We start from the raw sequence: 72,089 nt of genomic DNA, 5'->3' as shown, positions 1-72,089 counted from the left end.
CAAAATTTCCCTAAAATTAATAAAATGAAACCAAATAAGCCTGAAATAGAATAATACAGAAAATAACGCATAACATAACATACGGAACAAACAGCAGCGCTGTTGGCCACAGCGAGCTCATGGCAGAACATGGGATATTTGATATTAAACAACTTTTTCTTTCGGTAGTACTTACGAAGCATTATTTTGATGAAACATTTAAAACAAAAAACGTAAAAACTCGGGATTTGCGCAAGATTGAGACATTCGTTCGGGCTAAAGCGTTCACGAACTATGGTAAAAGAACGAGGGCATTTTATGTACCGTTCTACTTTAACAAAATACCACAAGTCACCAACGTATCGTCACTCCGGAAAATAAAAAATTTCATACACCACACAGTTCTGGCAAACGACTGGGAATAATAAGAGAAATCGATGGGATGGGAGTTTTTTTTTGCAATATCATTTCGCTAACTATTGTATAAAATGGACTAGGATATTGTGTTCTTTGTGTTTATATTCGTGTCTGTTTTTGTTTCAAAACATTTCACCACTACATCTAACTGCTACATATGATGGAATGGATGGTCGTGCTGTACACACAATATTTTTTTTTTTTTTTGCTGAAGTGTGCAATTGCTTACGTTATTGCTTGTGCAGGAACAACAATTGGAAATTAGTCGAGCGTTTGAGGATAACGGAAAAGGAGGAATGGGGAAAAGCGAAAGAAAACATGTACTATGCTTTGCTGAGAGAAACTATACACTGGTCCGCATAAAAGCATCGATGCTTTCGCGGACTACGGGTTTCTGGTACATAAAGAAAATGTGTATCTATATATGGACATTTCTTTTTATCTTCCTGCTGTACATACTTCTTCCCTATTGTTTCCTTGATTGAAGCACAAAACTGTGTCATTCACGCCAAAGCACTGCCCTGTCCCGCTCAAAAGCAACTTTGCTTTGGCGGGCTGACAAATTACTCAGATTGTATATTTATGTTCTAATAATAAAGAATGAATGAATGAATGAATGAATGAATGAATGAATGAATGAATGAATAATATAAAATACGGAAAACATCCTGAATTAAAGCATTCATTAACCCAAATTAATGAAAACTCGTAAAAACCCCCATGGACGCCGAGCAGCAAGCACGCTTGGAGCGACAGCGGGCGCTCGCCCGTGAAAGACAGCGCCGACGCAGGGCTGATCAAGCGGTGCGCACCCGAGAAGCTGAAGTTGCTCGCCAGCGCAGGCAAGCTAATCCCAACAATGTGAAAATAATAGTTACTTCTTCTTTCTGGAGTTTTACGCGCCAAAACCAGCTCTGATGATGAGGCACGCCGTAGTGGAGGGCTCCGGTTTAATTTTGACCCCCTGGGGTTCTTTAACGTGCACTACAACGCAAGCGAAGGGGCGTTTTTGCATTTCGCCTCCATCGATATTGCGGCCGCCGCGGCCGGGATTCGATCCCGTGACCTCGTGCTCAGCAGCCTTAGCTAACTGAGCCATCGCGGCGGGGCTCAGTTAAACACCAGATAAACACAGGATAAACACAAGATAAACACAAGGAAAACAAAAGGGAAATACCGGCGAGTCACTGCTCCGCACTTCCCCAGCATTCACGTTGAGTGGAACTGCATTACCGCTGAGCTAACCATTTCTTTTTTTCTAACGGACAACGCTGCCGACGCCGGCGCCGACATCTGATCTTGTGCGACATTTACTGCGACACGAGACCCTTAACGCTATCGCGCCAATATACACGTACATAACCTATCGACGACGGCAGAAATTAGCTTGGGGTGTCCATATAGTTTTTATCGCAATAAAACAAGACGAATATTCTTCGTACGTACAGTATAATGCGAGCGGTGTCCTTGCAGAGGTACAACACGAACATTTCTTTGTACATAGAATTCAAGGTGCGGCCAGCTTGCATCCGGACTGTCGTTGGAGCCAATCCTTATGGCACGGCCACGAGATACCACTTCGAATAACCTACATAGTATCCCAAGGTACGTACATAGATTATTTTCAAAGATTTTTAAAATCTTAATATTTTTCAAAAAGTGATTATGTGGCGCAATGCCCTTGTACACCTAGTATAAACCTTTTATCTAATTTACGCCTTCAAAAACATGCACCGTCTATCTTTAATACAAAATAAAATAAAGGTCAGCCAGCCGCTACAGGCAACCACCGTCGAACCATTACATTTTCATTTTTGCGTTAGGTCGTATAAAGCGCTTATTTTCTCCACTTATCTTTTTTTTTTTTTGGCAACCATTTATGTTCCACGCATGCTATATACTAATTGTAAAGCAAGTCATACAGCAGCCATTCTTTCCTGGGAAACTTGGTTACAACCAAGCTCTGAGGTTGTTAAGAGGCCGTTCGCGTAGTGTTTTTTTTAATGATAATTAGTTTTAGAACTTTTAATGACAATATTGTTTTTAGAACTGATCTATTGTCCCCGACAGATAGCTGCCTTTTTTTGCACGAGTCAGCACAGGCGTGATACCTAATTATTATACCGTAACAAATATTTCTGCTGTAAGTATATGCGTATTCGATTCGTAGACGTAAAAGTTGATATTCGCCCACCTCTACTTTCCACCGCCAATCTTCCAGCCGTCTCTTATTAGTGTACCTCTCCCCCCCCACACACACACACACACACACACACCTCGACCCATGCTCACTTATGTTAGTTTCTGTGTTGTTTTATTGCTATATGGACACTTAAACTGGATTTCTGCCGTCATGGACACTTAAACTGGATTTCTGCCGTCGCCGTCGTCGTCGCCGTGAGGTTCTGTATAGATAACATCATCGCCGCGCGCCGTATGCCCGAGCGGTAGCGTGCGGGGGACGCGCGCTATCACGGAGAGCGAACGCACGGCGGAAAGCAAACGCGACCAGCGCGCGTGGGGGCATGGGAGGGAGGGAGGGAGGCGGGGTGACGCTGCCATGGTGTAAGAATAAGGAGAGGTGCTGACACTCTCCCCTCAACGTGCGCGAAAGCGCCGCTCGCTCGCGTCCAGATTATGTTCGGCTTGGTTGCAGCTGGTTCGGCGCCGTCGTAGAGGGCGCTGCGGAATGCGGTTCCAGCCTCGGCGGGAAGGCGCGTGCTGTCGCTGCTTCGTCTTCCTACTTGCATGTGCGGTTGCGCTGTTTTGAAGGCACGATTTTTGTTCGCGTTCGCTTCATGAGCTTGTGCTTGGGTATTGTCGCCACGGGCCCTCGACGAAGGTGGCAGCGGCCTTCTGAGGGGCGTTTGAAATGGCTACAAAGTGCTTCGTTCCGAACTGAAATTCTGGTAACCTGACTTGTGCGGAGCGTGTGCCTTTATTCAAAGCGCCGTCCGACAGCGGTCGTCTAGAGCAGTGGCGCCGTGAAAATCTGAGGGCAGACCGAACTCTAACGCCTACCGACCATGTCTGCACCAGCCATTTTTCAGAGGATACGATATCGATGGCATATTACGCGGAGCGCTCGATAAAAGGATTCCCACCTTATTTCCAAACTGTCCAAAGAACCTCACACGGTCAAATAAACCTCGAAAGCCGCTGCGGAAGAGAGAACCTCCTGTGTGCCACAGTAGTTTGTGCAAATTTTGCTGCATGTACAAGATATATACTGGGTGGTTTACTATCATGCACCAAGATTTGAAAATATGTAAATGTCACGTAGCTGGACAGAACCAAGGTAATGTTGTCTGCCGTCACTTGTAGATACTCAGATTATTTTTTTATTCCGCTTAATTACATAATTATTTTCATAATTGAATAATCAAATTTGTTAATGCTATAATTGGATAAAAAGTGTGAACGATAGAATTGTACAGCAGCATGGAAAACTCCCACTACAACTTTCTGTTGCTCAATACGTGATACATAAAAGTGTTGTCCGAGCGTGAACGAAACCCGTGAATACAGCAATATTGCCACGCGACTGGCCGCTCGAGGCACTTTGCGTGTATTCGTGAGCTTATTTCATGCTCGGAAAAACACTTCTACGTAGCGCGTATTGAGCAATAGAAAGCTGTATCGGGAGTCTTTCATGTTTCTCTACAATTTTCTCACTGACACTTTTAATCTAGCTATAATAATTGAGAAGTTGATCAATAAATAAGACTAATTATCTAATTAGGCGGAATGTAAAAATAACTGAGTATCTCCAAGGGACGGCAACAACGTTACTATGGTTCTGTCCAGCTATGTGACATTTGCATATTTTGAAATATTTGTGCACCCTGTAAAATACTGCTGTTTTCTGTGGAGATGTGTGCCTGATTTTCAAGTTTGTTCCATCCAGAGATAAGTACACCATCGCATAGATGATGAAGGGCACGATATATCAGTAGTTGCCTAGTCATTGTTGGCATACATGGCAATGATCGAGCGGACGCAGCGGCCCGATCTGCCCATGACGGTGTCAACTGCGTTGCCATTCCTCTTTCGAGAGCCGACGCAGCGAAAAAAAACTTTCCGCGCTTGCGCGTGAGCTAACATTGATGCAATGGAATTCATCTGATTTCACAAGTGCACGCCTTCATTCCCTGGACCCAAATTTACAGCTCCGTATTCCGTTCAACCTTCCACGACGGGACTGCACACTTCAAGTCCGTCTATGGCTTGGAGTAGCATTTACAAATGCGTATTCCTTTCTTATCGGAATGGCCAATAGCCCACTTTGTGCATTCTGCGGGTGCAACGAAACAATCGCACATCTTTGTGAGTGCCCTCGGTTCAACCCGCGGAGAGCAGCTTTCTCAGCGACGATAGATCAACTGGACAAACGCCCAATAACAGAAAAGAACATCCTTGGAAACTGGCCTACACAAACAACGGCGCCAGCCGCCCTGAAGGCACTGCTGCGTTACTTAAAAGACACCAGACTCAGTGACAAATTGTGACTCTGCACGGTGTGACGTAGGATGGAACGTTGATACTATGCAACACGAGAACGCCTTCGCAGACTGCGTGACAGTGCCCACAGAAAAAGTTGTTTTGTGCGTGTGTGATTTTCTTTTCTTTCCTTCCCTTTCTCATTTTTTATTTTTACTTATTTCTCTCTCTCTCTCTCCTTTCGCACCCCTTTACCCCTCCCCGGTACAGGGTAGCCAACCGGAGATAACCTCTGGTTAACCTCCCTGTCTTTCCGTTACCTTTTTTTTTTCTCTCTCTCTCTCTCGGTACTACGATCCTTCTACCATGCTTCATATTCGTTATGCTTCCTTACGACCGCGTTTCTCTTACTTTTGGCGCTGACTACTTCTTTTCTATGTGCCTTTTTTCCCTCTTAGATATACTCCCAGATTTTTGCTCACCTATCGTGGTGTATAATTTCCCTGTATTGTGCATTGTGAGTCGCATTATTAAAAAGTTGGCAGATCCCACGCACTGTGGGAATCGATGTTATGCGAAGCAGTGTATGGGGAGCCTACCAAGTTAATGAAACGACCATGAGAGCACCAAGACGTAAGCGGCTTTTTCATGACCTACATGACACGCATGTCATGACATTTACGTCATGAGTCCTGAGGAGTCCCTTTAGCAACGCCTATAGGAGACCTTAAAGGAGAAAGCCTTAGCCATGCCAGGGTCCTTCAATACTTTCTTCTGGTCATGAAACTCCCGCCGAAGTTTCATATTGGGACAAAAGCTGCCACCAGAGGCGCCGCCGTGAGTAGAAGGGCACCGATCTGCCGCGCTTGGAAGGGCAGTCGCGCGTTCGCGTGGATGTTTGCCATGAAAAACACCTCGCCCACATTTTTATTTCACTGTGTCCGCTAACTGAACATAGCAGTGCTTACTATTGACCAAATAATATAGCATGCGAGTTCTTTATACTTCAAGTCATTGATCGTTAGTAATGGTTCACCCAAGGCTGCCCGTCAAGTGTTGCAATTTCGCTTGTGCTCGTACCTATACCTGTTTCTTGATTCCTTTGTAGGTGATCAAAATCGTGCTTAAATTATACAGTGCGCCATGACTAAGCCTAGCTGACCCACATATTAACGTTGCTTGCGCAAAAAGTTATGTTGCGCCCTACTGCACGCAGGTGGGCCGCAGCGCCTATTCTCCTGTTAATTGCCTGTTTATTCTGGGGAATTGCGAAGATGCCAATGGGAATTTCGCGCGCAGAACAGGCACGTCTGAATAAAGTCATCTTGGCACTAATTGGAGCAGCAGCTGTGAACTGCGCATGCTAGATATAGGCAATATGTGTGGTTTCTAAGCGGAAGTTCTTGCATTTACGCATACGAATTTAAACATGATCAGTTGAAACCTGCGCGAGTGTATTTTTTTTTCATTCATTCACATTTAATGGCGCAGTGACCATCAGTTCAAGGTAGGCGTTTCACTTAGTCGCCCTAAAACACCATCCGAGTCTTATTACAAATATACCAGCGCAGATTGAAACCAGCTCGGAGCTTCCATCGTCACTAGGTCATTCAAGACTACATTTACCGATCAAACTGAATAACTATATTATTTTTTGCATGTTTCTCTTGTTTTCTTTTTATACTCAGTTTTCTTAATCCAACTAGAGCCAAATTTTTTGTATTATTTTTTCTGCCTAATAGAAAACAAGTTTGCGCAGGTTTTGTGGATAGCATTTTCACTTGTGCTAACCACGCTACCCCTTGCAGGACAGTGTCTACTTAGTAAAAGGGCGGAATGGAGGGCATGGTATACGATTATTAGGGAGTAATTACTAGCAAGCGTCAAGAATGCAAAAGTGCCGCAAGCACTAGTGCACATATGGTTGCAATTAAGATTGCGTTTGATAGACTGGCAGAAAAGTTGGCTGATAGAGGGAACGAGACAAAACACCTGGAAAAATAATTTGTCACTGCTTTCCTCTCTCCTGTGGGTGGACACGATGAACGAGCACCAGCACGAAATAGTCTGTTCCTTTCGCGCGTAAAAAATGCAAACGGCACTTAATAAAAAAAGTGCACAACTTCAGCCGTAGTGCGTACAAAATGTGTTGCGCAGCCAACACTGGCCGAGGAAGTACGGTCGTCCAACAGGATGTCTTCAACAATGTTCATGTAGGCATTGGCACAGGTTATATTGTCCACGGTGCACACTTCTAGGTGCTCGTCTACAATTTGCAGAAGGCAAAGCAGCTGGTCTGATTGCACTTGCGAAAATCCCCTAGTCTTTATTTTGGCCAGTGCACTTGGCTCTCGGGAGGTGCTCCTCAGTGCTTGGAGGCAGTCCTTGCAGTTTAATTTAGCAAACTTTCTTGCAATCTAGCCACCAAAGTAGTCCAAAACACAGTCCTTCGTTGACTCCGCACGATTGATATCTTGCATGGACTCAGTCGGCTCCAGTAGTATATCGTCCAAAAAAACTGCCAGGGTATCAATCTGAAACACAAATATCTTGCTCTATCACTCCGTGAATGACATGAGTGAGAAATTTTACAGAAAGCATAATAGATCTTCACTGCATATAAAACGAGACGTGTATGCCATTAATAGCATCAAATTGCTAGTCAATCATTATCACATTTCTATACAGTGTACAGCTACTCTGCAAGTTGTTTTGCTGTGTGTTATTAAAGAGTTTACCTGGTTAGCAGTAGGTGCTTTATGGTGAAAGAGAGCGTGCATTTTTAAGAGTAGGCGTGGCCCATCTTCATTTTAGTCAGCGCTATCACTTTTTCGTTTGGATCACTAAGCAAAATGTAAGCACGTTCATTGCAAATGCCGCGCTTCAAGTAAACCTCTAAAACACAGACACTGTCGCGATTTATACCAAAAAAAAAAAAAAAAAAAAAAAAAACGTCAGGAATGGGGGCTTATGCCGCACAGAATTCGTGGACTTCATGTTTGCCTTCACGATGCACTGATCTATAATGAGCTTCTCGCGGCCCGATAGCTTCTGAATGGTTTCCTGCATGCCACGTTTTTCATTTGCCTGCGCCTCCGCTTTTGCGAGCTTCCGCTGGCACAAATGAAGTTGTTGCTTCACACTGCCAAGTTGGGCCTTCACCTTTTGCAGCTCTGAGGCAAAGCAAACGGCGTGCTCTGTTAGGCACTCTGCATCAGCACCGCCAAGGCGATTCACAGTTCGTACTTCATCTGCATAGAGTGACCAAGAACGAATTTCGTAATGAGAGTGATGGCAGTTTGCCTGCATAGTGACAAATTAGCATACTCCAAAGGTGTGTACGAGACTTATCGTGAATTTCTTCTTCGACTGCATCGGTGACGTCTGCAGTTGCGACGGCCGCAACTTCGGCTGTAGCGCAGTTTGAAGATACCTCCCGGCGCCTTTCTGCAGGTGGGCACCGTGTCGGCGCACACGACGCCTTCAAAAATCCTCGGAATGGCGTCTTCTACCAGTTTGGGTCGATCACGTGGCAGTGGCACAACGTTTCCATTCACTGTACACACGTCCGCACGAATAATGTCTCCGGCATCAAAGTGTTTTTCGCACACGCGAAAGTACTTCGATTCAAACGAGAACCCGGCAGTCTCTTGTCGCGGGACTGCTAGCTTCCACCTGTCGCGTAGTTCCGGGTTGGCTGGTAAACAGAATAAGGAGACTTTTTCGTCGACGCCCTTGTATCCGGAGCGGCAGCTTGGCGCACAGCAAGTGTTAGGCATCACGGATATGGTGAATTACGAAGTGTCATGTCACTACATGGAGAGACACGTTCAGACGAAACAAAGAACAACCACACATAACAGCACGCCGCGCCGACACTCCGCTTTCCGGCGGCAGCGGCCGCCTTCCCCGTCGCCCTACTAGCGACGCCAGCGCCTCGGCGCCGCAACTGCGGGCGCTATATCAAGTTCTCCCATAGCGTTACGCGGGAGTTTCATGACCAGGAGAAAAGTATTGAAGGACCCTGGCCATGCTCATGACTATGACTTCAACCATTCACCTTTAGCCTTTTCCTTCATATAGTACCACATCCGAACCCATTCCATTGGTTTTTGAGTTTTAATCTTTTTTCGCTGAGTCATTGTCATTTTTGGTGAGTCATCATGACTGTGGCTATCATTATCCTTTAGTGTTTCCTTCACTTAGTACCCACGTCCGAAATCATTTGAGTGGTTTTTGAATGTTCATCTTTTTTTGCTGAGTCAGTCATTTTTGCTTAGTCATGCTCATGACTGACTTCTAGCATCATCCTTTAGTGTTTCCTTCATCATTTGTACCCACGTCAGAACCCATTTGAGTGGTTTTTGAGTGTTCAGCTTTTTTCGCTGAGTCATTGTCATTTTTGCTGAGTCATGCTCATGACTATGACTTCTAGCATCATTTAGTGTTGCCTTCACTTAGTACCCCCGTCCGAACCCATTTCGGTGGTTTTTGAGTGTTATGTTTTTTTCGCTCGGTCATTGTGATTTTAGGCGGCTGTTTGATGATCTACATGACACGCATGTCATGACATTTGTATCATGACCTATCATTCGTGTTCGTCATACATTCTTGTCATAGTATGCCAATTTTGGTAAATACCAAGTTAACGATACGACATGAGAGTACCAAGAAGTAGGCGGCTGGATAGATACTGTCAAAGTGGCAAATGTTCGTAAGAAAAATGAATTTTCTTACGCTAAATTTAAACGCCGAGGCTTCTTTCCCACATCTATCTGCAATAATAAGCGGATGATATCTTTCTAACCGTCCACGAAGAAGACAACGTCATCCGCGTAGATTAAAGCCGGAAGACGCTACCCTATAACTAGGGTACCCCCTTCCCTTTCATGTAAAACTCGATAATTTCCGTTTTTTCCCGAACAAAATTTATGAAAATCGGGTTCAACCCGATTTCTCCAGGAAGTTGTCCTTACATAAAGGATAATATTAAATGCACGTGTTACGAAACTAATAAACGCTGCATACCCACCTTTTGTGAGCAAGTGGCCAAGTTACATATCATATTATTAATATTATTTTATGAATAAGGTATATATGCCTCGTTTTCGCATAACACAGAAGCGAAAACCGACATATAAAATTATAATTTGTTCAGCGCCTGCCAGTGTTTAAGGATCGAAACCTTGTTGCTTTTTTTAGTAGCAGTGTTTACATGAATACGACAATGGCGCATTGCATCGTATTCCCCACATCTCGCATAGATGTAAATGGTGGTAACGCGCTAGGAAACGAATTAACACAGCACCGGCGTTGCTCTGCGTTGATATTGAGATGATGTTTACACGTTACGTTCAAAGAAGGGTGGCTGATTCGTATAGTTGGCATTCCATTAATTTTGTTGCAAGAGCGTATACTGGGAACCAGCAACAAAGGATGACATGACACAAGGACGAAAACCCCTGACAGGTCTAGGATGGACACAGAAATGCTCCCAATGCATGTGATAATATATGTCAACAAGGACTTGTAGGATAAGGAAAAGCATCACATATCCTGCGGAGCATGCTTACGTGCACTTAGTTTTCGCACTTTTTTACAGCGAATCTGCCTGTGGCTATAGGGTTCTATGCATTTTTCGTGTCCGTCAACAGATCTGCGTGTGAGAAAGCTCAGCTCCAGAATTTGATGCAAAATCGCTTCATTCTAACCAAAACCTTTTACGTCTCATCACTTGGATATATCTCATCACTTGGATACGTCTCATCACTACACTGCTGCCAGGATCGGCCCACATTTTTGGATTCAGCGGACACATTAGGCCCGGCTGAAACAGCTCCGCTGTTAAAAATGAGAACTTCATCTGTTTTACTATTTTCTTTGATAAGATATAGTCATCTGATTAGATATACAGTCAAGAGAGCGGGGTGGATCTGAGAACAAACGGGGATAACCGATATTCTAGTTGACATCAAGCGGAAAAAATGGAGCTGGGCAGGCCATGTAATGTGTAGGATGGATAAGCGATGGACCATTAGAGCTACAGAATGGATACCAAGAGAAGGGAAGCGCAGTCCAGGACGGCAGAAAACTAGGTGGGGTGATGAAGTTAGGAAATTCGCAGGCACAAATTGGAATCAGCTAGCGCAAGACAGGGTTAATTGGAGATCGCAGGCAGAGGCCTTCGTCCTGCAGTGGACATAAATATAGGCTGATGATGATGATGACAGTCATCTTGCACGTGTAACTTCAGCTTGGCACAGAATGCATTGAACCATGCAATGCATAACGGTTGCGTGTGTTCGAAGGCCTACTTAGGCCCTTCAATGAGTCTGGCCCGGGCCCGTGGCTTCAAGCCCGAGCCCGGCCCGGGCCCGCGGCCTCAAGCCCGAGCCCGCCGACAAACGCTTCGGACGGCCCGGCCCGCGGGCCGGGCCCGGGCTTTCGGGCCAGCCCGGGCCCGTGCAGTGCTCTAATGTACAATGCTTGTCGAAAGACGTGCACCGGCCTGAGTGACAGTTTATAGCCCTGTGAATCACGTGCACACGGTGTTCACTCTTCCCTCTTTCTATTCCATGCTTTCCCTCAGTGTTGGGTAGCAAATCGTAAGCTAGTCTGGAGGACCTCCTCGCCTTTCCTGTCCTTGCTTTCTCTCGCTTGTTGAAAGAAGAATGGTGATGACAGGTGTATGCATAGAGAAGTACGACATAAATCTAGCTACATTTAAGTACTCTGTACGTCTTGTGTATCAGCAGTACATACCCATTCTAAAGGATTGGCCAAGAGTAGGCACACACACAGGCAGTAGCACATAACAAATGTCTAAATCAAAGAAAATCAAGGACTCCGCAACATAATGTGCTATTCCACCAAGAGCTCGGTGTGCTTTACAGATACCTATGAGCAGACATCCTATGCTCTAGTTTTATGCAGGTATTTTTTTATTGCGAAGAACAGAGGTGTGTTTACTGGCACTACTTTCACAGCCTACAGGTGTTGTATAAGGCCATTTGACCGTATTTGCATTCGGTACAAATAAAACCTTCCCACACTATCCACCTCCGCCAAGATACTGACTGACCCAGCAGCAGACAGCAGCAGTGCCAAACCCAGGAGGGTTTTCAAAAAACAAAAACAAAAAACGTTGCCTTCAAAAAATACGCAGTTGCATTTGCACAATAAGAGAGGACGACCAACTTAAGCGATTCCTCTGGCTCTAACTCGTCTACTGAAACGGACGCAAGCTCGGGAACTATTTTGCAATGCACACATCATCCTTACCAGCTACAGTGCTCTGCCTGTTGTGGCCTCCGAAACACATGTACCACTACTCTCAGAGTCTGTAAGGCACACAAGACCGTGAGCCAAATCTGTGGGGATAGCGCAACAGGTTGTGCATTCATTGCCCAAATGCACATTGCCATACAGACACAAGTTCGGATACCAGATGCAGTGGTGGGCAGTTTTGCATTTCTGAGCCCTCCGACAGGGTGAAAAAAAGATGAGGCAATGGCCCGACACTGTGATGACGTCTATCAATAATAGAAGGAACGAATGAATACTGCAAACAGAGTTTCGAGCTTTTAACTGCAGTCGCACAAAATAATAAAAATTGTGTTGCACCTCTTGTTAATCATGGCAGCTGCACTACTTCGCGAGTCAATCACGGCTTATGCTTATGATAATGGTCTGAGCCCGAAGACAGTGAGACAACCAAAATAAAACAAATCAGTCAGATTTATTTGTGATTCTCTTACTCCACACTATCGCACATTATATAAACAAAAAGACATAAGTTCAGAGTAATCAAACGTCACATGAAATACAAGATAGGCCTAAATTAATTATCACAACATACAATAAAAAAAAAAAATCAACTGAGCCAACTACGCAAAAACATCCTCATAAGGGGCTAGGTCACACTAAGTGTTTGGGCTGTGTTGTGGGATTAAGGAAACGCAGGCTAATCTTCTTTCTATCCATGTTCTCTGTCACGTTCAACACACAGCTAACTGTGCTGTTGTGCATGTGTCTCCGCATGTTTTAAGGCCAAGCGTGCTGCACCACGAGCCATCTACATGCTCGGGTATCACAAAGGCAAGCACCACGTTTGTGAACGAGTAAACACTTTTCCTCACCTGTCGGTTGCAAATGCAGCGCAAACAGCGTGATGAGAACAAAAATAAAAGCAACCAAACAGGATTAAAATGCATGTCCTTCAGCCCCAAAAAAGAAATTGAAAAAAAAAAAAAAAATCCCCGCGATTAATGTTAGAAATCACCTAGATGTGTGCACCTTTACGCACACTGTTCAGAAGGTAGAAGCAAGAGATGACAATGTCTGCTGTCTTACGCGAGGAAAACATAAAATGCCAGTGGGCGAACAAATATTTACCCTCTCAACATATCCTAATTACAAATTCGTTTAACAAGCAACACGTGAAACAGCAAGAGTGGCAAGCTAGCGCTAAAGCGTAACATCATAGCAAACCTGCTGCTGCATGGAGCAAGAAGCGAAAGAACATTGTCGCCAACATCCTACCGTGAACTAGGAAGTATGATAGGGAAACAAGGGAACCCATATTTCACACTGCGTCATAGCCAGCGGCAAATAAACGCCCCGCTATGGGTGGCCCACTTTTGAAACCAAGCATTCACACATTTTCCTTGTGTAGGCACACATACAGAAAAAAAAAAAAGACCTCGTGATAGAAAAAAACAAGTACACCTGAAATGAAGGCGGGCTCAAGAATTTGAAAGACCCATGCTTTTTTTCTTCTGCCTTCGCTTTCTGTTTTTCTTTTGTTGCTCGTGAGCAGCACGTCCAGAGTCATGCTAGGCAGCTAGGAGCTTAGTCGGGCGGCCGCTTCTCAGAGTGCTTCTTGGTGAATTCCTCAGCGTTTTTCAGGAACTTCTTTCGGTCTTTGCTGTACTCCTCAGCAAGGTCGGCACGCAGCGGGTGCTCTGGCTCTGGGTCATTGACTAGTGCAATCAGGGCTTGGATCACTGCACAGGAAAAAAAAAAAAAAGACAGCAAATGGCACTTAATTCAACTGCAATGTTTAAACTGCCAAAACTGCCAAGATATATCAAATGTCTCATTCCAATGAAGTGCAGACCAGAACAGCTCTCCCCGCTTCAGTTGTATCCACCACCAATACACACATTGGAGGCTGTAGCGCTTTTTTGAAAAAACCCCTGCTTTGTTTATATATTTTGTTCTGTTTGTGTTTCATACACATGGTCTCAAGCTATTTTCTTATGCTTCGGTTCCAGGAACAAGAAAATTATTCAGATCCCACGCAGTATGGGAATCAATGTTATGTAAAGCATTCTGCAGGCAGCTAGCTAGCTATCCTGCACTGTTTGGGGTTCTGCAAAGCATTACCAGATGGACTAATTTTTTCTATAGATCAAGCAACTGTGGGTGCATGATGCAAGTTGTGGGCTTGTGCTTCACTACAACAAGATAATGTTATTATGACAGTAATGGCATGACCGACTTTTTTAAAGTGATTGACTGATTAATGGGCTTTAATGGCGCAAGGGCCAGTTCTGGCCAAAGAGCACCAAACGTATGGTGTAATGTGTAAACAATGGCAACAAAGATTGTAACATGGCTGTAAAGGGGCCTAAAATAAGTCGCTGTAAATTGCTTAGAATGTAAATATACTAAAATAATGGCAATTATTAGTGATGTGTGCTATAACCATAAAAATCTTTGCAACGAAGGATGATTAAGAGACTTATAGGTGACAGCAGCACTGGTACCTCAATGAAGCCCTTGGACGCAAGGGCCGAGAGGCACGTACGTGCTCTACAGATATGCTTCCGTTGTGGCTACAATCTCTAAGAGGAGGCCGTGCTACAAATAACCTGGCCAAATAATTTTTAAAGCGGCCCTGAACCACCCCTCGGGGGGAAAAAACATTGTCTGCGGATGTCATACACTGCTGTGAATGCCTCAGCCAAGTTTTGAAGTCGTGTGCAGCGCGTGGCGCTTCGCAAGCAGATTGCGAAGTCGCCTTTCTCTCATACACTCTCATTACAACACAAGCCTGCTCCTCGCTCTCTTCTGGACGCTTTATTTAGTTATATAGCGGATTCCCATACATGGCTGCTATTGGCCAATAGCTGATGTCAATCAAAATATTCAAGAGCCATTCCACTCTGTGAAGGTGGATGACCAGCGAAGCTGTTTAGCGCAGAACACAGAAGTGGTATAGAATTTCGAACAAAGGTACTAACATATTTATTGTCCTGATCGGTGGTCATCGTGACGATAGGTACGCACACACATTCATATCACCTCTCGTTATTAAATCTGTCTGCCATGTAAGACAATGAATGGCTCATACTCCCATAAACGCGGTTCCCCATTACAATGACAGAAAAGTGAAATTCTACACTGGAATGATGAGCGGCAACGGAGCCAGCTGAGGAAGACGACGGCGACGCTCGGGCCATTGTTGATAGTTTTTCCGCATGGACGTCATGGCCTAGCCATAGACAGCTTCACTGTAAAAGGGTGTTTGGATCAGTGCGCTTCTTCGTACTGTTACTCTGCATATTTATTCACGAAGTTCAATAAACAGGCTGAAGTAAGCGAAAATCTGCTTTCAAATTTAGATAATAATTACGCATTTCCAGAAGAAGCCAACTGTCATCCGCTCATGCTGGGTCACAGCAGCCTGCGCAGGAAATAAACTTTGGGCCACCCTGCCTATCAGTGTCGTAGCCCCATTGGGTCTCGCCAATTTTGACTAGTTTCGAATGCTCAACTAGCCTCGATCCACACGAAACTTAAGGTCAGACCATACTCGTGCTTGCCACCGCGTGCTCACTCGTGGCCGCTCAGGGTAGACGCCTTGGCAGACTAAATAGAGCTTCAAAAATATGCAAGTTGGATGTGGCTACTATCTGTCGGGCAAGCTGGTGAAGTACAAAGCCAGTCTGCACAACATAGCATGGTCAGACTGCTGCATACGAGGGCGAGCACGCACACAAGCCTTGTCATGCACAAAGAAAATGCTGCGCATACGCACTACGGTTGCATGTAGCTGCGGTCTGCTACATAGCATAGATGACACGGGGTGCTGCGAAAAGGCCACTGGCTCGCTAAGGACAACTGCGTTTGGCTTACGTTTGCCGCATCATAGGTGCTGAAATCGGAAGTGGTGTCGTCGTTAACATCCAAAGTCAAATATGAACTGTGGACCACGGTGACATTTATAAGGCGGAGCGTTGTGGGCATGCCCCACTCTGCCGTAGCCTTCGCAGTGCAAGGCAAATATTTATGGAGTGGAAGCACCCAAGGCTGTGTTTGATTGCCAGTAACTACGCTACTGCTGAATGCTTTGAAGAACTTTTGCATCAAAGTATTTCTGAAATAGCCCATTTTCAATTCAAATGCCTTTCTCCACTTCGATGAAAAGTGGTTCAGGGCCCTTTTAATGCACCAGTTTCTGTTTAAAAGTTTAACACTGCTTTAAAATTAAAGAGCGGTTCATCGCTGAGAAAAATGGTGGTGGTGTGCTCCCCTTACAGGGAAGGGAAGTACTTTTTTCTTTTTGCTTCAATTTCATGGCACTGAAGAACTTGGATAACTGTAAGGCTATTGCCACACCTACTACATGTCGGAGGATCCCTTCCAGTCAGTAGGTAAGAGTGAATGCTGTAGGTATGCCTTATCCTTCATCCACAAAGAAGCCCTTCCTTGTGCCTTTCTGTCCTCTCGGATATCCAGTTCACTAATTTTAGTTTTATGATGTGCAGATTTGATACTTCAGTATCCCACTAGCTTTGCCAATACTTCCTAAATGCAGTAAGAAGGGTTTGAGGTCTGTGGCCGCTATGGGTATATTTATATCTATCACCGAAGGCTACTGACTTAGTGCTGTCGTCAGTAGCTACATTGCCTTTTTATGCCTCTGTGGCCAGGTACCCGGCAAAGAACAATGACTTGCTTGCACCGCACACTGTGCATAGCAATGAGTATAGTTCATTAAAAACATGGTTCTTATGTTTTTGTAAGCTCATTTGGTGCTCTAATGACACAAATAATACATCACAAATAACTGAGTGACTTAAATGTTCAACATTTGTTTTCTACCTTCAGGAAGTACAAGAAAGCTAAATATGTCCTTTGGAGTTGTAGGGCCCATTCATTGGACTCAACATACAGGCTTTCTACAGGACTACTCCAGCAGGTACCTGTAGCCAGGCAGCAGAGTGCTAAAGTATGGCGCCGTAGTCAAGGCATGATCGTATCAGACTTGTACAAGCTCAGGAGGCATCAGCTGTCACTTCTCCAGGATGGATGTACGTGACAGGAGCTCCAGTATATTCATCGTTTCGAGACATTTCTGTGTAAGATGTTCCACGTGTGGGATAAAAGCTAGGAATCTAAGATTATACCTAAAATTTATGCTGAGGCCTTACAGATAGTTCTCTATTCAGATAAATATCTGGATCTGGTAATATTCCTCTCTTGTTTGAGAAGAGGATTCAGGTACTTTACTGTGGGTTTAGACTATATCCATTCTCACACGCCCACTTACACTATTTGTTTAGGTCAAGCTGTACCTGTTGCTCGCAGATTGGAAGATTACACGATTTTACGATTTGAATCCAATCTGCACATTGGCCATATATACAGAATAAACCAATGTATGCCGTATAATGGTACGCAAAGAATTCATTTTTTACCATGAAAAGTGTACAGCTCAGCACCCCACCTTGGGGTACACTTATCTCCTGAGTGAATGGTCGGGATGGGACATTGCCAATTCTCACACGAAACATTCTATTAGATAATTTTCCATAACGCTCAGCAAGTTGCCACGGATACCCATTCCAGAGAAATCACGAAGAATCCCAAAGTGTCACATAGTATCGTAGGCCTTCTCCATGTCAAGAAATACTGATAGGAAAAATTGCTTGCGTATAAAGGCATCCCGAATGTTTGCCTTCATACGGATAAGGTGGTCTATGGTAGATCTACCTTCCCTGAATTGACACTGTAGGGGATCTAGTATTTTGTTATATTCACGATAATGGATCAAGCACCAGTTTAACGTTTTCTCAGAGTTTGCAGAGACAGCTTGTCAACGCTATGGGTCTGTAGCTGACAGCTAAAGACGGGTCCTTGCTCTCTTTGAGAATTGGAATTAAAATTACAAGACTGACTATCACTCGCACGCTTCCTTTTCGAGTCTGGCTGAATGAAAACTGGCATGTGCGCATAAGCCCTCTCTCGAGCTACACGATGTGTCGCACATGCCAAATGTCTCAAAGAGCTAGCTCACATTTGCATGAGAGAAGTATGCATGCTAACATGGCCTAATGGTTTTTAGTTTCAGAAATGCAGGCAATTTTAATTTCAGCAGTGCAAAAACCAGAAGACTGAGGTGTGGCTATAGGCCGAGTGGAAGTCATGTGAGTACTGACTTCTGAGAGAGTTAACTGGTGACACACCCAAGATCTCTACTAGCTCCCCTACTGGCCCCAGAACCTGCTCTTCCTAGACAGCAGGGCCTTTACGTGCAGCCAACGAAAAAAAAAAAAAAAAAAAAAAAGAAAAAAAAAAAAAAGCTTTCACAGCTGCGTCTTTGGCTGCTCAATGTGGGTACAATGTTGCCTGCGTAACTTTTACATACCAAATATTATGCTGTGGAATGCATTTGACGGTCACAATGCACCTAACACATTTGAGGTAATACAAAAGGCTCATATAAGTTAGCAGGTCATTTGATGAGTGCCAGGTTTCTGTGAATATGGAAGCCAAGTCCCAACTGATCACAAGAGGCTAGAAGCACTGCCAACCCCAAGACAAAGACATGTTTTTACAGGTGGCAGGTGAACTAGAAATGAAACTTTTTCTGATGCCTAGCAGTCAAAAGCCTTACCCTCATTTTTTTTTTTTCCCCATCTAGTCACTGAGGATACAGCTCGTTTGGCTTGCTCAACCCAAGCCAGTTTGGTATCTCAGTTTATGCCAGTGTATGCAAGACTCCTAAATTTAGGGGTTTTACATGCCGGAACCACAATATGATTATGAGGCACACACGCCGTAGTGGGGGACTCCGGAATGGGGGACTTCAGTCTCATCATGGTCCAATAATCTGACCATGATGGGACTCAAGTGATAAAACAAATTAAAAGAAGAGGCAGAAATGTCCAAACATCACTGCTTCACTTGCCAATATTTAACCCCATTTTAATGTACACCTAATTTTATAACACCAAAAACCTAGCGTGCCTACAATTCTGGCAATCATAAAACTAGATAAAACCTGTACAGTTTAGTAGAACACGTTGCTGGGCGAGTTGGTTGACATCTGAGCAAAGCATGGTTGCGCGAACAGGAAAAGAAAGACTTGGAAAGAAAAGTAGGAAACGACAGGTTAGGTGCTGAGAAGAAGCCATGAAGAGTCCAGTTTACTCTTCATGAAAATTTATGCCATCCACTGTCACCAATCACAGACAGCTCCCGATTGCTGCCTACGGGCCACAACATATAGCCCCATTTGTGGTTCATTGTGCTTGATATTCAATTTTTCTTAAAGCACTCCACTACAATTGCAAGCAAGATGGTTGCCCATGTCTGGACCATAGAGTTTAATACAATAATTACTAAAGAGAACTCTGGCGCAAGTGTCTACGGGAGCTTCAAGTGGGGCAGTTCAGCCAGAACGGGAATTATGGGCAGTACAGTGGAACCTCGATTATACGACTTTGAGGGGACCACGCAAAACCATCGTATAAGTGGTGGGTGCTCCCCTCTTTTTACCATTTTTTAGGTTCTAAATGAGTTTTTAAAGGGGCCCTGAACCACCCTTTGGGCTTGGTGAATTAACACAGTCTGCGGGTAGCATACACAGCTATAAACGTCTCAGCCAAGTTTTGCTGTCGTACGTGGTGCGTGGAGCTGGCAAGCGGAGTGCCAAGTCACCTTTCTCTCCAATGTTCTCTTTTCAACAGAAGCCATGTTCCTCACTCTTTTCTGGATGCTTTATTTCGCAATAAAGCGGATTCCCATACGCGGCTGCTATTGGTAGCTGCGGTCGGCTACGTAGCATAGATACCGCAGCCGCAACGGGGTGCCGCCAGGAGTCCACTGGCGAAGTACACAGCGGCTTGCTGACGAAAACCGCATTTGGCTTACATTTAGTGCATTGTTGGCACCAAAATTGGGTGTTGTGGCATCTACGTTAATATCCAAAATGAAATCAGAACTGCGCGGCACGGTGACATTTAGAAGGCAGCGTTGTGGCCACACCCAACTCCGCCGTAGTCTTTGCAGTGCAAGGCACTGAAGAACGGGAGCACAGCGGAGGCTCTGTTTGATTGCCAATAATTCCGCTACTGCTGAACGCATTGAAGTACTTTTTGCGGCAAAGTAGTTCCGAAATATCCTATTTTCACTTGAAATGCCTTTCTCCACTTCAATAAATAGAGGTTCACGGCCCCTTTAAACATCGTCCAAATGTTACATTTGTTCTTCATGTAGTTGGTTCCTATGTGCACTGACAGCAGATGCTGTATTTACTTGTGTAAGGTACTAAATACAGTACTCATTCGAGGACAAATTGGATATGCCTGCTCTCTACCAGCCTAATAAGGGATGCTTTGTTCTTTAGCGTCGCAGCTGTGTACTGCTGCACTTCTTGATGGAACTTGTTGCTAGCCGAGGTGGTGGCATGCTGCCAGAAGCCCTGGCATCATGGCAACACTGGAAACTGCACGAAAACAAGACTGCGAGTCTCCTGAACTTAGAGAAAAGCACATGCAGAATGTGAAACACAGGGACGTGGAAACAAACTGGGCCCAGAGAGCTCATATTCTAGGCAAAAAGAATGTTCAACAAAGCAAAATGATGACAGTGCAGCCAAGTGTCGTGTAATAGAAAAAAGAAAAGTAGGGGGCCCAAGAAACTAAAGAACAGCCAAGCCACTCAAAGTATGTGACAAGCCAGCATAAAATCCAACATCGCAGCTTCCACACTTTAATGTTTTGAGGTGTGAAAGACACTTAAGACTAAAGAATTGGTTGTGGAAAAAAAAAAGCATAAGACGAATGGGGCTCATTACAGTTCCTCATGCAAGTCCGAAATATCAAACAAACCGAATCATATTGGAGTCCTAAAAAATCCATCGATGAATGTATTATGGAGTACAACAATCTGTTTACATCAAGCATGGAAACTTTAGTAGGGACTTCATTTCTTTAACCCTTTCATTGTCACTGACGTACCAATACATTTCCGTGTTTCTATGCTACCATGTCGCTGGCGTACGTGCACATTCTACGCTCAGATGTGCACAGTAACACGAAGTTAGCGAGCTCCGCCATCTGTTGTATATTTCTACAAGCCCATTTTGCCCTCTTTCTGGGTTTTTGTTAAGAGCTACGTAATGTACTCCTTTGTGGACATGATTGAGCTGCGCATCTGCAGATGGGCAGTTGGCTCCTGGACTTTACACAGCTACGACGGCGATTCTGCGTTCGAACATTTGTGCCATAGCCTACGGCCAACACTTTTGCCTGTTTCTGCCATCTGCCATATGCTTATAGAGTTGTTTTTCGTCTACCACAGTCTTCGTTACGGCATGCCTCTTTTACAGTAACAACGGTGCTCCTTTCGTCGGTGTGATTTCTCCAGGACGGCTCTCCCCTCTGCCATATCTCGTCCATCTGTGGCTCTATTTCACCTGTTGCTCTTTTGCTTTGTCTGGTCGAGTTCGAATAAACAAAAGTGCCCTTTCCTTGAGTATGGCTGCGTGATCATATTGAGATGGCTGCTCCCGTGGAATCTCCAACTGTTGATTGGAGCGGTGGTTCTTCCAACTTAATATATGAGCCAAGCTTGGACTCGGAAGATGACAGCTTGTTGTCCAAGGAAAAGGCAACTTCAACAGTGTCACATTCTGACCCTACGAATCGGGCACAGAAGCTGAATTTGCCGCTTAGGAGCAGGTGTTCAACAGGATGCTCCGCCTGCACTGGCAATGAACGGCAGAAGTGGATGATCACACGCAGAGTATCCTGGGTAACTCTAGATCCTGTAGAGCCCGCCCTTCCACCCTCACGCTATGTTCCAGTGGAGTGGGTTGCGTTCCAATTACAGATTAGGAGGCATTGCTCTACGCCAGATAAGGGCGCTCGCTCACAAAGTCTGTTGGCTGTTGTGAATCTGCAATTGGAATTCACGATCAGTTAACATATTAATTCAAATATAAGGCGAGCCTATTCCCAGAATCTTTAGCCTCGAAGTCACCCCCCGCCTTATGTGCGAATTTTGCATTTAGTGTGGCTTTACGGCTACGCGACTTTCGCCTTATAATATGGCTTCACGGCACCACACACTAATGTGGCTTTACGGCAGCGCACGCTGCGGTGCCGTGAAGCCACACTATAAGGCTATATGCACGCTGCCATGAAGCAACACCTAAAGGCAAAAATTCACATTTAGCCCGCACTCCACGTGTTGGAGCTCCCTTCCCCCATATTTCATGGTTACCATTTGGCGTTTGGCTGTGTTAGCATTTCAGTATTTCGGGCAATCCCTGCCAAGTCTGAATAATACGTCGGCTACTCTATATCACCTTATATTAGTGTGCATACTTAAGTTTTCTTTCTTGGGTCCTCCAACTGGCACCCTCGCCTTATAATCGTGACCACTTTATAATCGAATAAAGACGGTAAGTTGCCAAGTGTGGTGCAGCCACAAACAACTGCATGTAATCTAACCATAGAATGACAGGTATCTGCTGTAGTTTCCATTTACAGTCACGAACCGTTTTTACGGACCTCGCGGGAACCGAAAAATAGTCTGAAAATCTCGTTCACCCAAAAAAAATAAATTTCTTGGGCATAGAGTGGCATAAAACAATCTCTAATAATTCCCTGTCTCATACTCCACTTGGAGGCAATCGGATTTGCTTATATTTGTGCAAGACTGACATCGTCTCCATATACAGTCGACAAGAGCGTCACCGTGTTGGTAATTTCAGTTGGCGGAGATCGCCATCGGGATCGAAGAAATGAGCCCAGTTACTTTGCACCACTTGGCTCTCGCAAGACACAGGAGGTGTCGCCGATTGCACAAATGCGAAGCCGCACAAACACACACAAAGATGCAACAACGTATCCGAGACACACCTGCTCTGTGGACACACCACGTGCAAAATAACAACCGAAACTAAAATCTCGCAATAAGTAATCATGACGATAGTGCTGACCGAAAACAGAAAGGAAAAAAAAAAAAGTGCCGTCCCCTGAACTGTGTTCTTTAGCTAAGGGAGAGCGGGCATGACCTCCAAGACTGAAGGATGGCACACGCCTCCCAATCTTGGAGGCTATAGAGCAGGCCACTGAAAGTCAAGCTTGGCCAAGCCAGCAGAAAATCCAACATGGGGGCCTCCAAGATCGGGTAACAGGGCCAAGGAGGATAAAAAAAAATGCTGGAGTGGAGCTGCCGTCTCAAAAGTGAAGCCGGACCGCCACCATCTTACCAGAAGCAAGCAATAACGTAAGGAAATAGCGGGGAATATACGAAGCACTTTCTTCCCACTCCGTGCTGTTTTTAGGTGGATAGTTTAGCTGTGCAGATATCGTTGGACGTCTTCCTTTCTGTCACTGGTTTCAGAAGAAAGCCTTAAGTTATTTTCAAATTTTATGGCACATCATGATAATAACACAAAGCCAAACGTAATATTTTAAGCGAAAGGTTCGAGATTTTAATTTCAAATTAGCCTAGCATTTGCAATAACTGACCAAAAGGATGTGAGCTGCTAGCAGATTTCAGCTGTCACAGCCCTCTTTCAGAGTAGAAGTATGGGCAAACTGTGGCTTCACCTGTGCTGGTAAGAAACTGCGGGGACTGCCACTACAGCATTTTTTTTAAAATCCTCCTTGAGCAGGGCTCGGAACGGGTGATTTAGTCCGGAAAATCGAACTGGGGCCTAAATTCGTCCAAAAAATCGGTCGCGAAAATGCATTAGCTCATGGGGAACCCTGACAGTGCATTTATGAAGTTCGGAATAGCCAACAAGTCAGAATTTTCGGGATCAAAAAAATCCGTCGGTGGCTGTATTGCCACAGTGCTCCTCTGCGGCAGTGGTGAAAGTTAATTTAATTGGAATAGTAAATATGCCCAATGCGTTAAATTGAGGCCAAAAATGAAATGGCGTTTCACGAACATCAAGTTGTGGAAAGCAAATGACTGATTACATTGGGGTTTAACTGTACTTTCATCAAAACATGGGACCTTTTGAACAATGTGAGCACCGCCCTCTTTTGTGATCTGAACCACCGGTGTTCAAGGAACACAAGTTGGGCTACTGTATACTTCCGAGTTTTAAGTAGGGGTGTGCGAATATTCAAGTTTCGAATTCGAATCGAATAATATTAGATTGAAAATTTCAATTTAACTTTCAAATTTCTAGTATTCGTATTTAAAAATAATTCAACAAGACGAATATAGAGAACGCTGCCAATATTGTGACATAGCCTTTGAATCATGGTCCTTTGATAAAACCTTGACCAACATTCCGATTCAAAATCGTACAACATTTTTACCATAATGAAGCTCATCTTGCTGTTTCCGCCCCTCATGGGCACACGCTCTAGGCGCACCGAAGGCACGCAAAGTTTCTTCGTTGCTATTCGCCAATTTTCGAGCCGCGTTGGTTGATACAAATAAACGCCGCCCCACTGACGGCTGCGAAAGAGAACAGCGCGCAGTCATGTGCTTTCTCCCTTTCTATTTTGGTGCGGGGGCACGGACACGGCGCTGAACAGCGCGGAGGCCGCGACTGGGCGCGAAGAGTTTGAAGCGGTGGCGCTTTTGTTGCTTTTCCCCACACAGGCGTGGGGAAGACGGCCGCCGCAGCGAGCGAAGGTTCGTGCGGTCTATCGCTTCAACGGAAACTGAGCGGCATAAGCACAGCGCATACAAAGGTCACAGCCGTGTGGAGATCGCTTGCAAGATACGGTGCGCGCGACAGCCGGCACAGGCGCAGAGTACAAGAACGCATTGGCAGAGTAGAAGCCCCTCCCTCCCTCCCGCGCTGCCTTCCCGCTTTGCTTCTTTCGTGTGGGAGATTGCGTTGCCAGTTATCCTTGTGCCCGGTTGCAAGATACGCATTTGGTACCGCAGCACAGTGTCGCCACCCCCCTCCCTCCCATACCCCCACGGCCTTTCGTGCAATGGTCGCGTTTGCTCTCCGCTGTGCGGTCACTCTGCGTGAAGGCACGCGGCGACATTTTTATCGCCCTTGGACTCGTGCTCCACGTCTCATGCTCTTCCTCCGCATCGCCCTCGTTGATCTCTTCTCCCATCGGTGGGCGCACCTCGTTGAGAAGTGTGCCGCTACCGCCCTTGTCGGCGAGATTTTCCCGCGGAAGCCGTATTATAACCGGTATTTCGTCTCACGCGGCTGCACTGTAAGCGGTATGCGTATACATGGAGTTCTATGGGAGGGTAAAGTTCTGTACTATAAACAGTTACGTTATAAGTGGTCTATACTGTAAATGCTTTTTATGTGCGTGTGCCTGAGTGAGTTCACGTCTGACTCTTCAAATTAGCTAGTTTTATTTGCATTTCGATGATACGAATTTTGGCTAATACGAATATTTTTCGTGACCCCCTGAGATTCGTATCATCGAGATTCCACTGTATACGCATACCGCTTACAGTGTAGCCGCATGAGATGAAATACCGGTTATAATACAGCTTCCGCGGGAAAATCTCGCCGACAAGGGCAGCAGCGAGAACGCTTCTCAACAAGGTGCGCCCACTCATGGGAGAGATCAACGAGGGTGATGCGGAGGAGGAGCATGAGACGCGGAGCAAACGAACGGAAAAAAATGCGCGCGTAGGTTGTCTAGGCGACGGAGAAACCTTTTGCTCGGCTGCTTATCAGTGGTGCGTTTTGCACTGAACATGGCTTCAGCTTCTGTGCACCCGTCGGGATACGTGTCGTGAAGGGCAGACATCGCGCGAGCGACACTGTCAATTTAAGCAGTGTTCTGCAAATTTAGTTTGGAGCTACAGTAAAACCTCGTTAATTCAGACTCATCCTCTAGTCCTGGCTGGTGTATGCATTATTCAATGCAATCAATTGTTAATTCGGACTTAATTGGCCGCACATCGGTTAATTCGGACTACTTTCGGAGCTCGGTGAGCGAGTAGCGCTGAAAATGTGCGACGCAAAAGAGCAAGAACGGCGCTAGCGCCTAACCGAAACGAAGCAGCGGAGTCCGCATCGCCACAGCCATCAGTTGAAATCTACGCGAATGACAGCAATGCTGGAACGCTTCGAGCCTATTTGCATCTTTAAAAGCCTGTGCATACCGCCGCATTGGCCGCGGGCTTTCATAACTGCGTAGTCGTCATCCACGATCGCGTCGATAGCGGCCGCGGTTTTCTTCGGAGCGGTTGCGGCGAACAGTAGTTTCGTTTTTACAGTAGTTTAGTCGGCCACATGCCAAAAAATCTGGTAGTCGCCATCGATGATCGCATAGACAGCAACCGCGGTTTCGAGTGCAGTTGCTGCAGCAAATGGTAGTTAATTCGCCCAGACTCGGTGCGCGCCTTCAGCACCGCAAAGTCGCCGTTCATAATCGCGTCGATAGCGGTCACGGTTTTTTCCGCAGCGGTTGCAACAAACAGTTGTTTCGTTTTGACTCGGTGCAAAGCTGTCGAGCTTGAAGAGCACCGGCTACATCGCGATTATGTTTTCGCCAGCTCACTAGCAAAAACGTAATCGCGATGCGCGCGCGATCGTACAAAGCATGTCTACATGCTTGGTCTACATGTTTTGCATACGTGCAGGGCTTGAAAATCGTTCTTTTGGTTACAGTGCAGTACCGCTTATAATGTAGATATTCGTGACTCCGGCGACTTATGTTATAAGCGGTCTACACTGTACTTAGATTTAGGTGCACGTTAGAGAACCCCAGGTGGTCGAAATTATTCTGGAGTCCCCCACTACGGCGTGCCTCAAAATCAGCAACTCCATGCTCTGCTTGGAGTTGCTTGCAACGTCAACAGTCATCCCAGAAAGAAGCCTTAAAATCTAAGCCAGCAAACCTTGCTGACTGAGTCAGCTGTCAGAGCGCAAAAAAGCTAACAACGATGTTCAGCGTTTGTAGCTGCCAAATACAAGTCTCATTCAACACGTAGACACTCGGTGGAACAGTGAATTTGCAATGTTGAGCCAGTTGGCACAGCTGAAGATGCCGTCTCAGTTGAAAGGTAACGTTGGAAACCAGTGTGAGCTGCCTTTCGCCAAATGAGTGGAATGTTACAAAAAGCATGGTACAGGTCCTGCAGCCCATTGCAGATGCGACTACAGATCTTCGTGGCCAGAAGTATGGAACCCTATCATCGGTTGTGCCATTTCTTTATGGAATGCAGCAAATCCTCAAGAGATAGTCTGCCATTGAAAACAAAGCAACTGTGTTTGCCAAGAGCCTGCTAAAAATCTTAAAGTCCTGGTTCCCTCTTTTCATGGAGCAAGAAAACTGATGCTTGCCATTCTGTGAGTGAGTGATTCAACTTTAATAAATATCCGGCAAATTGATGGCCTGGGTCTAGGCCGCGCCGGGGGCAGCAGAGAGACCCTGTCTCTCGGTAGCTTCCCGGGCTTGCTGGATGGCCCAAAGTTGGTCCCGAAGATCAGAGCTAGTCAGTGCAGTTCTCCACCGCGCCCTTAGTTCATCCGAGGGGGACTGCAATTCTCCTCTGAACTACGTATTTCACAATCCCAGAGTATGTGTTCTATGGTGGCTACTCTATCATTACATAACTTACATTTGGCCTCAGGGTATAAAAATCCGGAAACATGCAGTTAAGATGTACCGGGTTCGTGTAAGTTCTGGTTTGAAGTCGCCTCCAGTCAACCGCTCTGTGTGACCCAAGGATTAAGGGGGGACACTGCATCAAAATCTAACTCACTTATTTCTTGACCAAACATGGTGAAACTTGGCAAACTTGTTCCGTTTCTCTTGCAGATTCCGAAAATGCAAATACATTGCTTCTAGCTAGTATTTGCTCACATAATGAATGCACCCCCCACTTTTCCAATCAAGGAGTGTGTTTTTTCTTTTTTCTCACAATGATCGCACCCTGAACTTGCTGCCGTGAAGTAGGAGAGACAGTACGATTCGGCGTCTGATATGGCGTCCGGCGGGTACGATTGTGTCGGACGCCGAATCGTACTGTGCGTCACCTATTATTGCGACAGCAATTATTTGGACACTCAACGCGCATTTTTGCTGTCGGCTTTGAGGATCCCGGCTCAATCTCCCGCATTCAAGGGAGGAAAGCAGGAAGGAAACGCGCTGCATTCCATCACGTGCATGGCGTAGGGGGGCACGGTTCTGATGGTTCTTCAACAGCAACTGCGCATGGGGAACCGCCGATCGCGGCTCGATCTCGTGCGCACAGGGAGGGAGGCAGCACAGGAGGGAAGGAGGAGGGGGGGGGGGGGGACGGCATTTGACTCCGGCACCAACTCTGTACTTTGCATGGCCGGGCACGCCTTATCTTGAAAGAAATCTGCAGGCAGCTCATACCTCTATGCGTGCGTTGTTCTCGTCGCTCAGTATTCGTAGACGCGATACACAGCACGAAGGTCACTTCGCTCGCTGCTGCTGCCGCACTTCCCGACGCCAACGTTTTGACAGCGAGTGTCAGCAGTCATCGAGTGCGATGCATTCGGGTTTGCCTGTGCGCGCTGGCACCATGCTTGTTAATTTAGTAAGTGAATGTTTGAAAGTTTATACAGCCGATACAACTACTATCCTTACTTTGCATAGCTGTCTACGCATTCGCTATCGCAATCGATGGTTCGCCTTTTGGGCAAAACTGCGACTTTTTCAAGGTGACCACGGCAGAAAAATCGCCTAAAATTTCACCCCACATAACGCACCACCCAACTTTGCGCATACTTTTGTAGGAAAAAGGTTCGTTCATTATGCAAGTAAATATGATATATATTTTTTGCATAGACAGGGTAAATGAGGCTTTCATTGCAACATGTAACATGCATGATCCTCAAATTTTCTAAAGGGATGCTTATACAATATAATACGGACAATAATAATGGCTAATAATACGGTGTATCCAGACTAGTTATAAGCAAGCTTGCTTGAATTTCTGCAGGCATTAGTTTGCTCATGTCAAGCGTGGAAAGCAGTTCCGCACCTTGGTCCGTCTTGGTGGCCGGCTTCCAGTTGTCGGCGCTGATGATGGGCAGGCACACCTGACCCTTTTCATCAATGTTGGGGTGGTAGATCTTGGTCCTAAAGGTGATTTTGGGCGGCTTGAACGGGTACTCGGCTGGGAAGTTGATCTCTATCCGAAAGGCCCCCTTGTTGTACGGGCTGTTGTCCTGTATCATAAGTCATAGAACAGTAATTTAGACAAGTGTACCTAAACCAATTCAAGATCACCCTAGACATGACACAAAGGAGGGCTCCATAGTAATTCTAGCCACCTGTTCCTAAGACAACTATTCTGAACCAAGAAACTGAAGTCTACGCCCATTGGAGCGTAGTCATTGCAACCAGGTATCAAGTGAACAATTTCATGATCAGAAGCCATTTCAAGTCCGCTACAGGACAAAAGCCTCTCCCAAGAAACCCGTCCTGCGTAAACCAAAATACGTCTGCAAATTTCCCATTACCGTCATCCATCTGGTCTTCCCTGCCTTCTACTGCATTTTTCTTTTGGTACTCAGGCCACCCCAGCAAACAACTAGTCTTTTGCTGATTTCTTAACTAGAATATCCTCGCCCCTAATTTTGTCTACTGCCATCTTTCTGCCCCTTAGTGTCAGACCTGTGACTTTCCTTTCAACTGCTGTCTGGGCGTTGCTTTCTATCCATTCAACTTTCTTTGTTTATACAAAGGTCCAACCTCCCTAAAGCCAAGAGAAAATACTGGCAAGTATCAGAGTGCCTTAAATAATTTACTATATAGTACTTGTTTCCAGGAACATGTTTCAATTTCAGTACCCAGGAGGTGGATGCGTCATGATGTCGCAATGCATTGGCCCACTTCATTCTTGCAACCTCTGAGGCTGTAGCATGCAAATGAAGCTAGAAAAAACCTGTAGCACTCATTTTCTTCATGAGCAGCGTCATCACCACGGAGTAAGATAAGACAGGAGCGTCGACTCCACTCGTCAGGAAGGGACACATTCTGCAACGCAGGCCCCTGCTTCACAGCGTGTTCGCCAGACGGCGCTACGAATGAAGAAAAACTCTGCAGCGGCACCTGCTTGTCAGCTGCCCCGCGCACGCCCTGATGCCTGTAGCGCGTATAGCTCTTGCGGTTCACGGAGTGACGTTATAGCAGGAGAAACAAGTCATGTATCATTTTATTTAATTTATTTTATACAGGCCAAATGCAGGGCATTTGTCAGGTGGCCTACATGGAACTTTACAAGGCACAGGAACAGAAAATAAACAAATTACGGAAACTAAGACGGAAAGAAAAGCTATAGCAAATGGTAAGGCGATATAATGGCAGTTCGGGTGGTCTCAAGCAATGACAGACGACAACGAAAAGAAGTTTTTACGCAAAAGCTGACGTTTATCACACTTTTTTATCTGAGCACGCATCAAGTGCTAAGATGCTTCGCTTGCTTCTTTGTTTCTCGTGGTGCTTTTCGTGTCGCCCGGTTCTCTTGTGAGCAGAATCGCCACATTCTCATTAAACATAATAATTAGGAATTCCTGCCAGTGTTTCCTGCTCATTATTTCACAAGAGAAGCTCTGATTATGTGTCTGCATAACTGGGGGAATCATCTCGAAGGCAAGGCTGAGAATTTACAGGGTAGCCAGCCGGTATTTACACTGGCTAACCTCCTTGTCTTTCTTTCCCTTTCTCTCTCTCTACATTACGGCATGTCTCTGGAGAAGAAAAGGCACCTGCACGGTGTGTAGTTGTAGACAAATTTAAATTGAGCTCCTCCCGTCCTTCCGCATTGGCGTATTCTGGTTCCTCCTGGCATTCAGCATCATTGAGCTACGCCAGGCTTCCCTAAACAAATTGAAAGAACTGCTCTGCTTCGAAGTCTAGGCACTTTTTTTACATCTAGTGGGACGTCGCTTTTGTCTTTTTTTGCTGAAGTAACTATCAAAAATAAGCTGCTTATCGAAGTGTCCCGCACATATTTTGTCCATTGCTTTAAGCGCTCGCTTTACTTTCAGGAATTTTTCGACGCCACTGGTGCAGTAGTTGAAGATCAGATGGCGAAGTGAAGAACGAAAACTTCTCACGTCCTTTGCCATAACCAGATTTACAGCCGGGAACAAAACACTGTCCTGTTGCTCAGTCTCTTCACGCACAAGTATCAAGATACCTTCTTCCGTCCGGCATGAATAAACACACTGCAGGCATGGTAAACAAAGCGAGGAAGACGAAAATTTCGCACCTTCGCTTCCGCGCAGACGTAGAGGAGTGAAAAACAAGTACTTCTGTTGTGTCTTTTTGTACAGCATCATTTATCGTCTGTTTCCTCTAAAGACATCTAAATATGTTTCGTATGCATGCATAAAAGCCCTACCGCGTGTTTATTTGCGCTTTTATTATTTGTGCGCATATATTTTTTGTGTTTGATTGCTGTCAAATTGAGACGGTCGAGGGTCCACGTTTGTAGCAGACGACACGCTCTGCGGGTGCCGCGCTGCCCGTTCTGCGCCGCTGTCACCGCCGGTCTCCGCCACTCAGCGCATGCGCACATGGAAGCCAGCTGTTGAGTGTTTTCCATGCGCCTCGACAGATGGCGCTATGCAATGCATAATTTGCGTTGCACGGTTTGTCCCGAGCGAATGCGTTGCGCGGCGGCGGAGTCGGCGCTCCTGTTTATCTTACTCCGTGGTCATCACCATACTTAGCCTCATTGCTACACTTCGTCAGCAAATTTTCCTGAGTGTCACAATGTCAGAATATCAATGACGCCCAGTCCTGCATTTTAAGGCCAGCTTTAGTATCAAATTAAGATATAGTTTCCTAATCGTTTTAATTGCTAAGTGTCATTTTATGTGCAATAAGTGCGTGGTAGTGCCGGTAGTGCCTCGACAACTTTGAAAATGTGTCAGTACTCTTTTAACCTTCAAGCTTAAGTCATATAGTCAACGATGATAGAACCCAGCAATTATATACATTATTTTCATGGGTATCCTGCCATTCATGACTTCGGGAGTGTCTGCCACATGCAACTAAATCTTGTATTGCGCAGCAGCATGCCTAGCCACATACCTATCACGGTGGGACGGGCAAGTACAAACACCTAACAGTTAAGTTGGCACTGCTGTGCTGAAACTTCGCTCTATCATACCGAAAGTGTAGCATGACTTGACAGACATAGAAAGTTAAACACTAGTAATTATACTTGCTTAACTCACAAGGAGCACATCAACTTAACGCAATGAAAGATAGATGCAACTTTCATAATATACTGCCATTTCACAGCACACACAAAAACGATATTGTTATAGAGTGTGTTTACCAACAACACAGACTTGAGGTCACTGGCCATGTCATGCTGAATATGTATATTCTCATCATATAACCAAAGCTAATCAGCGTGACACTTGGTCAGTATTTGAAAGGGGGGCCACCTGGGAACACACAGCTCTCTTCAGCAGCAAGATAGACTTGAAGTGAAATCACATTCTGGGGATTTACGTGCCAAAACCACATCTGATTATGAGAAATGAATTGAATTCTGGGGTTTTACGTGCCAAAACCACGACATGATCATGAGGCACGCCGTAGTGGGGGAATCTGGATTAATTTTGACCACCAGGGGATCTCTAACGTGCTCCCAAGCCATGGGACACAGACAGGCCTTTTTGCCGTTCACCCTCGTCGAAATGCGGCCACTGCGGCCGGGATTTGATTCTGTGACCTCGTGCTTAGCAACGCAGCACTGTAGCCGCTAAGCCACTGCGGAGGGTCATCTGATTATGAGGAATTTGATTACGAGGATTATGAGCGGGGGACTCAGGGTTAATTTTGACCACCTGGGATTCTAACTTGCACCTGGATCTAAGACAAGCGTTTTCGCATTTCATCCCTATGAGATGCAGCCGTGGGGTCCGCGATCGAAATGGAAGGATTACCCCCCTTTTAAGCCCTATCAGTAAGCTTTCTCTAAAAATAGCAGCTGGGGATTTGGGTAGGTCATCCCTCATAAGTGAAGCCTACGCACTAAGCGTCTTTTTTTTCCTATTTCAGTCAAAATTCCAGCTAAAGAAATTAAAAAGAAATAAGGTGTCCAATGACGTGAAGGTATGCATGTTCTGAAGTGGAAACACCAAGCAAGGGGAGAGCAAAGAAAGAACATTGAAGTAAACAACAAGAGATGCTCGAAGGATCGCCTCTTGCCTCTTTACAAGGTACATACGAGGTCTGTTAGAAAAGTATACGACCTTTGGCCGAAGAAAAAAAACTGCCATAACAAGAGCGTTGGAAACCTTATCACCTTCTAAGTAGTCTCCTTGGGACTCCACACTTCTCCCAGCGGTGCTGCCATTGTTGGAAGCATTCCGAGAAGGCCTTTTTCGGAATGGAGTTTAGCTCAGCTGTTGTTGCAGCCATTATGTCCTCTCTTGTATGAAATCGCGCTCCTTTCAATTGCCTCTTGATTTTAGGAAACAGCCAGAAGTTGCAGGGGGCCATATCAGGAGAGTAAGGAGCCTGTTGAACTACAGGAGTCTGGTTTTTCGCCAAGAAAGTCTGAATTACGTGCAAGGAATGTGCAGGAGCGCCAATTTCCTGTTGACCACAACTCCGGTCTCTTGAGCCGCACAGCGTCACGTAGGCGACAGAGGACATTCCTGTAGTACTCTTTGGTGATTGTTTGACCCACTAGTGCGTACTTGTGGCGTACCACACTGCGGGAGTCAAAGAAAGCAGTCAGCATCACTTTGACGTTGCTGCGCACTTGGTGGGCCTTCTTCGGTCTTGGTGACGTGGAATGCTTCCACTGTGACGACTGGGATTTGGTTTCCGGGTCATACCCGTACACCCAAGACTCGTCACCAGTGATTATGGTGTTCATGAAGTCGGGGTCACTGTTTGTGGAATCCAGCATGTCCTGTGAGCAGCTTCGGCACGAATTTCGCCGCAACTTTCTTCATGGCCAAATCTTTGGTCATAATGGAATGTGCAGAAAAAGTGCCGATGCCCACCTCTTCCGCAACTTCTCGGATATTCACATGATGGTCCCGCATCACCAGAGCGTTCACTTCGGCAATGACCTGGTCATTTTGGCATGTTGATGGTCGACCAGTGTGTGGCTCGCTCTCCACCGATGTGCGGCCGTCTTTCAACTGGTTGTACCACTCCTTAATCTGTGTGCTGCTCATAGCATCGTCACCGAAAGTCGTCTGAATCTTCCGAATGGTTTCCACTTGGCTGTCGCCCAGTTTCTGGCAAAATTTGATGCAGTAACGCTGCTCCAGTCGCTCGTCATTTTTCTTGCAATAAAAAAACTGACGAGAGCACTGCGCACTACCTCACTCAAACGCTGCGTCCTAGCGACTGACGTTATTGGCAGGCGGGAAAAAATGTCCGCATGCACACGAAGGTTCAAGGTCAGCTGATGCAAGCGCGCTTGTTTCACACCCATCAAGCGTTCGCAAAAAAAAAAAAAAAAAAAGTCTGATACTTTTCTAACAGACCTCGTAGTCTACCATCTATTAACCCTTTCAGACGCCAATGAATTCGGTTGACTAAAACTTAGTTTCACTGCATTTCTTGCATATTCGGAATTATAAAAAGCATACAGCTGCAGAACAGATTAAGAATTTTCAATTCTTTAGTAAGTTTAGTCAAGCTTACAGAACATGGTCTCCATGTGAAAGCTCACTACACGAACATTACATATGAGAACATCAACTATTTCATGTCTAGCAGGCTTCAAAAGCACCCATCCAGGCATTTGAAAATTATGCCTGTTGTAACACACTGAAAAACAATGAAAGGAGTACACCCACTACATACGACATACTGGCACTGAGCAAGTACACCCAACCCTGTACCTTCCCATTCGTTTTATTCAAACATTTTAATCCCATTATTCAAACTTGCAACACGATTCCAATCAGAACAGTTTCAAGATGTAGGCGACACATTTTAAGAACCATTACTTTCATCACTGCTATTGCTGTTGACGCACTTTCTTGGTGCCCATAATTGTGTACACAGCATCTTAAAGGGTTAAGCATTGGTTAAATTGGCTCTCATCCAACCATGTTCAAGAGCTCTCAACCATGCTCATGCTTTCCAATCATTCATAATTTTAACAGCAGACGAATTGACACAATCTTGCAGGCAGAAGACTACTGTAGCAATCAAGGAAATTGATTTCATTGATGTGTTTCAGAGGCTAGTATGTACCCACCACAGTGGCTATGAATTGCGCTGCTGAGTACATGGACATGGATTCGATTTCTAACCACTGCGGCCGCATTCATATGCGGTAGTATAAAAAAAAAGCTCATGTGTCATGCTTTGAGTGCACGTTAAAAGAACCCCAGATGGTCAAAATCCGAAGTCGGAGACTATGGAGTCTCTCAAAGCCCACTGTGCACCTTTGGAATGTTAAATCCCACAATTTTTCTTTATACTAACACGTTTTTTAGCAAAGCGAATTATGCCGATTGTTTGTGCCCTAAGCTTTCACACGCTGCCGGATTTGAGAGCATTCTGTATTTTTGTAAAGACCTACACTGTTGGTCTACTTTGCCATTATGGGTTAGGTGCAATATTTACACGCAAACTTTCATGCGTAAGCAATCTACACGATGTATGAGAAATGCTATATGCACGCGTGCAAGCACACACATACACACATGTTCATTTTCATTTCGACTTATCAATTGCATTTATGAGTCTTTTATACTGGTATGCTGTGAGAGACCAGAAACACATGACTGGTTGAGGACAAATGCGGGTAGTGTTTGTGTAAGCAATGCAGACCACAAGAAAAAGTAAAATGGACTGACATCTTTTTCTCGGTTTACATGTTTCACATCATGCACAGTGTGTACTGGCTGTCCCAAGTAAATGTCACTAAGAATTAAAAAATACACAGACACACAAAAAAAGGATGGCTTTATGCGAACAGCTCACAGTATGTTGACGGGCATTTTTCATGCTAGTAATGAGTATGTTATTCATCTTGCACAAATTATTTAAGTTTAATTAGCTAAATTAGTACGAGATCAAATCCTGGCCGCAGCGGCCGCATTTCAATGGAGGCGAAATGCAAACACCTGTGTGCTTGCATTGTTGTGCATGTTTAAGAACCCCAGGTGGTCGAAATTCTTCCGGAGCCCTCCACTACGGCGTGCCTCATAATCAGAACTGGTTTTGGCATGTAAAATCCCAGAAAGAAGAAGACTTAGCTCAATTTTTATGAAATTCTTAGGTTTTATGTGCCAAAACCACGATCCGATTAGGCATGCCGTAATGAGGGACTCCGAATAAATTTTGACTACTTGAGTTCATTCAATGTGCAGGTAATGCACATTACAAGGGCATTTTTGCATTTCACCCCATCGAGATATAACTGCCGAGGCCGGGATATGATCATGCGACCTCGTGCTTAGAAGCCTGACGCTATAGTTGCTAAGTCACCACGGCGGGTAGTGAACTTTTGATTAACATAATAGTTAAGGTGACATGCAGAAGTTGCGGAGGATGTCAAGCTTTGACCAATAACAGCCTTTTTTTTTTCAGCCTGCCCCTGGCTTCCATTACAACCTAAGGCTACAGATATCAGTTTCTGATATTGCTGTAAAATATGAACAGCAGCATAAAATGAATTACTGCCAATTCCACCCTTCGATCTGTAGTGCAGAGGTCCCTGTTGCACTGTTAACAACACTGGGAAAAAAGGGGCCATTACAACAGCTGCACAATACTCACAGGTACAATCAATCCCTGCCATGTGAGCATATTTTTTTCATCCACTTGGATGTCTCGAAAGCATTTTGTTCCTGAGTTCCGGATGTCTGCAAGTTCCTGAAAACAAACAACACATAAACGTAAGCACCAATGGAATTATTTATAGTGTGTGATAACCAATATCTTGCAGTATGCAAGGAACTAGTATGAACAACGAGAACAAACAGAGCACTGCCTACCAGCACAAAGATGTTTCCAACCAATCACTGTCAATGACAATACAAACTCTCGCATGATATAATTCACAGCCCACCGCTGCTGCCTTGTGGCATTCAATGACTTCAGAATAGCTGTACTGCCCACCCAGTCAACATGAAAAACAAATGTAATAAGTGAGACTAACATACATTAGAGGTACTCCTCTCCCCAACTTTACTGCTGCCAATTCAATCACAATGTATTGAAAGAGACGTTTTTAAAAGTGATAAAAGGTGCTGTAACACTAGCTGCTTGTCTTATGTGCAAACTCCAAGCAACAGTAAATACTTTTGCAGCGAAAGATATACACACCAACTATCCTGATAGGTACATCATGGCCCCTTCCTTTTCCCAATTAGAAAATTTTGTGAATGTTAGACCATGTAAAAATTACAAGCGAAGTATGTGATATGCAATGCCAGAAAAATGCCACAATGTTTATAGCAACATGCATGCACAATACGCTTTTATCAAGAAGCATTCGGGCTATGAGATTCTAGTTTTACAGTAAATGGAACAATTAAAACAGTTTATGCAGAGGTATGAGGCCATATTTATAGTAAGGTGCTGTGCAAGTCATTATGAAGAAAAAATGATAAACAGCGCAACATGTTGGTGCAGTGTTTCACAAAGTCATTATTTGACACAGCTTTGCTTCTGAGGATGCACTTCAGTATGCACCATCAAGACTTGTACAGGCAATAAGCAGCTCCAATGAAAAACAGCGTGTCAGAGCTCGCATCTGTAGAATCGGACTGGGCAGCTATTTTTCATGTAGCTTTAAATGAACTCAGTACACCAGACAATGTGAATAAAGGCTTGTACAATTTTTGCTCATCCTGCACAGGATGAACACAGTTAAAAATGGTAGGACTTTGTAAAGTTCATCATAAGAAGAAGTTAATAATTTGAGCTGTGTGAGTAAACTACTACTGTTACTGCTATAGAGAAAAAAAAAAAAAAAACGTGGAAGCATGAAAGATGGCTGGCAACACCACCTTGAAGTTCCCTCACCAGCTCACTCCTAATTAAATTTTTATTGGTGAAGAATTGTCACATTGTCACTATTCTAAAAGAACTAAAGACAACTTTTTCAATACCCTTTACTGGGTCACAATGGTCAAAAAAAGTACTGTGAAACCTGCGACCTCACGGTGACATGTCGCCACAGCGCCGACATGTACAGCAATTCACTGTCAAAGTGAATGTGTGACCCTGGCTCATCGGCGAATCTTCCTGTTGCACACTAACCCGTTCTGTGCCAGCTTTTTTTCCCCTCAGAAAACCACTACATTTCCAGAATTTCTTACGGTTGATTCATTGTGAACGCCTTCATTATTGCAATATAACCAGTTCATTTGTTATTTTCTGTACCTTCTACTGTCAACAATTCATTTTCTTTTAGTGCAGACAGGCAAGGCCACAAAGTCTAGAAGTCTATGAAGTGTGATGTTTCTTGGAAAGGAAGTCAAGCGTGTTTTTGCTATCCACCGTGCAACGTGTTAGTGCTGGCATGACGTAGAAAGAAAATAGCAGTGGTGCTGGCAGCAAAGCATTTTATTTTGCTGAGCTGCGTCCATGTGAGGGAGGTCACATAAGAGGCTTTAAATCTTCCTTGCAATAGTTAGCTAAGTTCAAGCTGTGAACATGACTCGCTAGAGCTTTCCATGTAATTGTGTACTTCAGGTGAACGCACATCTAAAACCCTCCAATTCTGGCGTTGAAATGGCAGTTGTCCTCACTGTAGCTGCCTCGCTCCCCACTACAATTTTTTAAAGCTGGAGGTGCCAGACTCCATCTTTGTTTCTGACTTTGTTTCTGCCAACTGCACCCTCAAAATAACTTAGTTTTTCAGGAATCTGGCGCCATTCACACCAAATTAATGAGGCAACTACCACTTGTTCATGACATTCGGTGGACGAAAGGAATTCCCTGGACGAGCAGGACTCGTCACTGGAATATTTTGAAACACCTGGACGAGTGAGACTCATCCTTTGTATGTAAAGGCTTAAGAGGGGCTTCTGCAACAGATGATTTGTGCTAGGTGGCACTGGTTCACCTTGGAGCAAGTGTGCAATGCATTGACACATTTGCACTTGTGGAGGATGCACAGAGTGCAAGCCAGGCACTCGTGTGTTCCCATTTCAGAGCGCACTGGACTAACACTGACAGATATGTTTTAAGGATTCCTTTCTTATTGTTCTTATTGCCCGCCGTTGACGGCCAGCCGGTCAAGGTGATAACCAAGGCTACTTGGGCAGCTGGCAAAGCATGGAAAAGAATGGCATTGGAACAGAATCATTACATTACGCTGGCCTTCGTCTCAATGTCTTCACAAAGCTGACAGACCATTGTCAAACACTTTCATGAGCTTTGCTTCTGATTGCCGCTTTATATTTATTAGACATTTTTCGGCTTACTAGAAGGGTACTTCTCCCACGCTGCATTTCTGACACGCTAACGTGACTCAATCCCAATTCAAAGAAACATCATATACATACTACTGTTTCACTTTCAGTGATGCAAGTTTATTTTTTACTTACAAATACTGCAGGCAGAAGCAGGGGCACCCAAGCTGGAGGGGTTACAGTGTTAATAGACACTGTTCAAAAGCATCAAAGGAAGTCTACTGAAGCGTTAGGTAAAGAGTTCCAATGATCAATTGAATGAGGAAAAAAGTGTTGGAACAGCTTCGTTCGTATGGATGGTAAGCACTTTCGAATTTCTTGTAGCCAAAGGTAGTACGAATAAGCACCTATGTGACTGCTAAACGACAGAGCCTTGCTTTGTACGATAGCACGCGCACTAAAAGTCAAGAAGAGGAACAGAGCTCAACAAGCAGAGTTACTCATAATCGACTTGAGAAACGAGAAAGCCAAGCCATGCCCAGCGCAAAAACTCCGCTTTGAGACACGGCGGGCGGCGTTTATATTTAGCGCAAGCTCAACGCCCCGAAGGCGTCAGCCGCCGGTGCTTACCGGCCAGATCGCAACGCATGGTGAAACGGCAGTACGCGAAGACGTGAATGCGAAATCTTGCGTATCTCGAAGGAATACTGCCTTTTCTAAGCGACACGGATCAATGACGCGCGCGCCTTGACGACGTGTGAACTTGTTTACTAACCAGTGAATTTACACACGGTAGATCAGGTTGTTATCAAGAAAAGAAAGATATTGGTCAGTTCTAAGAAACTAGAAAAAGATCTGGTTGTGAGTCGTCAATGATGATTACATTTATTCAGAGCGATGTCAGGTTAGGCGCTGTCTCTATCGCAAGTGTGGGACACTGGCAACACCAAAACCGAAAATGCGTCTACCCAAACGGCAATTCTCCGAGATCCAAACCTATTGAGATGCAAACTGTGCACCTGCGGTGAATTTGTTCTTTTTAATTACAGACTGTAATACAAAAATATACAACCGGCAAATCCTTCGTCCGCAACAGCTACCTGAACCTCTTCACCGACATTTAACTCAATGACAGAGCAAGTATTGTTGCAGAAAAAAGCTTTAAAACATAAATAGCACATAAACGCGCGGTAATATAGCCCATATTACAAACAAAAGCCCGTGACAAGGAAGGGCTCTAAGTGTTAGGTTGAGAAACTTCCGATCCAAGAGGCGGTGCGGCCCACCGATTTGATAGCGATGTCTAGGCCTACTTTATGAGGCGCCGCGAACAGGAAAACGCAAAGAGAAATTCTTTTCGAAGGTGAAGGAAAACGAAACCGATAAATACATAAGTTCATTGCACACAATGCCACGGCAAGCGCGTTGTCGTAACGTTACGAACGCGTTAAATGCAGTTAGATGGAGGAAAATGACTCACTTTCACCAGCCGCCTAGTCGCTGCCATTTTCGAATGATCCAGAAGCCGGCGACTCCTTGTGGTGCGCGTAGGAAACACACATTCTGAATAATCAGTCAAGATACCCGGCAGGGCACGCATCAGTCTCACCTTTTTGGTAAACTGTATTGAGAAACCAAATGATAGATATCACACTGATTGCTTTTTGATAAAAAAATATTAAGATATGAATCAAAATTAACTATGCGCCAAGCCAACGCTCTGACTCAAAATGTAGTACTACGATGTGCGGCCTATATGAGAACCTTCGTTATTTTATTCATTATGATGTACGGTGCGGCGTACCTTCAGCACAGCAGAAAAAGGAAAAGAAAAGAAGAGAATAGAAATTCAACAACAAATTCCGACAGTAGATGTGCCACATAAGCATTACAAAGGGGATCCGTGGTCCAAAGGGCGACGAGCCTCATACTTACATAGAACGCCCCCAACTCAGACTCACTCGTTGTTCGTGACGAATGGAAAAAAAAAAAAAAAAAAAGAACTGGGACCTGACTGCACTTTCTCCACGCCATCTTTTCACAGAATAGCGTTGCAAAAATCGGCTCTCCTATGAATCGTTCTTCACTGTTCGATGTATTTATTTCCGCGCCTTGCCAAGAAGAACGTCCCCAGACAACACAAAAAATCCTGTTGTTGTTCCGGAAACATCCGAACATCCTAGCTTTTTATTGGATCATTGTACTGAGAAGATCCACAACACAATGCCTGCGATGAATTTTAGCCCATTAGTGCCCACTGTACTAGAACTAATACACTTAGTTTCACATCCCTACTGTCCCTACCATCCCTACCTCTTGAACAGCTGAATATTTACTTTTGACTATTTCCGTTTCTTGTACCCAAAGGACGCGCACACACACCCTAACACAGGATTCAATCTACTGTTTAATCCATATCTAAAACGATCATGCGGATTCATGCCAGTGCCAGTTCCAGCAAAACTGAGGACTCGTGACGAATTGGGACGCGTACTCGCTTTTAATTTATTTCTTCTCGCCAGCTTTCTATATTTGCGTTGTACTTTTTACAGTTTTTAGCACATATGTTGAGCGTGCAAGAAACAAACTGTCGAAACTGCGGCTTTATTTCAAAGAACCAACCCCTATCACCTGCACCGCCTGTGGCCCGCGCTGCACCCGTCGCCCGGCTGCCCGTGGTGCGAGCACGAACGGGCTGATATGGCCCATATACTTTGGGAATGTCAACGACCTGAAGAAGGAGGACCAAGAGGAAGGGGGAAGATAACAGCAGGACCCTCTGAAGCGGGGCGCCTCGCTGAGAGGTGGCAAGCCGCCCTCCTCAGCGAGGCACCCGAGGACCAGGAGTGGGCCGTCCAGCGGGCCAGGGCCATTGCCGAGGATCTCGAAAGATTTTTCTCCGGCGATGGACCCCTGGCAGCCTAGCACCGGGCACCAACAGCCTTAACCGCAGGACAAATAAAGTTTATTCCTATCCTATCCTATTTCAAAGAACGGAACACGCATTCAAAGTTTGGTGTACTAGATATACAGTACAGTGAGCGTTAGCAGTTACAAATCGGCGCTTTTTCTTTAGTTGTGTTCCAGCATGGATACAAGAGTTTTTCTTCAAAAGGAAGCCGTTCTTTCGCTTGCGCGATGCTCTGGACGCAGTCGAGAGTGCAGCAAACGTAGAAGAGGACATTTTATATTGTGATTGTGCCGCCAGAACCAGCTGAAGATACAGACGAAGAGGAAGGTGACTACAACAACAACGATGCTTTCGCCCTGAACGACGTCTATAAGGCGTTCACAAACAGTTTTTATCTCCCAGCCGGACTTGTTTCTTGGTTTGTACTGGACGCGATTCCACGTACCACAAATTATTTTTATTCAAACTCTCCTAGATCAGTTAAACGTCCAAATCCGTGAGGCGAGTTTTGTTTGTTGCAACACCAATTCCATTTAAATTCAGTACGATGATATTTTCCCGTAAAAATGCGAAGGCACTATCTTACCGCATGCTAAGCTCTATCGTAAATGATTACGTTTTGCACGTTCTGATCACGACAGTTATTTGCCACTGACGCATTCCAAAATGAAGAGAAGTGTGGAATTGGAATATTTTCTCCTATTCTTGATTGGTCGTCCTCTCTTCGCCTCCCAGACTTCGTACCTGTCTTTCTAGCAGTAATTTTTAGCTGTAGTTCTAGCCCTCCGTAAACTAAATAAATCAACACGTTCCACAGTGGTCGTGACGGATTCTCTATCTCTGTGTTCCTCACTCACGGCTTCCGATAATTCCCTGGTTTTGCGAGCTTTCAGATCGTTAGCGACCCCTCACTTAGCTTTGATTAGATTGGGTTGGGTACCAGGGCATAAGGGCCTATTCCTAAACGAAATGGCTGATTCGTTGGCGAAAGCGTCCGTGAATGGCCCGGTCGTTCAAATCCTACCGGCTTCAGCTTTTATCATAGGGGCTATGGATTTCGGAGACACATCACGCGGCGTGAATTTCACGCCCCTTCTTTAACAAACTCCTCAGATTTTCAGCACTTGTCACATTATTGGAATAGTAAACTCGGTCAAACGCGAGCACTTGAAGTCGCTATCACTAGACTACGCCGCCGAACTCCATTTCTAAATTTTTTACCTGCACAGAGCTGGTCTGGTTCCCTCACTGAACTGTCCCTCTTGCGGGCAACATGAAACATTAGATCATTCTTTCATTGTCTGTCAAAGATAAGCTGAATTGCGAAAAAGAACCTTAGAAACACTGTTCCGCCTTCTTAGATCTGACTTAAATGTTCAAAATTTATTATCTTTGACGGCCGACGACACCGCCAGAGCAAAAGGGCTCGTGGCAGACGCCTAGGCAAGGTGAAGCCACCCTATTAACTTGTCAAACAAAAATTAGTTTTTACTTACCTATCAATAAAATTAACCTTGCTTCTTTCGGAGAATACTCGATCTTTGACCTGTAGCGCTCCGGAGATTTTTCCGACGCCCTTTCAGCGGCCATCGCGAACCGTGCTAGAGCGGTGTAGCAAATTATTGCTGCAGTGAACAATTAGGCTTTTAAAGCGTTCCACATCGTCAACGCATCACCAGCGCTAATGTTGTGGCGCCATCTGCTAAGTTGACATGAAACCACTTGTATGGCTCGGCACCGCTTCGGTAGTCGTAGCAGCATCAAAACAAACAAGTTATCTAAATCATAACGACAAATGATACCTAATGATTTGCCCTCAGCGTCAGATGAGACTAAGCGATGATGGATTTTACCACTTATTTCTTGCTGTCAGAGCGGAGAGCCAGTAACAAGAGCGAATTCAGATCGAAGCGAGTGGTTTGCGTTGCATGGCGTTGCCATGTTTCTACGTAATTACGGTGCATATTACAGTCACCGGGGGCAACCACCACAGTAATTCACGGAATACGACGTGCATGCGCAAAGGTCCTAACAGGCCACCTATCACTGTAACGTATTGTCACAAAAGAGCGCGTAATCCAAGCGCGCGCCTCGTGTCACGCAAGCCAGCGAAAGAACACGCCGGCCCCGCGGCAACTTAAACAGAGGGTGAGAGCACATGTTCCTTAAACAGCAACGCGAACGGCGCCTAGACGTCTAGAAAGAGCATCGACGAAGCGACGTTAACTGGAGGGAGAGAAAGAGCACACGCGCGCGCCGAGACAACTTCTCACCCGGCGAGTCGAGAGATTGCTACAGCGTGAGCGTGCGCCAACGGGATGAGTCATCACCCTCCCCCCCCTCGACGACGACCGACGGCGGCGGTCGAAGGTGCGAGAAGAGTCTAGAAGATTCCCAGGCTTTGGCCATGCTACGAGAGCACGACTCCGAAAGGAAGGTTCGAGAACGCCTGTGGAAGCTATATAACCGCCGTGCGAGGATCAGGAGTGGAGTTCAGTCCGCACCGGTGAAGTGATGTAACGTGAAGACCGAGCGTCTGCGGAAAAAGGGGATTCCCCGGCAAGCTAGTCGACGAGTTCATCGAGCGTCTGCATTTCCGGAAGAAGTTCCTTCTTCGAGATTTGCCCCGAGCTACGCCGAGATCATCCGACTCCAGGACCAGCACGGTGAATACGATTGGACACTTAGTGTTCCTATTCATTTTGTACTTTACGTGTTGACTCTTAGTGCTTGTCGTTACTTATTTTCCTGTGTTTTGTGAATACCCATCTGAATTGTATTGTGTTGTGTCTAGCCTAAGTGTGCATGTGTGTGTGTAACTGCCTTGTGTAAAGAATATATTTTGTTTGTTTCGACAACTCTGGGCTCTGACTCGGTCTTTGAACAACAACCGGCGTTCGCTGGCGCACCAGAGGGCCCATTCTTAATTGTCCTTGCTTTCGTGGGATTATTTTCGGAAGCTGATAAGTCGGCTTTGGAATTTGGTCCGGCGTCTGCGCCTCGTTCACAGGGTCTGTGACACGTATCATTTACCAAGTAAAATAAAAGTCTCAGTTTCGCTCGAAAGCCGAAGCATCAATTGCGATAGCAAATTTACTAGTAGAGTATACGGAGTGAGGGTAGTAGTTTTATGGGCTGCATAAACTTGGACACATTCGCTTACTAACTGAATTAACAAGCATGGTGTCAGCGCGCTCAAGCAAACACACCCGAAGACCGCAGACAAGCACTGTCAAAACGCTGGCGTGAGCAAGCGCAATCGCCGTTGGACTTTATACGGAACCTCAGGGCGACGACGACGATGACGGTGACGGCGATTGATTGCGCTTGGAGTGTGCATATAATTTCTATCGCAATCAAAATAAACGGAGTGGACGTACAAGACTTAACATCTAGTAGAACGTAGTAGTACAAACTTAAAATCTAGTAGAACGAAACACGTGAAAGTCAAAAATTTTTTTCCTTTCCTACCCTTTCGCGCGCCACAGCTAGCGTAAGATCGTACTTTGCTAAAATACAAACGCTGCTTCGCTCATGGTGCGATCACTTGTATTATTTCTGCACACTATAGACGAAAAAAAAGTGATACCAGCCGTCCGATATTGATGCTTGTGCTGTAGTTTCCATCCTTATATTATTTTGTATTAAAATGTAGAAAACGGGAAGGTGGGCCCCCTTAGGGCTGGCTCTCTAAAATTCCGCCAAAATGACTCTGTAGAGAATAACGAACAAAAAACACGATGAAGTGTACTGAATGCTGATGAATGAACGAAACGAATTTCCGGTGAGACTCTCTTGCATCGATGCAGTGGACGATTCCGTTCGACCCAACATTCGTGCAATATCCCTCTTTGTCAGTAGTTTTTGGGTAAAATATGCTTAGTATCCACTGTAAAGTAACATATTTTATGGAAAATATATTTATTGATCCGTATATGAAACGAACAGAGGCTAAATAATGAAGTCGGAAAAAGAGGGGAGAAGGTGGGATGGGGGAAGTGACCTACTTTATTTCGGTTTTCGTTCACCACCAAGGAAGACAGTCGGTCAAGGAGGAAGAGCGCCGCGATATTACGTCTTCTTTTTCTTTTTGTCGTGGCGATGAAAACACATGCACTCGTGCAGCACAAATGAATGTATATTTTGCTAACAAATTGCATACCAACTGCTAAGCATTGTCACAAAACACATTGAAAAACAAAACAGAAACAAACACAAACAAAGTAAGCGAGAATCCCTAACCCCGCATAAAAGCCAAGTTCTACAAATCGCACACGTTGGTCAGCGGAGAACCGTTTCTCGAGGACGGTGGCCCTGTGCCGACAAGCTTTTCCGCCGAAGAGCTACCGTGGACATCTGCGCCACTGGTCAGCTGGAAGGCGGGCGCAATTCACGGTACACAGCGCCAAGCAGGAATGGCTTGCTGTCGCTCGTGCAGGAAGACCGGTCGTCCTGCTCCACGTTGAGCACGGCGATCCCCGCGAGGCGTTTCTTCTTTACCAGCTCTGTCTGCGCACAAGAGGAAGTTGCGCGCATTATAAACTTTGGCTCCTTAATCGCAGATGCTCAGACAGCCATATACTCTTTCGCGAAGTCCCCGTTAATTTATTAACCTCGGGACCTTCTGTGTGTGCACAAGTTTGCCCTCTTTTTCATTATATGCGATAAACTTGAATTTAGTTATGGTAAATGTTTGTCATTTTCCAGATCCAGGGCAGCGTCAGGAAACTGGAGAGGAGGATGTACAGATGTCCCTTATTGAAAAATACCGTGAATGGGTGGGGGCACACTGCATCACGTTTTATCACCGCTGAAGTGCCAGCATGTCTCGGCGGGTGTTTGAGGGATCTCAGCCCCCCTACCCCTCTCTGGATCCGCCACGCCGCCAGTGGTTCGAGAACACCAAATGAAATGTACATCTACTTTCGTTTGAGCGTGCTTGCAAGCACACACGGGAATTAAGGCGCTTAGGTCCAGCCCGCATAAACAATTGAATTATTAATAAATAAATAATTATTTAATTAATTAATTCATTTGTCCTTAAGAAAATGCTTATTCACAGGGACGACCCGAGGCCTAAGAGGCCAAAGGGTAATCAGGTGAAGAGAATACCGGCATGATATAGCGAAGACCAGCGAAGCAATAATTTTGCTTTTATATACCGCACAAAGCGTCGAATGACTGGCTAATCTCTGAATGTATGTATGTATGTATGTATGTATGTATGTAGATGTATGTATGTAGGTATGTATGTATGTATGTAGGTATGTATGTATGTATGGTATGTATGTATGTATGTATGTATGTATGTATGTATGTATGTATGTATGTAGTGTATGTATGTATGTATGTATGTATGTATGTAGTATGTATGTATGTATGTATGTATGTATGTATGTATGTATGTCAGGTCAGGTGCTTGGACTTAGGCTCACGGGCTCGGATAGCTTGTAGGGGTAGCGGCCCTCGCTTCACGAGGCCCCGCGAGGCTCGCGCTGGGCGTTGCTCGTGCAGGTGTCCTCGAAGATGGAACCAAGCGCGATGGTTGCCTTGGTGGCTTGCGCGTAGGTAGGGCCGTGCATTGAAAGACCAACTTGCCGTTGTCGGAGGGAAGCCTCTCCAGCTGGTTGATGGCGATCTTGGAGACCTTAACGGGGACGTCGTTCTTCACGGTGCTTAGGGTAGGGCGGTTGTTGAAGTTCTCCAGGAGACGGTCGTGTACGGTCCAGGTGATTGTGGCGTAGTACGTGTACAGGCGCGAGAGCTGTGGGCCCCTCCCTGGGTAGGGGGGGGGGGGGTTACCAGTGTGCGGGAATGCGCGCTCAGTGGGCAGCGCATCGATGCATCACTCGAGGTTGAGCCGCGCAGGCCGGGTTGTAACCACCTTTGCAGGCTGCAGGGTTGTTCGAAACTAATCCCCCGACGGGGACGGCGGGGTTAGCGGAGCTTCTCCCAAGCGAGCACCCCTGAAGAAAGCCGGGCGTCTGGCCGGGGGTCGCTTGTGCTCGATTTGTATTCCGGTGGGTAACCGGTGGCCGCCTGGATTCGAACCCGCGACCTCCCGCAGCCGAGGCGGACACTCAACGACGAGCTGCGGTGACTTACGGCGCTGCAGCTTGCCAATATCGAACGCGGTGCCGGATCGTTGGTGGGACTAGTGAGGCTTAGCTGCTGCACGGGCGCCCGGTGGAACGGTCCCTCGAGTAGAGCCCACTGACGGTCCGCATCGTAAGGGGCCGCGGGCTGTTGGCGTTCCCGAGCCGAAACTGGTCCTCGTAGAAGTCGCCTGAACCATCGTATGTATGTATGTATGTATGTATGTATGTATGTATGTATGTATGTATGTATGTATGTATGTATGTATGTATGTATGTATGTATGTATGTATGTATGTATGTATGTATGTATGTATGTATGTATGTATGTATGTATGTATGTGTATGTGCACGATATATGTCCTCGCAAGAGTTTTCATGTGGCTTGTAATACTGGTTGATTCGCGAGGCAGTGCAAAGTCAGAGCGCCCACATGCCTCATAGCGTTAGCAGAGCGACCTAACCAATAAGTGTTCTCAGCAGCATATCTCAGCAGGCCTACCGGAATCTGTCGATTTTACTTTGATAATCATGATCCGATGACTTCCGCCATATTTTTTTATTTGTTTAGCCGCACTGACGAATCAAACCCATAGTTGGGTCTTCGTCTACCTTTTAGCGCGATAAGTATAGATGTCAGGACTCAAGTGCGTACCTTGAGCTTCACGGACCTCGCACTCTCGAAGCCAATCCACCCACGACTGCCGTCGGATGCAGCGTCGCATTTGGTCTTGTTCTCAAATGCCAGTTTCCAATACGTGCCAGATGCATGCAGCTTTCGGCAGAGCTGCGTACAATGCAATAACGAGATCGCATACTGGCATCAAGCAGCAAGTAATTTCTATTACCGCTGTTGTCATCCGTAAAGCTCTCTGTTCTCCGGTTTTATATTTTTCGAAAGTCCAGGAAGGTGGCAGTTGTAAATGCGTTGTTATTTTATATAGGAAACGCGGGTGTCATGGCGGTAGTGGTGGGCGAATCGGTGTTTTTCTAAATATATACTATACGAGAATTCGAATCTTTCCGGGTTATTTTTCCCAAAGGTTATACTTAAGCAATAATGAACATTCGTACCATGCGACACGTAATGCACTTTCTTTCGAAAAACAAAAACAAAATATTGCGAAATTTGTTCCATATGACCATTTTCTAATTATAGGGGTGTTCTCTTTGTTAATTTCTCGCCAAACTTTGCTTTATTACATCCTAACAAAGACAATTACCAATTTCGGCATGCTAAACTTAGGGCTACCTTAGTAACGGGTGTCTATTATACCATTGTGTACTGTTCCATATGAGGCATTAAAGTGACATATTTCGAAATTGTTGCATGAAGGCAATACGTTTCTGCACACATGCATAAACATTGGTAATTGCTGCATTTACAACGCCGTATCTTGTTGAAAATAATTTATAAACTTATAAAGCCGTTTAGAAGCCAGAAGCACGAAGTTTAGGCAAATCCATGTACTTTCCAAGCATGCTGGCCGAACCTCCGAACTTACAGCTCTCGTAGACTGAAGCGCCAGAGTTGCGATTTCCGTAAGAAACTTTGTTTACTTAAGAAGGTAAGTCATAAACTCATCTTTACCTAGTGCATTCTTTTCGAAGAGTTTTTCGGTGATGTTCTCTAACCTGTTAATTCAAGCGTAATAAATTATTTCCGAGTGAACACGCTGTTGTCATCGATCGCTCCCTCGAGTTTGAACCGGACCCTGGTTGTCGCCTTGTCACGCGGAAACCTGAACAATATTCTTGGGTGCCGGAAGATGTGCATGTGAATGAATGGTAAATGAAATTCAAGAAACTTGAAACTTGAAACAGCGGTGCGTGGTGTTCCGAGGCGTATCGCCCGTTGGCATCCCCCTATATTTCTACAAGCTGTACTCTACCATTTTGTCGCCACGTCGTTACGCCATTACATTTCAGTAATGAGGAACGTCAGCTATACTTTCTTACGAAACAACCCTTTAACTTACACTTTCTCAATTCATTTTTGCGCATATCGTCACAGTCCTAGATGAATATGGGTCGACGTGATTGTAAGCATGTTTTTTTTTTGGCGAGACATTAGTTTCGTGCAACGGGGGTCATGACTTCGGAAACTTCTTTTTTTCGCGTTGCACGCACACGTCACGTCTTGAAATTACAGCAAATGCTCCGAGATCGAACGTCTTCCTTTGGCCTGACATTATGAATATGATCAAGGGTTGTATTCCTGCAGGCTTATATATAGTTGCCTATATCCACTCCTAGTTCTTTCGCATTTTCTGCGTGGTTCGTAAGATGCGCTTGGTTCTTGTAAGTTTTCGTATACGTACGCTGACGAGGGGTTCGTCATCGGGGATGGGGCTGGAAACGAGGTCGCCGAGTTTCGTTGCGTGGGCGTCTAAAAAGTTGTACCTCTTGCCGACTGTCGACACGGTCGGCAACAGCTTCTCGAAGACTTGTCGCGCTCCTTTCTGGACGATGTTCAGGACATCCACCTGGCGAGAAAGGCGGTCGCGACCGGAGGGTCTCTCAATATGGGCGCCTTAATAGACCCACAAGGGATCAATCAAATGCATTGCACCTCGCGGGATCTAGTCGGAAGACAGCGCACATGGTGTCGCTTTCGCCGACTGCGCTTGACAACTATTCGCTGTGATCCCCGCCTGTGGAGTATTAGGATTTTCTTTGACAGATTTGAATTTCCAGAAGTCATGCCTGATCCGAGCGTTCGCTGCTCCACAACGACGAGCGGGAGCACTGGCGGATCCACGAGAGGCCTAACACCACCTTTCTCCTCCCCTCACCGCTTTCTAGACATGCCGTCAATTCTGACAGTTGATATATGTCTTGGTGTAAATGTGGCGCTAAAGAAATTCATGCGCTGAAAAAATTAGGTCCATATACCCATATACCCATATACCCATCCCATGGTACTCTGAATCCGCCCCTAAGTGGAATTCGCTGTCAATTTTTAGAGCGAAACTGTATATGATGAGGATACATGTATTTCTTCGTCTCCGTCGTGAACCAGAAAAACAAAAAAGAACCAGAAAGCTCGCCATAGTGCACGGCGTTCGCCGACAGCGCTTCCCGATAAACGTTACGGTTACATAAGCTGCAGTTGCCGGGAAGCGTGAGAAGCAGTCGGGGATCTTTGAATGCTAGCGCGTTCCACTCTTAAAGGCGGAGCTTATAAGCGTCCTCCAAATTTTATATCAAAATAATTATTCAATAATCATGAGCGTAATGCTTGTGTGGATTCATCTGATTTTCAAAACCATTGCTCACCAGGTTCTTGTCAATTGCATCAATGGTGCCGCCTGCCTCGTACATGCATGGTGGGAACGCTTTTCCTTGGACAATGAAGTTGTGCGTTTCCACTACGATGAAGTCCACGTATCTGCATTACGAACGCAGCACGCGTCAGTCCAGACGGTGAATGTTCTCCGTTCGAAGAGCCTCTCGAATGCGGCTACAGGTAGAGTCACAGTCAAACATTTGTCAGCAGAACCACGACCGCTCGATCGAAATGCACAATACCTTGTGCGTTTTGATCAAGTGGCCGTGACAAAGCATGACAAGTCATTCAGAACTGAATAGGCCTAGCATTTATTTAAATCCTGGAATTAATCATGTGAAAGTGCTACTGGCGCAATTTACCACACAGTGCCATTGTACTTTTATAACGTCCGTAGGTGCAAGTTACAGGGAATAATACGCTAATGCTTCTCCCAAGCCCTAATTGTGGGTATTTACAAAGACCTGATATAAGATGCCTTTCACTTTTTCCCCTTACTATAGACTATAGAGACTCATTTTATGCCAGAGAAGATACCAATGCACATGTGGGAAAAAGACATGCAGTAAAATCCTGAGACCAGGAGTTCTTCATTCCCATGTAGATGTGAAGTTGATCCACAAATCAGAAAGTTACGATGTAATAAAATCTTGTAAAAATAGAGCGAATAAGGCTCTGACAAATGAATATTGAAAAAAAAATTGAATTGACTGCAAGCGTAAAATAATATTTGGTCGTTAATAACACAGGTTATGAATTTCAGTGGAGCTGATCTCGTTGGTTGTCAGAAGGTCTCACCATTCGCATAAACTGATTTAGCACTACATAGTATTTGTTCCCCATACCTTCTTTTATTGTAATGAGACGAAGCCCATACATCTGTACCGTGATATATCACACCGTAGTATCTACACTCTTAAAGGTCAACTGCAACCAAGGAGGTTTGAGTGCAACGAAACTTCATTTTGGCTGTATTGGTTATCAGTCCTACTGCTGCCAAAGCTGCAGGGCTGGTAATTCTTCATTTTGCTTTTATTAACAACCTTTCATTTGCACGTAAGCAGACGACACAGCAGCTTGGCGATTAGCGGATATGCCGTAGATTTCAGAGCATGGCCTCCGAGACTTGCGGCCCTTCGCGGGCGCCACGTAATCACGGGGGCCTGCATGGATGCCCAGGTGCCGGCGTTGTCTTGATCCTTTATTGCGATAGCAATTATATGAACACTTCAACCGGATTTCTGCCGTCGGCGTCGCCGTCGCCGTCGCCGTCGGCGTCGCCGTGAGGTTCCGTATAGATAAAATCTTCGCCGCGCGCCGTATGCCCCAGCGGAAGCGTGCGGGGACGCGCGCTATCACGGAGAGCGAACGCACTCAATCTCCCACGCGCAAGCAAGGAAGCGGAAAGCCAGCGCCGGAGGAAGCAGGGGGGGGCACTTCTCTGCCAACAACCGCGCTCGTCGCTCGTCCGCACAGTCTCTTATCTCTCCCACGCGCAAGCAAGGAAGCGGTAAGCCAGCGCCGGAGGGAGCGGGGGGGGGGGGGGGGGGGGGGGGCGGCGCACTTCTACGCTGCCAACAACCGCGATCGTCGCTCGCTCGCACCGTCTCTTATCTCCACACGGCTCTGACCTTTATATGCTCAGTTTCCGTTGAAGCGATAGACCGCACGTACGTTCGCCGCTGCGGCGTATCCGCTTGCTGCCAGAGTTTTGACGGTCGTTGTCTGCAGTCATTCAGTGTGAGCTATTCATGTTTGTTTGTGCGCGCTCACACCACGCTTGTTCATTCAGTTAGTAATAGTCGGGCCACATTTTCCAACGCACGCTACACATACAATGCTGCCCGGATCGGCAGTGCAGCGCTACAGATGTGTCCCTTCGCACGCGCTGCCCACGGGAAGCGCTTCTCATCAACACCACCGTTTCACACGCGCCTTCTCGTGGTCATCGAGTCTCTCGTCATGTCGGTCTACTTACGCCGCAGCACACCTGCTTACTTAATCAGCTCATGTTTACTACAATTCATATTGCTACCAAAGTCGCTCACCTTACTTCGTATGACATTGCTGTTTTGCTATCGCATTCATTGCTTCGCCCTTAGGGCGAAACTGTGACATTTTTTTTTCAACTTGGTTACTAAAAACGTCTATATTTTTTACAGAGCTTTTCGCGACGCATTCACTCGTATTTGGAATGCAAAAGACTGTAGGGAGGCTATCTACACTATCTGAAACTAGGCTTTTTAAGTGGTCCGACATTTCTTTTTCGACGAAACTTACGTTTATTCCAAAATACTTGGCCCTCTTGCCGAAAGATGAAATGCGCTTTTAGGCGACTGACATCAAGTAGAATTTATGTGCGCTGTGGATTATTGTGCCACTAATGAGGATATACTTTTTTCATGCGTCTATACCAAAGGGTGCTTTGCATTAAAGGTAAAGCGAAAGAACCCAATGGTATCAGTCATTACCACATTTCAAATGGGATGGTGATAAAATTATAATTATTATTTTAATCAGTTTACCTTATTTCGCATAAAGGCGCGTATGTTTGAGTCCCATCGATTTTTGTCTAAATGTGATGATTGATTGCGCAGTAAGAAAAACGAGAAGCAAACACTATATTCCACTTAAAGGTATACAAACCTATACATCAGGAGGAAATTGTAGAATTGAATATAGGCTGGCAATATGTGAGCCACTATCTGGAAGTTCGATTTGGCGATGTCCTTGTGCAGAGCCTGCAACGTCAAGAAAAAGAAAGTGTTAGCATCATTTACCCGGTTGCGGATCGAGTGGCCGTTAATGACATGCAACGCACGTAGAAGTGCGTCAATATCATGTTTCTCTGTTAAGTGTTTTCGGTTAGTGCACCTTAATATATACAAAGACGCGATTTCACTTGTTGATCTCCAAAGAAGCATGTTTGGCTCGTAAGTCGAGATTCAAAGCACGTCGTAGGTCGACTTATACACCTACATGGAGTCGCATGCCAAGCCGGAGGCTGGGCTAACCTCCTCCAGATATTATTTCTCTCTCCCTCCGAATGAGGCAACAAAAAATGGCGCGCGCGTGACGTCACGTCAGTGCTCCCTATATGACACGCAGCGAAGCCGCAGTGATGCCTTGATATTATAGCTTCCGTCACTTATCAGCACAGCTGGCACTCATGTTTTACGGGAGGCGCCACGGATTCCTATAGGGCGTCTTAATTCAGCGGCTCGCCTCGTAGAGGACGATCTCCTTGGTCGCGTCCGCCGCACCCGTCCTGGCGATCACGACGCCGTCCCAGCCGTTGGGGGCGCTGTAGTGTTCGCGCAGCGTCTGTACGAGCTGAGTGATCTGCTGGTCCGCCGCTGTGGTGAAATGCGCCGTCCCCTGGAACCGCAGTCCCACCAGGAGTTTCAGGCGCGACACCCGCTTCAGCGCTAACCAGTCGCCGATGGTGTCGCCTGCACACGTCATGCGAACAACACACTTAAAACACTTTGGCGGGCCAGTTGGTTACAATCCATGATAGAACGCGCAAGCGCGAGCGAACGAGGATGCAGAAAGAAACACAAACACAGAGAAGTGCTGTCTCTGTGTGTCTGTTCCGTTCTACGTCATCGTTCAGTCGCGCTTACACGTTCAGACACGAACAGCCCAGCTTGGCGAAGTACGAGTGCTTTGAAGACCGCGACTCTTCTCTTCGCTGCTCCCTACACTGAGCAATATTCTGCACCAAGCAACTTGCGAAAAATCTAACCCGGAGGCACTGATAGTGGCGATGTGGGCTTGTTGGTAGTTCATCTTGAAACAATCGAGCGAGTTGTAGCGCGGACAAGGAACGAGGATACGAGAAACAAGGACACGAGGTACAAGAAGACAACGTACAAGTACTTGCTCGCTTCAAGATAACTCGAAGGATTTACCCCGGACTTGCTGGTTTCAAGATAACTCGAAGGATTTGCCCCGTACTTAGAGAAAATTTGCGCCTGTAGAATTCGTCGAAAACTTATTCGACCTACAGTGAAACTGAGAGCAGCGCCGTCGCATTGTCGTGACGTCACTCTCCGGAGCTTCTGGCACCCTAGGGTATGTTTAGATAATTGCATTCACAGGGGGGGTGTACCGAATATCTTACCAAAATTTCGCTGTAACATTGCCAGATGACTCCATGCATAGAAATCGAGCTGTTTTTTTTTTTTTTTCAGAAAGAAAACCCGAAACTAAGACAAGTTGTAAAACGTGGCTTACGCAATTGCACGAAGTTCAAACTTTGAAAGGATATAAAATATATTTTACGCGTCCACACGTTTTGTATAACTATAGGCAACAATATAAACGATAAATTTAGTTTATTACAAATACAAGCAACATCAATAAAAATGTTAATTTTCATGACCCTTCAAAGGACAGCCCGTATATGGGCGTTTGTAGATGTTTCTGATCATTTTCTTTTGTTTTAACGGGGTTTTAAGAATCCACCTAGTGGACTGTCGATTTCGGCCGCTGCTGATTGGCTGCAGCTGCACGAGTGAGGAGGAGACAGGTGCCCAGTCAGTCTCTTTCTCGCTCGTGCAGCCGCAACCAATCAACGACAGCCGAAATGGACTCTTACAGAACGCCCCCTTCCCCTTTCTCTCCCCCCCCCCCCCCCTTATCTCGCTTAGAAAATTAAAGAGCTTCCCTTTGAGTTATAATTTGTGTCTTTCCTGATTTCGTTTTTACCTCTTAGGTAGTTACTCATAGCAGGTTTCTTTTCCATTGCTGCCACCCAGGAGATTGTCTCAGCATCTCTGGCTTGCGTTTGACGTGCTTTGTTGCCATGCTGCTAGCTATGCCCGACAAATATTTGCTGGTCAACTTCCTAGTCCCTTTCCTCCATTGTGAGGCAATGTCTTTACTGTACAAACACATGAACACTGTCGCTACTCATTTCTTTCCTTCATATTCTTCAGTGTTCCTTAGAAATCAATTTTACTCTGAGCTTCCCTTATTTCAAAACTTGCCCAGTCCGTATCACCCTGCACAGCTTCATTAGTAATCTTCCCGTGAGCACCCGATGCGAGGCGTCCCACTGACATTTGGTTGCCATTGAATCCTGATTGTACCCCTGACTTCAAGCAAACAACCACCCTTCCAAATGTAAGTCCTGGAACCATTACACCTTTCCACATACCCCGGAGCACCTCGTACCTATTGTATCCCTATAGCTCTCTGTGTTTCATTATGGCCACATTTCTCTTCCCCTTTGCTATTATTGTTTTCTCCTGTGTTTCCACATATATATTGCCTTTGTTTATCCATACAACAAAGGTATTTCTATTATATTACCCGAGGTATTTCTTGGCTGTATATTGATTGCCGTGGTCTGTTCACTGTTTTCATTGAATACCATAAAGGCTGTTTTTTAACGCTAAATTATAATCCCAAATTTTCATCTTCCTGTCTGCAGATACTAGCCAGACGTTGCATATCACTTTGCCTGTTAGCAAGCAACACAATGTCGTCCGCATGAAACAAACCTGGAAGCTGCTGCTGTACTATAGCGCCTGTTTGTGTGAAATATTAAACCCGATATTGATTACTTCTAGCGCCCTTTACATCCTTACCATGTACATCATAAACAGCAGCGGAGAAAAAGGGCACCTCTGTCTGAGTCTCTTGGTGATATCAACTTTCTCGTCGCTCCTCATCCCTTCCTATTCAACGCAAACAGTATTAAATGCGGAGCATTTCTTGGCGAACATTAGCCACTTTGACAGTATCTATCTATCTAGCCGCCTACGTCTTGGTGCTCTCATGGTCGTATCGCTAACTTGGTATTTACCAAAATTGGCATACTATGATAAGAGTGTATGGGCAACATAAATGTAGGTCATGACATGAATATCATGACATGTGTGTCATGTAGGTCATGAAACAGCTCCCTACGTCTTGGTGCTCTATTGGTCGTTTCGTTAACTTGGTAGGTACCAAAATTGGCATAGTATGACAACAGTGTATAATGAACATAAATGATAGGTCATGACATGATTTTCAAGAAATGCGTGTCATGTAGGTCATAAAACAGCCGCCTAAAATCACAATGACCGAGCGAAAAAGCATTAGCACTCAAGGGCCACTGAAATAGATTCGGACGTGGGTACTAAGTGAAGGAAACACTAAATGATGATGGTAGAAGTCATTGTCATGAGCATGACTCCGCAAAAATAACAATGACTCAGAAGAAAAAAGATTAACACTCAAAAATCACTGAAATGGGTTCGGACGTGGGTACTAAGTGAAGGAAACACTAAAGAATGGTGGTAGAAGCCATAGTCATGAACATGACTCATCAAAAATGACAATGACTCAGCGAAAAAAGATCAACACTCAAAAACCATTGAAATGGGTTCTGACGTGAATGCTAAGTGAAAGAAAGACTAAAGGATGATGGTAGAACTCATAGTCATGAGCATGCCTCAGCAAAAATAACAATGAGTAAGCAAAAAACAGTAACACCCCAAAACCACTCAAATAGGTTCAGACGTAGGTACTAAGTAAAGAAAACACTGAAGGATGGTGGTAGAAGTCAGAGTCATGAACATGACCCAGTAAAAATGACAATGACTCAGCGAAAAAAACATTAACACTCAAAAATCAATAGAATGGGTTCGGATGTGGTAGTAAGTGAAGGAAAAGGCTAATGGTCGCAGTTATAGTCATGAGCATGACTAAGGCGTTCGCCTTAAGGTCTCTTAGGCATAGCTAAAGGGACTCCTGAGGACTCATGACATGAATGCCATGACATGCGTGTCATGTAGGTCATGAAACAGCTGCCTACGTGTTGGTGCTCTCATGGTCGTTTCGTTAACTTGGTAGGCTCCTGGCCCACTGCTTCGCATAACATCGATTGCCACAAGGCATGGGATCTGCCGGCTTTTTTTCATGGCAAATCTCTCTCAAAAGCTGTATAGAGTCGCTGCCTAAGCCTTCCCCTTCCATAATGCCCCACAAAATGTTTCGGTCTACGTTGTCATACGCTCGGGTAATGTCTAAAAAGCCACATATAACGGTTTCCTTTCTTCTTTGGATATTCCAATACACTGTGTAAGAACAACTAGATTATCAGCCAGACGCCTACCTATTCTGAAGCCATTCTAAAGTTCTCCCAACATGCCATTATGTTCTGCTCATGCTAACAGCTTTAATTTAATCGCCTGCATTGCTAACTTGTATATTACCGATGTAATGGTCAATGCTCTGTATGAGTGAATGCATTTTCAAAATTGGCAGACCTTTAATTGCTCGCAACTGCGCTAGGCAAACTATTCCACATTTTAATTGTTTCGGAAAAAAGGAGAAACATAAAGCATCAGTGCGTGTTAAACAATGCTTCCTGCCTAATAAGCTAACGTGGTTCCAAAATATTCTAGGTGCAGCCTTTTACAGCGAAGCTGTTAAGGGCTCAGTCTCCGATGGTTGTGTCCGCGTGTAGAAAAAAAATTTGCCGCGTATCTGTGTGCTTCGCTGCAAATGTCGTCGAAAGACGATAGTCTTCTGCCGGCCGTACTACATGAGTGCTGGTCTGATCCGTGGCCACCCGTGATGCTGTTCTCGTAACATTTCCGTCCTGGCATGAAGGTTTGTTTGAACAGATTTCATTTTACCGCATTATTTCATCAAGCGGCCATTTATGTTTTGCCCTGCCTCAGACAGCGCTTCCTTTATGTTGAATCGGCCGCATCTGGCTGGCATTGATAAAATTGAGGAGGCGCTGCGTGAGACATGGACGCCATCTGGCAATACATCGGGAAACATGAGCTTGTGCAGAGGGTTTCCTTCCTCCATGGCAGAGGGCGCTCGTCGGCGCGCAGTCGGGGAACGTCGTTCGTCGGCGCGCATAGCATGGCATTTTCAGCGCAGCTTAATAAACTAGGGTCTTTAGAGTTACGTATCTATGTATTTTCTATTAAAGGAACACACCTCCTAATACTTACCTAGTGATTTTGCGCCTCAGATATGCGTAATATTTACTTTGTGATCGATAACGTTCACAAGTATGAACAGCCGTACCAATTTAAGTAGTGTGGGCGGTAAGCAAGTGGCCCAACTTTGGCCGGGTGGCTGAATCGGGTGACAGACAGACAAACAGACAGACAGACAGACAGAGACAGACAGACAGACAGACAGACAGACCAAATTTTCAGCGTTTAAGGTCCCCAAGAAAGACTATCGTCTTTAAAAAAAAAGTCGCAGTTTCACCTGAAAGGCGAAGCATCAATTGCGATAGCAAATTTGAAGAGAACTATACGGAGTAATGATAGCAGCTTTATCAGCTGTATAAACTTGGACATGCAGCAGCACCGGCAACACGCAGAACTGTTGTCGACGCCGTCGGCGTTTTGCCCGCGTTCGCTCAAAATGCGTGCGGCGTTGGTGACTGTTGCCGGAGCCTCTGATATAAATAGGCACTTGGTGCCGCAGCTAAACGTCGCCTCCCTTCCCTCCCCCCCCTCCCCCACGGCCTTTCGCGCGTCGGAAGAAGGCACGTTTGCTCTACATATATGGTGATTGTAGAGGAGGAAAGAGACTCCTGCTTCTGCAGCCCTTAAGGGAGCACAGCGCAGAACGCGCGTTTGTTCTCCGCCGTGCGTTCACTCCCCGTGAAAGCGCGCGTCTCTCGCGCCCTTTCACTCGCACATACAGCGTTCGGCGCGCGGCGACGATTTCATCTCCATTGACGTCATACGGAACCTCACGGCGACGGCGACGGCGACGCCGACGGCAGAAATCTGCTTTTGAGTGTCCATATAATTGCTATCGCAATAAAAACTAATTGGCCGTATGCTGTATGTGCGAGTGAAAGTGCGCGCGGAACGAGCGCTTTCACGGGGAGCGAACGCACGGGGAGCGAACGCACGGCGGAGAGCAAACGCGACTTCTTCAATCGCGCGAAAGGCCGTGGGATACGGGAGGGAGGGGAAGCGACGTTTAGCTGCGGCACCAAATGCGTATCTTGCGACCGGGCGTTTTGTTTCGCACTTTTAATATTTCAGTCTGAGAAGATTTAACATAAAAGGCATACGCGGCCGGTGTTTTGTTTCATGACATTTGTTTATGGGCTGTCATTCTCAAAATTCTGAGGAGCTGTATAAACTTGGACATGTAGCAGCACCAGCAACGCGCACAACTGATGTCTACGGCGGCGGCGCTTTGACTGCGTTCGCACCGAACGCGCGCGGCGTTGATGATGTGTTTATGAAAAAAGTTGTCGCAGTTTCACCCGAAAGGCGAAGCATCAATTGCGATAGCAACTTAGTAGAGCGCTATACGGAGTAAGGATAGTAGTTTTATCCGCTGTACAAACTTGGACATGCAGCAGCACCGGCAACACACAGCACTGTTGTCGACGCCGTCGGCGTTTTGCCCGCGTTCGCACAAAATGCGTGCGGCGTTGGTGACTGTTGCCGGAGCCTCTGATATAAATAGGCACTTAGTGCCGCAGCTAAACGTCGCCTCCTGCTTTAACCAGTATTTGAACCATATATTTTTATTGCGATAGCAATTATATGGACACTCAAAAGCAGATTTCTGCCGTCGGCGTCGCCGTCGCCGTCGCCGTCGCCGTCGCCGTGAGGTTCCGTATGACGTCATTTGGAGATGAAATCGTCGCCGCGCGCCGCCGAACGCTGTATGTGCGAGTGAAAGGGCGCGAGGGACGCGCGCTTTCACAGGGAGTGAACGCACGGCGGAGAACAAACGCGCGTTCTGCGCCGTGCTCGCTTAAGGGCTGCAGAAGTAGGCGTCTCTTTTCTCCTTTACAATGACCATATATGTAGAGCAAACGCGCCTTCTTCAGACGCGCGAGAGTCCGTGGGGGAGGGGGAGGGAAGGGAGCCGACGTTTAGCTGCGGCACCAAGTGGCTATTTATATCAGAGGCTCCAGCAACAGTCACCAACGCCGCACGCATTTGAGCTAACGCGGGCAAAACGCCGATGGCGTCGCAACTGCGCTTCTTTTGCTTGCCTATGCTCTCGTGATGCTTTCTGTCGTTAATCGCTCGCTTTCCCTATCTCCCCGTTCCTCTAGCTTTTCAGTTTCCTATTTTCCTTTCCAACAAACGTGTTGCTTCTCTTTCCTTACTTCTATCGTTATTACGCTTAAAAGTTCAATATTTTCTCACTCCTTGCTTGGCCATATTACAAGTTGTTTCTCCACTCTTGTGACTATACTTGTTATGTGTTCAGTGGTCAACTTTGGACTGGCCATTCTTCGCTACTTGCTCTCTTTCCTAACTGCATATCCCCATTTCCATAATGATGAGTTTACGGTCATTGCCTATGTTGATATACCCTTCCTCATCAATGACCGTTGTTGTCAACTTACCATAAATTCCTTTTGTCATCAGACAGTAATCAATAGTCGATCGCCTACTTTCCGACTTTTGTTTCGTGAACTTTCTTCCACCTTGCGGACCGCCACGGTGCCAATTTGCTCTAAACACGGCCTTCAGTATCGGGCGGCGCTTACGCCTTAAGTGTTGCGCGTACTATGCAGTCTGTGTAAGGAGACGTAAAAAAACACCGCATATCCACGGGGTGAATGATGATGAGTGGGCGAAGCTCCGGAGGGAATGATCGGTAAACCGTGCATCTTCCGTGTAATTCGCCCAGTCTCGCCGCACTAAATCGAACGATTGACTTCCACCAATGACACGCGCCATATGTGACGTCATTCCTATTTTATAACAGCGCCCTTCATTATAATTGCACCATCTCCCGCTTAAGGGGACGCTAGCACAAACGCGTTAGAAACGTGCAGTACTCTCTAGTAAGGGGGAGAGGCCACAGCGTCTTACGCAGCCGTTTACACAAGCTGGAACGTGCACCGCGTTTGCCGACGCCATCAGCGTTTATGAATACGGGGGTAAGGCGGAGAGGCCACAGCGTCTTACACCAGCTTCTTACACGGGCCGTAACGCACTAGCACAAACGCATTAGAAACGCGCAGTCTTTCGTTAATGTTGGGTATTTATTGTCATCGTGGTGCGTGTGTCCATGTGCGCTTCGTGGCGTAGTGGTTAGCGCCGCGTGTTCGGAAGCGAGGGGTCCCTTTCGATTCCGCGCTACGGACACAACTTTCGGAATTTTTTTTTTTCATAAATGTAGACGTGGCTACCTACTACGACGACGACTACTACTACTACTACTTCTACTACTACAGAAGGAGGGACAGACCCGCACCCTAAGGAGCTTCGCCCCTAAAAAATCCGCCTCCATTCCACCCTGTGAAAGTGGATGTACAGCAAAGCTGTGGCCGACGTTAGGCAAACACCAGCTCCACAAGCGACCAACGTCACGGGAGCACGCAGGTGGGAGGAAGTGCAGCATCCATATTCATTCTTCTAGGCCCTCTGCCAAGCGCGAGTGCCTTATTGAACTAATTGATTCAGAAAATTCGTCAAGTACGACTTACACACAACCTGCAGACATGATAGCTTGGGATTTTAATTCGTACTCCCGAGAAAACATAATTCTGTTACGCGGAAACTCCGACAAAGCCTTTTTCCAGCTGTCATTTGACTGTGAGTGGCCGCGAACGCTAGGTGGCGGTACTTTTTTTTGGATGAGAACGCGCCCACGAAAAGGAAAACTAATTCTGTAGATCCTTCTCACTGTGGGAATACCTTTGCAGGTAGCTGGCTATCCAGATCCATTTGGGTTTCTTCGAAGAGTTACCAGATGGACCAACTGGCTTGTGTAAAACAAGTAGTTATATTTCACGCCAGCCTTTGTTGACGACAGAAGTTTTCTTTTCTTTTTTTTTATGCACAAAGAATCGGTACAACCTGGGCCGAAAACCGAAGGAGGTATTGTCTCGCAGCGCTTTCGTCGCGTTCTGCTACGAGGAAAGGACTGGGGAATGAGGGCAAGTACCGAAGGCGGGCGTGCAGTTTAACACACCGTCCCCAAAGCGTTAGGTGCCATGAGGGTAGAATGAGAGAAACTCCTCACACGCTCCCGCTCGTGACACACAAGAAACTCATTAATTCTAGTGGCCGAATGGAAGCTAGCGCGCGCACAAGTGCTCTTGCTCGTGCTATGTGGGACGGAACGTACACGTGCCATTCGAACGCATTTATAACGCAGTGTTTCGGGCCTCCGAAATCCTTCGTTATACAGGTCACTTCGCTGTAAAGGTCGCGCACCGCACAGCTCACACAAGAACCGGGACAGAGTTATTCCTTCGTTATGCAGGTCATTCCGTCCCAGAGGCGTTCGTTGCAGTGGTGATCGACTGTATAGTTGACGTCGGCATGAGAGGATAATGCGTACGGTTTGAACAACGACTGGTATGCCTGCGGCATCAGGAGTTCGATCCCTTGTCACGCAAGAGCGCATAATCTAAGCGCGCGCCGTGCGTGCATCGCTCAAGCCCGTAAGGAAACAAGATGGCCCCGCGGCAGCTTCCACAGAGGGGGAGAGCGCATACGCCTCAAACAGCCGACGCGACCAACGGAGTCTAGAAGCTTCGACAAGATACGCGAAGGGCGACGGTAACGAAAGAGAGAGAGGGAGCACTACAGCGTGAGCGTGCGCCTACAGATGAGTCACCACCCTCCTCGACGACGCTCCGACAGCCGCGGTCGAAGACATGAGAATTGACTCGAAGATTCCCAGGCTTTGTTCATGCTACGGGATCACAACTCCGACCGAAGGTTCCCGAACCGCCGGCCAAAGCTATAAAAGCGCCGGGCGGGAATCAGAAGGGGCACCAAACCGCGCCGGTAAAGAGGTGTGACGTGAAGACCGACCGTCTGCGGAAGAAGGGGATTCCTCGGCAGGCTAGTCGACGGGTTCATCGAGCATCCGCTTATCCGGAAGAAATTCCTTCTTCGAGATTTGCTTCGAGCTACGCCGAGATCGTCCGGCTAAAGACCAGCACGGTTAATACGATTGGACATTTTGTGTTCCTATTCATTATGTATTTTACGTGTAGGACTCTTATTGCGTGTCGTTAATTATTTTCCTGGGTTTTCTGAATACCCATCTGAATTGTATTGTGATGTGTCTAGCCTAAGTGTGCACGTACATGTGTTTGTAACTGCCTTGTTTGAAGAATATATTTTGTTGTGTTTTGACAACTCTGGGCACTGACTCAGTCTTTGGACCACAACCGGCGTTCGCTGGTGCACCAGAGGGCCCTTTACTAATTGTCCTTGCTATCGTGGGGTTGTTTTCGGAAGATAAGTCGGATTTGGAACTCGGTCGGCGTTCGCACCTCGTTCACGGGATGTTTGACATCCTATGGAGATGAACTATACTTTACCTGCACTGCCATTGGAACCGATTAATGCGCGCGCAAGAATACATGCTATGGCTCTTAACCACTGCAGTCACTTTGGTAATCTTTGCAGGTTTCTGACAAATACTTCGTCATTGTCTTATTAACGAGAAAATCAGAAAAGTCTTCAGGAACCGCTTCGGTGGCAACGAAAGCCTCTTAGCTCAATATCTCCCAGGCAAAGTCCTTAACAGGCAAAAGCGCCATGATGAAGGTCATATTTGGCAAGGGAGCGCTTTCTGAAAAAAAAAAAAAAACAATGTCGACACCTACCCTCATTTCCAAGAAAAAATTGTCACAGTTTCACCCGAACGGCGAAGCATCAATTGCGATAGCAAATTAGTAGAGAGCTATATGGAGTAAGGATAGTATTTTTATCAGCTGTATAAACTTGGACATGCAGTAGCACCAGCAACGCGCAGAACTGTTGTCGACGCCATCGGCGTTTTGCCCACGTTCGCACCGAACGCGCGCGGCGTTTTTATATAAATACGCATTTGGTGCCGCAGCTAAACGTCGTCCCCCCACAGGCTTTCGCGCGACGGAAATAGTCGCGTTTACTCTCTATATATGGAAAGGAGGAAACAGACGCTTAATTCTGCAGCCCTTCAGGAGCCTCGTTGCCCGGGATCCCTACGTGGGCGGGGATCCAGTGCAGGGACACCGGGTGGCCTGCGTCCTGCAGCGCTGTCAGCCGGGTAGACAGCAGTGCGACTCCAAGGCTGGCGCTTTCTGGCCTCTGCAGGCCGAGGAGGGCTGCCTTGGAGTCGCAGAGGATGGCCGCTGGTACCCCAGGAAGCTCCTCGGAGAGTAGGTCGACGGCCAGGTGGAGGCCTACCACCTCCGCTGCAGTCGAGCTGGCGTGTCTGGGCAGTCGACACTGCCTGCTCTTCTGCAGGGCTGGTGCCGTGCAGGCCGCCGTGGCAGAGCCGGTGTCCGGTACCACCGAACCGTCGACGTACACCAGGAGGTGGTCTCCGAGGGTCTCGTCCAGGAGGCAGGCGGCCGTCTGCTGCAGGGCGCAAGCGGGCGAGCGCCTCTTCGAAATCCCGGGCAGCTCCGTGGCGATGGGGACAGGAGGCCTCTGCGGTGGGGGCAGCTGTACCGCATTCGGCGATGGGTTGCCAACCACCTCCTCGTAGAGGCGGCACAGCTGACCCATCCTTGAGGAAGGCCGGGACTGGAGGCGACGCAGCAGGCCTCTGCCATCAGGAGCATGGTGGAGGCGGTCGACGTGCCTCAGCCCCTGCTGCAGGAAGAGGAGCGACAGGGGCCATGCTCCAGCCTCCGCAAGGGTAGCGGCAATCTGGGAGCTCCGGGGGACGCCCAGGCAGAGTCGGATGGCCGCCCGGTGCTGCAGCTCCAACTTTTCGAGGCGGCGTGGCGGCAGCGCCACCAGCGGGAGGGCGTACCGCAGGCGTGATGTGGCCGCCGCCTCGTAGAGCCGCAGGGCACACTTCACCGAGCAGCCCTCTCCATGAGCAAGGAGCTGCGACACGGCCTTGCGGACCCTGATGGTCTGGGTCTGCATGGCCCCGACTGCCGGTCGCCAGGTTAGCCGGTGGTCGATGCGCACCCTGGCGAAGGACGCCCACCACACCACTGTGCCCCTCAGTCGGGCCGTGACGGAGGGCGACTTCACTGGACTGAGGCTGCGGCGACACCTGGCGACCCACCACCCAGACAAATGGGTGGCACTGGGATGCCCCCCACGACCACTCCCCCAGCGAGGCCTGGCTCGCAGGGAGACCTCGCTCCTTCTCCGGCTCCGCATCGGCTGCAGCTGGACGGCAGCACGCAGCTACCGACTGGGACGAGCGACGTCCCCGGCCTGCAGCTCCTGCGGGGAGCCGGAGACGATCGAACATCTCCTGCTGGCCTGCCCGGCGTACCTCCAGCAGCGGGGCCCACTCCTGCAGGAGTTCCGCCGCCTGGGCCTCCCCTCTGGCAAGGAGGAAGATCTCCTCTTCCCCGGCCGACACCACCTTTCTGCACTTCGAGGCGTCGTGGAGTTCCTTGACTCGTCAGGGCTCTCCGCACGCCTCTAAGGACATTTCTACAAGCGGGAAGGCCTCACGGCCTCCCACCCCACCCCGGGCCTGACCGGCCTGGCACAACACCCCTGCAGACTCTGCAGCACACCAAGGCCTTCCATCTCGGCCTGATACGTGCCGCCTATGCCTGCCGGTTTTGCTTCGCCCAGCCATGGCGACTCCACTCTATCCCTTCTTTCGCTCCCACTTACCCCTCCCCGTTGGCGCTGAGCCGTGCTCCCTCAAGGGCTGCAGAAGATAGCGCCAACCTTTCCCTTTCCCTCAAGAACCACTTATCATCTTCAGGAGCATTGGCGCTGAGCCGTGCTCCCTCAAGGGCTGCAGAAGATAGCGCCAACCTTTCCCTTTCCCTCAAGAACCACTTACCGCTGCCCCCCCACGGCGCAGAACGTGCGTTCGCTCTCCGACGTGCGTTCGCTCCCCGTGAAAGCGCGCGTCCCTCGCGCCCTTTCACTACAGTGCCTAGAATATGTACTTTCACTCGCACATACAGCGGCCGGAGTGCGGCGATGATTTCATCGCCGTTGACGTCATACGGAACCTCACGGTGATGGCGACGGTGACGCCGACGGCAGAAATCCGCTTTGGAGTGCCCATATAATTGCTATCGCAATAAAAAACTGTCAGCCTATTCCACTGGGGTGGAGATGGAAGACCAGCGAAGCTGTACTATGGTGGGAATTATGTATTTCCAATTATGACAATTAAAACGTGATGGTGTAATTGGTTATTTGAACTATTAATGAATGAGAAATATATATGATCCGGTGGTTTTTAATTTATTTAGTGACCACAGGAACCATGGCCTTATGGTCGCTACGGTACACTGCCATAGGGTGTACGGCAAAGCTTGGCACGTTCTTCATAAACGCGTCACCAGTGCCGTGCGTTGGGTGCGAACGCGGGCAAAACGCCGCCGCCGTCGACAAGAGTTGTGCACGTTGTTTGTGTGACCGCACACAACCACAGTCAAAACGCTGGCTACAGGCGGCAGAGGGCGGCAGGGCTGCGCGCATGCGCCGCAGTGGGAGAGCGGGCACGCACATCCACAGTCTAGAGTGCCTCGATGCCCTCCTCACCCACCGTAAAAATTTGGAGGACGCTTAAGCTTTGCCGTTAAGAGTGGAACGCGTTAGCGTTGAAAGATCGTTGACTTCTCACGCTTCCCGGCAACTGCAGCTTATGTAACCATAATGTTTACCGGGAAAAGCTGGCGGTGAACGCTATGCACGAAGACGCGTTTTCTTAGGGAGCCTATATGCAAGCGCTGTTTTATTGCGATAGGAATTATATGGACACTCCAAAGCAGATTTCTGCCGTCGTCGTCGCCGTCGCCGTCGCCGTGAGGTTCCGTATGACGTCAACGGCGATGAAATCGTCGCCACGCTCCGGACGCTATATGTGCGAGTGAAAGGCCGCGAGGGACGCGCGCTTTCACGGGGAGCGAACGCACGTCGGAGAGCAAACGCGCGTTCTGCGCCGTGCTCCCTGAAGGGCTGCAGAATTAAGCGTCTCTTTCCTCCTTTCCATATATAGAGGGCAAAGGCAACTTTTTTCGTCGCGCGAAAGGCTGTGGAAGGATGGGAGGGAGGGAGGGGAGGCGACGTTTAGCTGCGGCACCAAATACGTATTTATATAAAAACGCCGCGCGCGTTCGGTGCGAACGCGGGCAAAACGCCGACGGCGTCAACAGTTCTGCGCGTTGCTGGTGCTGCTGCATGTCCAAGTTTATACAGCTGATAAAACTACTATCCTTACTCCGTATAGCTTCTCTACTAATTTGCTATCGCAATTGGTGCTTCGCGTTTCGGGTGAAACTGCGACAAATTTTTAGGGTGGCGACAACTCCAAAATTTTGAGCGCTATTTACCGCCAAACTTGGTGAGTCGCCATTTTGATTGCCAATTTCGCTAGAAGTCGCGGCGCATTCCTGCCTTCTTTTTGTAACGCTCTGATGAAACCATTTTGGCACGCGATCTATTAAATTTCTTTAATTTAGTTTTGAACCAATGCGCACACGAAACCTGCATATTGCCTTTTCCTTTTACTTTAACACATCACATTTTTTTCTATAGCATACAAAGCAACAAGTTATAAGGCACGGTAGTATTTTCTCACGTCAATAATGTGAACTGCATTAAACATTGTTGTTGCCTTCCACTTGCACACACTATATAAAGGGTGTTTTTCGAAGTGTGCTGTAATAAAAAACTGTGCTTACAAGCCTGTTTAAGTAAAAACGTAGACGTGCATGCACTGCTCTCAGACACGTTATGGGTCCCTGGCTGCTGAGGCCAAAGTTTATTTTAAAAATTGAATTAGTTTAACGGCACCAACGGTTGCGGGGAACGTGGTCTGTCGGCTGGTCTTTTCGCCATTTTGATTCCCACAGGCTATATTTGGAGGGAAATTTTACCCGCCAATTTAGCTGGCGGCGAAAAGTACCTTTACAAAGGTTGTCGCCACCATAAAACAGCGTTTGCATGTAGGCTTCCTACGTTTTCTGGTAGAATAGCGGCCTCTTCCGTGAGTCAATCTTCTGTTATTGTTTCGCACTTTTAATGCTTCAGTCTGACAAGATTGAACATAAAAGGCATGCGCTGTGGGTGTTTTGTTTCACGTAATTTGTTTGTGGGCAGTTTTCTCAAAATTCCGACGAATAACTTTGTCAAGAATGTAAGACAAAATGTGAGCAACTTTCGTGGTAAAAGAAGTATTTAGTGTCTACGGAGGGCGTGCGTGGTTGTGGTTCGAAATGATTTTTCGCCAAACGACGGCCGACACCGGATTTTTTGCGACATGGGTGCCCTTAACACTATCGCGTTAGGGAGCCTACATGCAACGCTGTGTTGCATGTAGGCTCTCTATATCGCGTTAAAAAAGACGTTGCGGTGTTTCACAGACGACTCTCGCCGCGCATCACAATGCGACGCTCACTCGGTACTGGTCCCTGGATCTGCTGCCTGTCAATGATGTTGCCACGGGCGTCGACCTCGAGCCCGTCGTAGACGAGGTGCGAGCAGCACTCCAGGCACAGGTCGGACCGTATGAAGGGCGGCGAGTACTTCGTGCTCATGGTGGGATCGTAGTAGCACAGCACCAGGGGTACGTACTCCTCAGTTTTCGCTGCGATGTCGGCAAGCATTTCAAACAATCAAAAGTGTTTAAAGAGACGCCGAAGTGAACAAACTAGATTGAAGTTGATGTTCGAAGTTTTTTTTTAACAATAACTGCACCGTCATATCGGGTGCAAAATGTTAGTAGGATAAAAGTCCCCCCCCCCCCCCCCCCCCCCCCACCAGAGTTAAACAACCCTCAAGCGGACGTACTTACGCAACATGGGTTTAATTTACCAAAATAGAACAGACAGTTTTTTAAAATTTATTTCATTTTTATTTCAAAATACTGCGAGCCATCAATCTGGCCCAAGCAGGAGGGGCAACAATATGAAAATACCAGACCACTGATAGAAGAAGTATCCAAGATCAAATACAATTTGCAGGCTGTCATTACAAACAGTATCAGTAACACAATATATACATTTATGTTTAAAACGGAAGAAAACAATTGCTCAATTGCAGCAAAACCTCTTTATGCAACAGTAGTGCCGGGAAGCAAGTTCCAGTCCTCAATAGACCCCGGAAAAAAGAAAAAACTAAACTCAAAAAGCTGCTTGTCTTCGCAAACGTAGGATCAAGTGAATGTTCCCGGGTCTGATGCGTTCTTCGAGTGCTTAGGGAACGAACACAACTTGGTAGATTGAGATTAAATTTTCCTGTCAGGCATTTGTGAGGAAAAGTCAAAGGATTAATTTTCTTCCGAGTTTCTAATTCCGGTATGCGGCTTGCGGCCATAAGAAGGGAAGGTGAATCATCTTCTTTCCAAATATAAATCTCACTGCCTTACGGTTAATAGGCTCCAGTTGCTTAATATCTTTCTTATAATAAGGATCCCAGACGATTTATAATAACTTATCCAAGTCGACATGGATAAGTTATTCTAAGCGTAGGGATGTTAACGAATACTGCGAAGAAATATTCAACAATAAAAACAAGGAATAAAAAGCAAAATGCTTGATAAAAACGGGACAGAACAGAATACAGAAAATACAATGATTCATCTTGTACACACGTAACAACAAAAATTACTACAAGACAATTACACTAAGATTGTTACAGTTTTATTACAAGAATAAAACTCGAACTGATAAACTGAACTAAAAAGCTATTGCATATCTATAACAGAAAAGATAATAATTATCAGCAGTCATGTAATGTAGTTAATAAATGTCTGTTTATATGACTGAAGTGTGTAAGCGTTCCTTGATGACTTGGCAAATTACCCTCCAACTATATTAAATACAATTACCGTTCTTACCGTGAAATGAGGTCTGAGTAGCCAGAAAAGATTTAAAAAAAAAAAAAAAAAAAAGACGGGTGGCTTCAAGTTCCCGTACTAGCACACACACATCATGGATTTTAACTTTTTAACGCCGTCTGCTCGAGCCTAGATAATTACTTAAAGTTATAGTTGTTGTTATAATTATGGGATTGGAAAGGAGCGAGAAATTGAACTTAGCAAGTTTCGAACACCATTTACGGCGCCGCAACATAAAGGCCCACCAGGGGCGTAGCCAGAAATTTTTTTCGGGGGAGGGGGGGTTTCACCAGCCCGACCGGGGGGGGGGGGGGGGGCAAGCTTCTGCTTTCCTCTAGGTCACGTGATCGATAATAAATGTTGGTAGTTTAAGCACACTCTATACATGTATATCAAAGACATGGGCGCCAACGAGGAATCTGCCTAAGTATTGTCTGCCGTGGAAGTGGAAGAAGAAATTGCTTTTATACTTCCGACCTACTTGTTTTCTAGAAATTGACAATGAATAAACGGAATACGCGGACACCTCGGAAACGGCGGTGGTGGGTTCGCCTGGCTTTGCAAAAGCGCGAGAAGTTGGGTCACGCCAAGGCTTCGTTGCCGCACCTCCGGTCGCGCGACGTTAATACTATCGCGAGTATTGCTGACAGTACGTTTTAGTGCCACTCTTGT

General features: G+C 46.4%; 2 protein-coding genes across 2 annotated transcripts in view; both read right to left on the bottom strand.

Annotated features, from left to right (window-relative positions):
- Positions 1–12,555: 12,555 nt before the first annotated feature.
- LOC119446138 (ubiquitin-conjugating enzyme E2 L3) lies at positions 12,556–40,988 on the bottom strand. Its single transcript, XM_037710497.2, has 4 exons — positions 40,857–40,988; positions 36,792–36,887; positions 29,050–29,236; positions 12,556–13,841 (listed from the first exon to the last, which is right to left on the bottom strand). The coding sequence occupies exons 1-4, from the start codon at positions 40,974–40,976 to the stop codon at positions 13,687–13,689; spliced, it is 558 nt and encodes a 185-aa protein (XP_037566425.2). The 5' UTR covers positions 40,977–40,988; the 3' UTR covers positions 12,556–13,686.
- A 28,701-nt stretch (positions 40,989–69,689) lies between these two features.
- Positions 69,690–72,089, bottom strand: part of LOC119445047 (uncharacterized) — a 6,666-nt gene continuing 4,266 nt past the window's right edge. Inside the window, exon 4 of the mRNA XM_049663942.1 lies at positions 69,690–70,166. Coding sequence (XP_049519899.1) covers positions 69,937–70,166 — 230 coding nt within the window. The 3' untranslated portion in view covers positions 69,690–69,936. The remainder of the gene's footprint in view (positions 70,167–72,089) is intronic.

This window comes from Dermacentor silvarum, chromosome 3, assembly GCF_013339745.2.
Source record: "Dermacentor silvarum isolate Dsil-2018 chromosome 3, BIME_Dsil_1.4, whole genome shotgun sequence".
Lineage (NCBI taxonomy): Eukaryota > Metazoa > Arthropoda > Arachnida > Ixodida > Ixodidae > Dermacentor > Dermacentor silvarum.
Note: the sequence above shows the minus strand (reverse complement) of the source record. Positions and strands in the feature narration are given on the sequence as shown.

What these genes read in the sequence shown, in the direction of transcription:
- LOC119446138 (XM_037710497.2), bottom strand. Translation starts at nt 40,976, where the DNA reads ATGCGTGCCCTGCCGGGTATCTTGACTGATTATTCAGAATGTGTGTTT. An exon ending in CGACTAGGCGGCTGGTGAAA is followed by an intron (nt 36,888 to 40,856) that starts GTGAGTCATTTT and finishes GTTTGTTTTCAG; the next exon opens with GAACTTGCAGACATCCGGAA. An exon ending in GGCCACCAAGACGGACCAAG is followed by an intron (nt 13,842 to 29,049) that starts GTGCGGAACTGC and finishes TTTCCTGTGCAG; the next exon opens with TGATCCAAGCCCTGATTGCA.